Source organism: Triturus cristatus, chromosome 1_2, assembly GCF_964204655.1.
Source record: "Triturus cristatus chromosome 1_2, aTriCri1.1, whole genome shotgun sequence".
In the NCBI taxonomy this organism is placed as follows: Eukaryota; Metazoa; Chordata; class Amphibia; order Caudata; family Salamandridae; genus Triturus; species Triturus cristatus.
The window spans coordinates 765627980-765700068 of NC_140580.1; the positions used below are offsets into that span (position 1 = coordinate 765627980).

General features: G+C 47.2%; 1 protein-coding gene across 2 annotated transcripts; it reads right to left on the reverse strand.

Moving 5' to 3' along the window:
* Positions 1 to 9174: 9174 nt before the first annotated feature.
* On the reverse strand, positions 9175 to 47851 carry LOC146867986 (dual specificity phosphatase 29-like). 2 transcript variants are annotated; one of them, XM_085615154.1, is made up of 6 exons: positions 47804 to 47851; positions 39571 to 39635; positions 20525 to 20589; positions 17081 to 17252; positions 13369 to 13589; positions 9175 to 9356 (listed from the first exon to the last, which is right to left on the reverse strand). In XM_085615154.1, the coding sequence occupies exons 3-6, from the start codon at positions 20565 to 20567 to the stop codon at positions 9175 to 9177; spliced, it is 618 nt and encodes a 205-aa protein (XP_085471280.1). In that variant the 5' UTR covers positions 20568 to 20589; positions 39571 to 39635; positions 47804 to 47851. The 2 variants fall into 2 exon arrangements, with proteins under 2 accessions (XP_085471280.1, XP_085471283.1); XM_085615157.1 differs by lacking the exon at positions 47804 to 47851 and adding an exon at positions 47293 to 47355.
* Between the last annotated feature and the right edge of the window lie 24238 nt (positions 47852 to 72089).

Consider the following 72089-nt stretch of genomic DNA (forward strand, 5'->3'; position numbering starts at 1 on the left):
TACGCAAAATTAAGGAATCACAAAATTAGCGATTCCTTAATAATGCGATGCGAAAATGTCACATACATCGCGTTTTGCGATTTTGTATTCGTAAACGCTGTTTTTTTGCGATTCGCAGCATTTGCTAATACAAAATCGATTGATACATATGCCCCCTGGTCATGTTCTCACACTTGCAGGCTGAATATGACATGAGCAAGCATCAACACTACAAATACTTGTAGCTGACTCATGCATGGCGAGCGCAACACTTAGACACTTATGACATTCCGGAGTGTGCACCACTGGAGGGGCGACTCCTGGTGGGAGAAATTGCAGAGAAGGCGGTTTCCTGGACATATAGGACAATAATTAACGACAAGCCAGACACTTTACGGAAGCTGCGGGCGAAATGGGAGGCAGAGTTAGGTGAGACGGAAGACTTAGATTGGGAAATGGCACTGATGCGCCCACGTGAAGTGGCCATTAAATCCAGGCTCCGACTGATACAATTTAAATATCTGCATAGAGCGTATTATGACAGGGCGTGACTGCATCGTATGGGGAGTGCAGAAACACCCGACTGTTTGCAATGTGGGGTGTCGGTGGGTACATTCTTTCACACTGTGTGAGACTGCTCAAGGATCCAACAGTATTGGGCTACCACGCTAGGAAGGTTGGGTACTATCCTGGGAGAGACGATTCCACTCAGTCTGCAGTTTGTTTTGTTGGGAATATCCACCGACATTGATCTCCCTAAACCAAAGTTAACCCTACTTCAATCAGGATTAGTGGTGGCAAAGCGCGACCTGGCCAAGGTATGGGGGGCGGTGGTGATCCCATCCCTAACAGAGTGGGAAAAAAGTATGGATATCAATCAATCAATGCATTTGTAAAGCGCGCTACTCACCCGGAAGGGTCTCAAGGCGCTGGGGGGAAGGGGTCCGCTACTGCTCGAATAGCCAGGTCTTGAGTTGCTTTCTGAAGGAGAGATGGTCCTGGGTCGTTCGAAGGTGGATGGGGAGGGAGTTCCACGTCTTGGCGCCCAGGTAGGAGAAGGATCTTCCTCCTGCGGTGGCTCTGTGAATGCGTGGTACGGCGGCGAGGGCGAGGCTGGACGAACGAAGCTGGCGGGTGGGTGTGTAGAAAGTCAGGCGGTTGTTGAGGTACTTGGGGCCCAAGTCGTGGAGGGCCTTGTGTGCGTGGGTGAGGAGTCTGACCGTGATCCTCTTGCTGACGGGGAGCCAGTGTAGGTCTCGCAGGTGGCCGGAGATGTGGTTGTGTCGGGGGATGTCCAGGATGAGTAGTGCGGAGGCGTTCTATATTCGCTGGAGTCTTTTCTGTAGTTTGGCTGTGGTTGCAGCGTAGAGGGTGTTTCCGTAGTCCAGGCGGCTGGTGACGAGTGCCTGGGTGACCGTTTTCCTGGTGTCGGTGGGGATCCAGCGATCCAGCAGAAGATCTTACGGAGCATGCGCAGGGTGTTAAAGCATGATGAGGAGACGGCGTTGACTTGTCTGGTCATCGAGAGGGAGGAGTGCAGGATGAAGCCCAGGTTGCGTGCGTGGTCCGTTGGCTTGGGAGTGGTGCCCAGGGCAGGGGGCCACCAGGAGTCGTCCCAGGCGGAGGGGGCTGATCCTAGGATGAGGACTTCCGTCTTGTCTGAGTTCAGTTTCAGGCGGCTGTTCTTCATCCACTCAGCGACGTCTTTCATCCCTTCGTGTAGGCTGGCTCTGGCGGTGGCAGGGTCGTTGGTGAGGGAGAGGATCAGCTTGGTGTCGTCGGCGTAGGAGATGATGTTGAGGTTGTGTTGGCGTGCGTTGGCAGCGAGAGGGCTCATGTAGACGTTGAAGAGGGTCGGGCTGAGCGATGATCCTTGTGGTTGGCCGCAGATGACTTTAGTGGCCTTGGATCTGAACGGGGGGAGGCGGACTCTCTGGGTTCTGCCGGCGAGGAACGAGATGATCCACTCCAGTGCCTTCTCTCGGATGCCGACGTCGCTGAGGCGCTGTACTAGGGTGCGGTGGCAGACAGTGTCAAATGCCGCCGAGAGGTCCAGGAGGATGAGGGCCGCTGTATCCCCGTTGTCGAGCAGGGATCTGATGTCATCGGTGGCTGCGATTAGGGCTGTCTCGGTGCTGTGGTTGGCTCGGAAACCGGACTGCGAGGGGTCGAGGGAGCCGTTCGTCTCGAGGAAGGCGGCGCGCTGTCTATTGACTGTCTTCTCAATGACTTTGGCAGGGAAAGGGAGGAGCGAGATGGGGCGGAAGTTCTTCATGTCGGTGGGGTCCGCTGTTGGTTTCTTCAGTAGGGCGCTGAGCTCTGCGTGCTTCCAGCTCTCCGGGAAGGTGGCGGAGGTGAAAGAGGTGTTGATGATGTCCCGGAGTTGGGGCTCGATGACGGAGTCGGCCTTGTTGAAGACGTGGTGGGGGCAGGGGTCGGTTGGTGATCCGGAGTGGATGGTGTTCATCGTGCGGGTGGTGTCTTCGGTGCTGACCGGGGTCCAGTTGCAGATGGTGGGGGTGGGGGGTGTAGGTTCGGTGGTTGGTTGCGTGGTTGGTGCGCCGAAGCTGTTGTGAATGTCGGCGATCTTGCGGTGGAAGAATGTGGCGAGTGAGTCGCAGAGGTCTTGCGAGGGGGTGACGTCGTTGTTTCCGGAGCTGGGGTTGGAGAGCTCTTTCACGATGCTGAAGAGCTCCTTGCTGCTGTGGGTGTTGTTTTCCAGTCGTTCTTTGAATGTTGATCTTTTGGTGGTGCGGATCAGCTGGTGGTGTATGCGGGTGGCGTTCTTGAAGGCCGTCATGTTTTCTGTGGTTTGGTCGTGGCACCAGGCTTTCTCGAGGGAGCAGCAGATCTTCTTGGAGTTTTTGAGTTTGTCTGTAAACCAAGAGGTTTTCTTGCTGCCGGGTCTGCAGGGGGGGGTCTTCAGTGGTGCGAGGTCATCAGCGCAGTCGGTGAGCCACTGTGTGAAGCTGCGGGCTGCTGCGTCGGGGTCCGTTGCGCTGGCGGGAGGGTTCCGTCTGAGGGAGGTGGTGAGCTGGTCAGCGGTGATCTTGCTCCAGCTTCTGCGGGGAACCTGTTGAGAGTGGTTGTGGGTCGTGGTTTTCTCGAAGTTGAAGTGGATGCAGCTGTGGTCTGTCCAGTGTAGTCCGGTGGAGTGGCTGAAGGAGATGTGTTTGCTGGAGGAGAAGATGGGGTCAAGCGTGTGGCCGGCGTTGTGGGTGGGGGTGTTCACCAGTTGCTTGAGTCCGAGGTTGGCGAGGTTGTCCAGCAGGGAGGCGGTGTTGCTGTCGTTGTTGTTCTCCAGGTGGAAGTTGAGGTCCCCTAGGAGGATGTAGTCTGAGGAGGAGAGGGCGTGGGGGCTGACGAAGTCTGCGATGGTTTAGCTGAATTGTGTGCGTGGTCCCGGGGGTCTGTACACGAGGGTGCCTCTGAGGGTGGTCTTGGGGTCCGTGTGTATCTGGAAGTGAAGGTGTTTGGCGGCGGTGAGGGTGTCGTTGGAGTTGGTCGTGATTTGGATGGTGTTTCTGTGGACGATGGGGATGCCTCCTCCTACTCGGTTGGCGCGGTCCTTCCGGGTGATCTTGTAGCCCTCCGGGATGGCTATGGCGATGTCGGGAGCTGAGGAGGCGTTTGTCCAGGTTTCTGTGAGGAAGGCGACATCTGGTGATGTTGTGTCGAGAAGGTTCCAGAGTTCAATGGCGTGCCTGTGGATGGAGCGGGTGTTGAGCAGGATGCACTTGAGGTGATCGTTGCTGAAGCCTGGCTTGGTGGATGCGGTGTCGGATCGGGTGCAGGTGAAGTTGCAGGCGTGGCAGGTGAATGCTCCGTGGGTGCGTTTCGGGTTGGCTTTGTAGCAGGCTGGCCGTCGGCCGGTGTTGAGTGCGCGGAGGGTGGCGGCGTCGTATCTCTGTCGGGTTGGCTGGCTCCGGTGAGGACCAGGGATCCTGGTGCTGGGCGCGGTCCGGCCGCGGATGGGCGCAGACGGGCTTGCCTTAGGGGGTGAGGGAGGGAGGAGCAGCTGGGAGGTGGGAGCGGGGCGGCCAATGGGGTGCAAGGGGGTGGAGCTACCGGGACGCGGCGGCGGGAAACGGGCGGCGAGGAGGGAACGCGGCGAAACGAGGGAACAAAAAGTAAAGGGGAGCACAAATCAGGGCAAACAATACCAAGGACACAGGCACTCGGGGCACAAAATGAAATACGGACACAGGCACTCGGGGCACAAAATGAAATACGGACACAGACACTCGGGGCACAAAATGAGAGAAATGGACACTGGCACTCGGCTCACAGAAGGCAGAAGGCACAGGCACAAGCAGTCAGGGCACGGCAGCGAGAGAGTAGATCACACTGGGGGCTGCGTGGCGGTGAGGGGAGCGACCTGCCTGGGAAACAGGGTCAGAGGTCGCTCTCTCTACCGCTGCGCGGCCTCCATATGAGGGGGAGAGGGAGGGAGGAGCAGCTGGGAGGTGGGAGCGGGGCGGCCAATGGGGTGCAAGGGGGCGGAGCTACCGGGACGCGGCGGCGGGAAACGGGCGGCGAGGAGGGAACACGGCGAAACGAGGGAACAAAAAGTAAAGGGGAGCACAAATCAGGGCAAACAATACCAAGGACACAGGCACTCGGGGCACAAAATGAAATATGGACACAGGCACTCGGGGCACAAAATGAAATACGGACACAGGCACTCGGGGCACAAAATGAGAAAAATGGACACTGGCACTCGTCTCACAGAAGGCAGAAGGCACAGGCACAAGCAGTCAGGGCAAGGCAGCGAGAGAGTAGATCACACTGGGGGCTGCGTGGCGGTGAGGGGAGCGACCTGCCTGGGAAACAGGGTCAGAGGTCGCTCTCATATATGTATATGTTGGGGGAAAAGACGACTTACAAAGCACAGGGTTGCCCCAAAAGAAGGATACTATGTTTTTTTTTTTTTTTGAAAAACCTTTATTAGCATTTCAACCAATAACAAGTATGGGCCTACAACCCCCCGGGGCCGGCCGCTAAGCAGTCAAAGCAACAGAGATCCAATGTTGACACAGGCAGAACCTCAGGGAGCCGAATCTCCATGCTAATATATTCTCGGCCAGTGAATGGCGCAAGTAGGACACCAGGATTAAGAAGGCTTTCATTTTATAATAGGGAAAGACGAAAGGATCAGGTGCCAAACAATTTCCCAGCAGCGATAAATGGCAGGCAGAATAACAAACGTAAACAATAAACGGCAATCTATCGAGTCAATGGCGCTAAACCAGGAAGTGCAGGATGTAGAGAGGTATCATGACCAGTTGCGCCTGCAGTCCCATGCCCTAAAGCCCAGAAAACACCCCGGAAATTGTGGCACACGTGAAAAAGCAGTGATTCACAACAAAGGAGTTGTACCACGCTGATCCCAGAAAAGAAAAACAAAGAAGAATCAGAGAAGAAAAAGGAGGCCATGGAAAAAAAGGGTAAAGACTAAAGAATCCCCTTCCCCAACCCCCCACCCTGCACCTCTGCAGATGAGTACGGCCCCCCCCCCCCAGCAGTGTGCCTGTCGCCCTGGAACCAGACCCGAAATATAGAAGAACAGAGAAAAGGGAGTAAGAAAAGAACCCCACCAGACGGGGGGGTAGAGAGAGTATTAATAAACTGGAGGAGGGCCTCCAAAACATGCCCCCGGCTTCTCCCTCCCGCACGGTAAGTTTTCCCCAAGGCAAACAGTAAGCAGCACAAAATCGACCATGTCAAAGAAAGATGGGGAGCATTATGCACCAATTATACTAATAGCTATGCCATGAGAGCACGCAACCCCTGAGCCCGCCCGTCTACTAGATGACCACCCCTGAAGGATCAGCCTTATCCTTGACCACTCTTTGCAAATCTGCCCACGCATACCCCTCGACCCAGCGCCATGTCCAATGTTACAAGGTAAAGGAGTGTCCAAAAACGACCGGGAAGCGACGCACGCAGGTGGGGTGGAAGTCTCTGAGTACCAACACAGTCCGCATCATGGAGGGACGTCTTTCCCAGTGTTGCCCCAGGATCTGCACTGCACACAAGGTCCAGGAAGTCAGAATCAGCCAAAGTAGACAACTGTTGCTTGAATTTTCCCTGGGTCGCCGGAGGCCGTGCACGGGACGAGGCCACCACCTCCCACTCAGGTCCAATACCTCCGGAACAGATCAGACCCACAGCCAGCCGATCACACGGAAGCATACTGTCCGGAGTTTCCAGCTGTTCACTAATCTCAGGGGTGGCCGCGGCATTGTCTTCCTGTGTGCAGTGTGGGAAGTCCCTGTGTACCTGAGGACAGGCCGGCCGCAACTGTCCCGACGCTGATGCCACACCATCGAGCTTACTCCCCAGGACCCCGATGCCATGAACCAAGGTGGAATGAAGGGCACCGAGGGCCTCGAGGAGGTCGCCGTACCCCAGCACTGCTCTCTGCGATCGCTCCGCCACACTCCCAAAAGTCACACACTCCCAATCCTGCTGTGACCCGGTGGACAGGATGGTAGGCTTCATCATAACAAGATGGCCGCCGGGTAGGCCCGACCCGTATTGGGACCGGGACCCAGGGACAAGCGCCTCAAGGTCCACGTCACTGGAAACAGGGTTCCGGGGGCAGGCAAAAATTATCCGTTGTGTGGTCACGGGCAACAGTCGTCCCCACCACGGACCAGCGCCCGCGAAAATCCGGGAGCAGCCCGCAAGAATCAGGGCGAGTTACGGGCGGCGTCCGGGCAGCTCACCGTCAAAGGCAGGGGCAATCACCGGAGAATCTCAGAATTGCCACCCCGGGCATGCACTCGGTCCGCTACGCTTAGCGGTAGGAACGACCACGGCGAAATGTAGGCCGAGGTGTACACCGCTCCGGTGGTCCGACTCCACCCAGTCACCACAGGCCGCTGTTGTTGAACTGCCACCCGGCCAAGGCGTCCACTCGAGGTCCTGGCTCCAGGGCTGCACGGGCCGCAAATTTCAAAGGCACATTTCTCCGGCGGTACAGCCGCCAGAAACTTCGGAGTCACACGGTCGGTTGCCACTCTCCTTCACAAATACGAGCGCGTAGCGCAGGCTGAGGATCTCAGGCAGGATATCCGTGCGGGATGCGGAGGTTCACGGAGCCGGGAGTCTACGCTGCCGTCCCGGTCGCCATCTTGGCTCCTCCTCGAAGGATACTATGTTGATGCAGTGGGCACTGACAATGTTCGCCAGGGCCGTCATGTAGACGTTGAAGAATGTTGGACTAAGCACCGATGCTTGAGGGACTCCGCAGAAGGGGTTCTGAGGTGTAGGGCGGAAGTCTAACTCGTTGATTTCTGTCCATGAGGAAAGAGGATATTCACCTGAGGGCTAGTCCACAGATACCCAAGTGCTGAAGCTTTCTGATAAGTGACTTGTGGGAGACCCTATTGAAAGCTGCGGAGAGGTTGAGGAGGATGAGTGCGGCCGTTTCTCTTCAGTCGAGGATGCTTCTGATGTTATTAGTGGCCGTAAAGAGACCTGTCTCTGTGCTGTGGTTGGTGCGGAAGCCTGATTAAGAGCTGTCTAGGAGTTGATGGAGTTTTAGGTGGTCTGCGAGTTTGGTGTTGATGTCCTTTTCCATGACTTTAGCTGGCAAAGACAGGAGCAAGATGTGTCTGTAGCTGATGACTGTGTTGGGGTATGCTGTTAGTTTCTTCAATAGAGCATTGACTACTGAATTTGTGGTGAGCGTGGTGGAGATGAGGGTTCTTCCAAGGCTATATATAAAGTGAGGATGTGGGTCTGAGGGGGCTCCTGAGTGGATGGTGTTCATCGGGGCAGTGATTTCTTTGTTCAAGTGGGGCTTCTAGTTGCTTAGCTTCTGTTTGGCGATGAAGGAGGTGTTCGCCTGGCCGGGGGGAGTTCATATCGGTATGTGATGGATCGAATGTGTTGTAGATTCTGTCAATCTTCTGTTTAAAGACGTTGGAGAGGTCCTTGCAAAGTGATTGGGATGGGATGATGCCGTTGATGGCAGCTGTGGGATTGGAGAACTCCTTGATGATGGTGAAGAGTTATTTGCCTTTGTTGGATCTAGCTTCGAGTCTGAGAGGTATGGCCTTTTTGTTTGCATCTCGGAGTTGTTGGTGGTTGAGGTTTAGGGTGGCTTTTGTATGTGGATTCTGCGATGGTGTTTTGGATGAGTCTCCATTTTCTCTCAAGTCATTTGCAGTTAGACTTCCTGAGGTTATTCGTGTACCAGCTGGTTCATTTGATGTTTTTGTCGGTTTTATTTCTGGTGGGAGCGGTGCAGTTGGTGCAGATGAGAAGCCGCTTTTTGGAGAACTCGTTATGGACATTTAGGTTTCAAGTGTGGTTGGGTGGGTGTTACTGTTAGTTCTTAGTCCAGTTTTCATATGATATTTTGCCCCAGTGTCTCAATTGTACTTTGGGTATTTCTGATGGGGTGGCTTGGTGGGAGGGTAACTTGAGATTTATGATGTAGTGGTGGTACCATGTGAACGGTGAGGTGTAAGTGGTGGTAATCCTGTTGTTGAAGGAGAAAATAGGGCCAAGGGTGTGCCTGCTGTGCGGGTTGGCCCTTCGACGCGCTGGGTGGGTCTGAGGTTGCCGAGGCTGTCTGTGGTGTCTTTCACATGGAAATTGAGGTCCCAGAGGAGGATGTAGAATTTAACATAAGTATGAGCTGTCTGTAGCTTTAAAGAACATGTTGATAGAGTTGGAAAGATTATGCATGTGAAATATGTTTTGACTGACAGTCTGTAGAACTTTAAAAAAGGGCATTTATCTTGGAGCATTTTTTGTATAAACAGAAAGACATACATTAGGAAATGTCAGGTCGATTACAAAAAACAGACATTGGAACTACCCATAAATCTGGTAAATTGAATGTATCCAATGAAACGTGTGTAAATTAGATGTGGCTAAGAAGGAAACACGTTTATAAAGCACATAATGACATATGACTGCTTTTGACAACAGAGCTTAGTGAAGTCAAAATGGTTTCCACCAAGAGGTCTCAGGTGGTTTTCAGCATTGCCATAACAGTCACTGATATCTTTATCTCCAGTTGGGGGGATGTAGATGTTTGCACATGTGTGAAGGGATGTTTCATTATTAATGGATATGAGGGATTTATTGGCTACAAGGAGAAGCCTAGATTCAGTTGAAAAGATTGGTTTATTTTGAGTACTTTCAGGTGGTTGCACATCCTCGAGTCCAGCGCTTTCACAACTGCTTGTCAAGGCATCGGAGTTGCTGTAGGAATGCTTCATTGGGATAGATAAACCTCCTGCCATTCACAGTACGTATAGCATCAACAAGGCACATGTTTCGATATATCATCAAGTAAGCGAGAACCAGGGTGGCTGCACGGCTTTCTCCCTTCTCACTGTACACAAGCACTATACCTGAAAGAGATCCCAGAACAAAGGTTTAGTGTGGCTGTCCTGGGAGAGACAGATGTGTACAAACACTCAGCAAGGAGATGGGAATGGAAAATGCTAAAATATGATGGTACATGATAAGGTAAAGGATGAAAATTGGATGGCTAAAAGAAGGTGACATGGCTATTTTGAAAGGGAAAAGCATGTGGTGAATGGTGGGGAAAATGGGAACATAGGAGAGAGTCGAATTAAATGTGCAGCTAGCACAGGGATAGAGAGAACCTAGGAGCTAGTATGAAGGTGGAAAGGAAGCAACACATTAAGTGAAAATGCTCGCTTTGAAGGGGCTTTTGGAGTAGAACAAATGAAAAAAGTGTAAAATAATAATGGGGTGCCAAAAGAGAAAAGGGGCAAGGCAGTGGACGCTGGCGTGAGAAGAAAAGAGGAAGAATAGTGTAATGCAAAGAAAAATATCAGAATGAAGATATATCATGATCAAAGATGACAAGAAGAAGAGAGAATAATAGAAATGAGCAAAAGGAATTTTTGCAGGAGTTTCTGTAAGGACATTGTCCCAAATGTTGGAGAGTTTCCATTTGTTCCTTAAGAAATACCTCACGTTTATAGTGTATGTTAACTATAGATGTTAGTGATATCCCTTCTAAATGTTGTTTTTGGGAGTTTTAGAACATACGATTGTGACTATAAAGAAAGAGCAGTTGAAAGAGAACATATGGTCAGAGAAAAACGGGAAGACAATCCGTGGAAGGAGAGTAAGGAGAAAAAAGAGACACAGGATCTAGAATAAACCTGGGAGAAACTGTTGACCTTTCCAGAAGGCATAATTGTTGTAAAGGTCACTTGAAGACGTTTATTTCTGAGACTAGGAGTTAAGATCAGACTGGCCTCACCATCATTATGTCACAGCATCTTCCAGGGATACTCTCATTAGTACAGTCTACATTTCAGCCCACTTTTATGCTGACTACGTTGAACACCACATGAAGGTCGCCCCCCTACTGAAATAGCGGCACTGGGAAGATTGATGAAGGAGTTGCAATCATATGTGACCCAACAGCATTCTTAACTGAACCCACATAAGATGAAATTCCTTTTGCTCTCACCTAGACATAGCCTCCTGTACAAGCATGATTAGATGCTTCAAACATCCTCGACAGGAAATCTACCATTGGTGAAACAGATCCAGAGAACCTCGAAACTGAGACTCCCTCTGCCTCTGAACCCCCCCCCCCCTCTTAAAAAATCCAGTGCACTGAATCAATCTTTCTCGGGCAGTGAAGATATGGAACTCTGTCCACCAGCTGTAAGAGCTAACTCCTCCCACACCTTCTACAGAAAAGAAATTAGAGCCAGATGCAGTAAGACATTTTGTAGTTGCAAACATTGTAATTTGTAAAATCATTGGGTTTGAGACAACAAAATGGCTTTTTGGTATGTCCTAAACCCCTTTTAGGATTCTTTAAAGGGTTGCTCAATTGCAAAATGGGTGTAAAAATAGATACCTAATCAGAATTTGCAAGGGGCATGTTTAGGGTGTCCCATTCAAATTATGATTCAGTAGACAATGTATCAATTGTTTGCAACCGCAAATCTGGCCGCAAACCCTTGAAAGTTGCTGACTCTTCAAAGGAGGTGGTAACTCTTTTCTCCTTGGGGCCACTTCCCCTTTGTCATTGTTGGAAAACGTTTGTTTGTCAATAGGCAGTGGTGGAGTGGAACACTGCAAACTTTTAAACAAACTGATAAGAAAACCTGTGTTTTTTTAATGCAGCCTTGTTCCCTTTAAAGAAAACAGGCTGCATTGAAAGAAGTTTACTTTATTTGAAGGCAATCATGGTCTTAGTGGGATGTTGACCCTAGTAGGCCACCTTGCCTGTGATGGCCTCTAACTGGTGTGAGTTGCAATTTGCAACTTACCTTATGAGAATTAATGACAAAGGTCGAAATGTAACACAAACCTAGGGCCATATGTGCAAACCATTTTTGTGGTTGGAAAGGGCCCTATTCACAGAATCTGGCAATCTCTGACGGCAAAAATACTTTTTGACATGTACAATCACACATTGTGATTGGGTAAGATGTTACCGAATCACAATTTGTGTTTGTGATTTGGAACAGGCATATTTAGGGCGTCCCTTACAAATACAGAATCACAGTGGAATGTATTAATGTTTTGTGACTGAATTACGGTTGCAAAACATTCATATTTTACCAACACCTAAATGGAGGTGGTAAACATTTGAAAATGGGAATGGGTTCCCAATGTACCCCTTGCCCTTAGTTAATGATGAAACATATATGTTTTAAGGGCAGGCAGTGGTCCCACAGCCCACTGCCGGGAAACAACCAAGTCATTACATCGCAACATCCTTTACATCGCATGTCATTGCAATGCAGCCATTACATCACGTCATTACAACGCATGCCACTACAACGCAGGCATTACATTGCAAGTCATTACAACACATACCATTACAACGCATAGTAGCCTTACACTATCCGACACTTACCCTACTGTTGCACTCACTGGAGTTAGAATAGTAATTTTTACCCCTACTCTATCCAACACTTACCCTACTGTTGCACTCACTGGAGTTAGAATAGTAATTATTACCCCAACACTATCCAACACTTACCTTAAATGCGAAGTAATTGTATGCGTTGTAATGGTATGCGTTGTAATGGTGTAATGCGATGTAATGGAATGCGTTGTAAAGGTAGTTTCTAAAAATGCGATGTAATGACATGCGATGTAAAAGAATGCGTTGTAAAGGATGTTGCGATGTAAAAACTGCATTGTAAAGGCATGTGTTGTAAAGGTATGCGTTGTAACGTCATACATGCCCCACTGCCCACTCTTATAAAATGAAAGTTAAATGTTTTATTTTTTCTTTTAAAACGCATCCTGTTTTCCTTAAAAGAAAAACGGGCTGTATTAAAAAAAAGCTTGCTTTGTTAAGAAGCAATCATAGACATGGTGGTCTGCTGACCTCAGCAGGCCACCACCCCTGTGATGGCTGCGATTCCTTGTGGGTCGCAAACTGCAACCTTTCTCATTAATACTCATGAAATAGATCGATTTGCGACCCATTAGGAAACGCTATCTGGAATTTGTAAATTTTTTCTTACATTAGAAATTGCAATTTCCAATTAGAAAATTACAATTCCTATTTTTGTACACATGGCCCCTAATTTGTATTTTGTGAGCTGACCAATTCATACATTGGTTGATTCACAAAATTTGATTTTCAATCTCGAAATGTGTGTGTGCTATTTGGTACCGCTCTTTGCAGATGAAATGTTCGTACATCTGGTCCTCAAATCTCTTCACTTCTTGCAATCATAAATAACCTTCTTTCCGGTACCCCCTACTGGTCACCCACCGAAGTCTAGGAAGTAAGGGAGAATTCTTGGAAGATGTAATAAATAACTGTGACTAGGCACCAGACCTTATTTATTTAAATTATGTAATGCACTCTGATACCCAAATTAATCTGGTTTGAACTATACCAAAATTGCAATAAATAAATCCCAGACCCAGTCTGTCTCATTCTGCCTCATTTACTAGGTCATATGGCCAAGTAATAGATCAAAAGTTCCCATAACCACTTTCTTTAAAAATTCTTGGAAGTTGACTACGTGAATCCCTGTGTCTCTGCACTCCACATCTCCTAGATGCTGGATCTCCATATAATGCAGTGGATTATTGGCCTTTTTATATGCCTGTAGGGTTCCTTGTCTTACTGAGTTCTGGTCCTCACTGTTACTATGCTTGCATGTTAACCAGCTCTGCATGAAGCCCGGTCATGTCTCACCAGCTCTTCACATTACACTACTAGTCCCTATTGTTTCTGGTCTTTAGCAGGTACCTCACACTCTGGTGACCTGCTCCTCCTAACTTTCAAACAAACCAGGGTCTTTTCCCTTTCTTTGTCTATGGGTCTTGTGCCATGCCCTTAATGCTGGCTGACTTGCATTTTTACCAATAGCACACCTTATTTCACTGCTTTCTCACCTCCTGGACTCCTCAATGCCTGATCTATGAAGCAGGTAGCGCCAGAGAAAAAGCGGCTTATGTCAAAAGTCCGATCATTGTAGGCCTTCACCCCGTAATAGGTAATGGGTAAACTTTTGTAGTACATGGCTTCGGTGCTAACTTCCTGTGTATCGTGTGCTGCATTCAGGATGTGTGTGATGCCTAGGCACTTCAGTTTATTGGTGTCCATTGCAGCAAATCTGTTGAAAAAGAGTATCAAATTAGTGAGTTGGAATTCTGCTTCAGGTCTTTCTACTGCATCAAACAAAGGAATTAAAAATGTATCATTGGATTTTGATCCTTCTCAATGTAATACTTATCGATAGAAAAATGGTGGACTGCCTTACAGACTAAATGCTCTGGAAGACTGGTAGGACTATTGCTGGAGCAGTGTCAGTCACAAGTGTGACCTGATGTTGACTCTGTCCTAGTTATGCTGGCTAATCTTTCAAAGACTCCAAAACTAAATCTGAAGATTTTCAATAGATCAGTCTGCTTCTTGTGACACTTTTTTGGATGGATCAAGACCATTAATGGAAACAGCTTGCATGACCATTATATAGGGTGGTAACATAAGTTGGGCACTCACTTCCTACATTGCCCATGTCCAGTGAAATGGATGTAGATTTCTTAAACAGGTCTGTAGCCAGGGTGGGATTCAGCAAGCTGACATAATCACATTCTTATAATCTGGACAATATGCTTCTCGTGGGTTCATCATGTCACTTCAGCTCTCTTCATTCCATTTTAATTTTATAGTCAAATCACTGACTGCTTGTGTCAGAGTAGCTTTTCTCCCTTGCTGCAAAGCCCCAGCACCTCTTATCAACATCTAGTAAACTATCATCTCTTAACATCTGCCCACAAACTGATTTAAAGTTTAAAAGCCCACAGGAAGTCAAAAAAGCAGAAGAAGGTTGACATGGTTTAACATGGATAGAACAAAAACTGTTAGTGACATTGGGACTTCGGTAGTGATCGCCACTGAAGATGTCCTGTAAACCCCCCAGGACCAACGGGCATGCATAATAACAATGAATGACTGTCGTATTTAATTTAAAACCAGTAATGACAAATATGGATGAGGTGAGTTTTTAATTGTTCCCTGACATGTAGGATTGTTATTTCAGTTCTTACCTTAGGTAAAATGGAGCCCCCTGCTTCAGGAAAGGACTGGCTCCATTCGTTGGGAGGTGTTGAATGTAGTTGTTTTCAGTTAAAGGAGGTTGTTGCTTTTGAAACCTCTTGGGTATCCTGAATTGTTTCACAGGACTGACTAGCAAGGCCTGCTACAATTGATGGCTTTATAAACAAGGTAACAGATCTCGAATTTGATTCCCACTTTGTTGGGCACCTAGTGCAGCTTATTCAAGATTGGGGATATGCGGTTAAACCTTCTGGTTGATGACAGACATCAGGCCGTTGAATTGAAGTCACTTTTGATAAGTTCAAGTGAGGATTGTGGGACAACAGCAAAGATATAATTGCCAATGTCAAAGAAGGAGAGGACTAGGTCGTGGAAGGTGGTTTTTGGTTTGTTGGGCAGGGTTAAGTGATGATCCTTTTATGGAAGTTAAGATTAGTTCACTTGATCATTCTGGTGATCTCTGGTGTGAGGGACAGTGTAGGATCCACATCCAATGTGAATCCTAACAATCTTACTGATGTGGAGAGTGTTGGAGCCAAACCGTCCACTTTGAATACCTCGGTACCTGGTAGATGGAAGTTATTGCTGTGCTTGTGGGAAAAGAGCACAAAGACCATTTTAGATGGATTCAACAGCCAAAAATGTTATTGGACGATTTAACTCAAGCATTTTTTGTTCTCTGTGAAAATGTAAACCATCTTGGAAATTATGACACTTGGAAAACGTTTACATGGGAGAATAGCACATTCCGTGCATATTTCCTTTTGGGGTACTGTGCTTCAACTCTGAGGCAACCTCGCCCTCTGTGAAATGGTTTTGGGGAGTTGTTTTATTGTAGTATCACCTTCTTTAAAGGGTGTGGCACAAGAAAAATAACAAATAGTGAGGGCCACTTACTGATGGATATTCACAAGTGGGTGATACACAAGTCAGACATGGGCTTTCTAAGAGTTTCAATAATTCCTGTATCATGGAACGATTTAAACTGCTGCTACCCGAAGTGCAATTGGACATTTATTAGTAATTGACACTACTTCAAATTGTAAGATGCAAGCCAAATGAAAAAAAGAATGCCTATTGTGACCAAAATGGACCCTCCTTTTAACAGCCTATAAAACAACAGTCCCCTCAAAATGCCTTTATGGGTATGAGACTGGAATATTGACCCTAAGCATGGAGGGAAGCTGGGAGAAGTGTGAGAACGAACAACTGCTTGAATTTTTTTTTAGGTCTCCCAAAACGGGCGATGGGCCCGGCAATAAGATTGGAAGGGTATCTGCAGACATGGAATTTCCTGACCTACAAGTCAACCCTGTGAATCTGGGATAAACTCTGGTCCTCAAAGGTACAGGAAGGTATCAGTTCTCTGTGCTACTGAAATTGGAAGGAGTGAGCTAAGATGGGCGGTGTGGGCCAGAAATAGATTAGGTAGCATCGCTGGGGCCCTAAAAATGGAGACATTTAAGTTAACTGAGGTCTCTGACCTCCAAAAGGTGAATTAAAGATGGTCTGTAGAAGGGTGTCAAGGCTGGTTGATATGAAGTATGTAAGTAGCAAACCCTCAGGAAATTCTATGTTGGATTCCTGGGAAAACCAGAGGGTGTTCCCGTACATATCCGCACTTCCAGATTCCCTGCTACGTTCACTATTATTAAAGTTTTGGTTGGCCTTGAATGTTCGTTATTTAAGGACCGATAAATGTAACCAATTTCTGGATGCTGAGACATGTGGATTAAGGTTTTTAAAATGTAAATGTGCATTTTTTAATAGAATTTTTACAGGACTCGATATCTGATTTAAAAACTGCTTTATATAAAATATGATATAAAACATTGTAATGAAGAATTTGCACTTTTGGTGAATAAGGAATTCGTAGTTGTTGCATGTGTCCTGGAAAATGTTTTAAAAATAAGTTTGGGTTAGTATTGTAAGGACTCTAGCCCTAAGACTATTATTGTTGAATCTTGGAGTTCTAAGGCAAGAATGGATAGTATAAATACAGATGTCCTCATGCTTTGTTATTTGTACTGGTGCTTGGGGGGGAGGGGTGGTCAGCAGATTGGGCCTGTACTTGGAATGGTCGGAGGAGGGGGTGAGGGGTTCAGGGATGGAGTTAATGTAATGTATAGTTTTAAAAGACAAATGTCTAAACATTAATAAATCTGAACTGAACTACGACACAAATTAAAACAAAAAAATAAAGAGAAACAGATGATCAAATTCAGAACAGAGGGATATATCCAGCAAAAAAATGTTGATGTAGGTGGTCGGTGATAGAACATCTGCACCTCATTTAGATCTGGGTGGTAGCAGGCACTTCTCCAATCTCTACAAGTACGTAAACGGGAGGAGAATCCATAAATTGGCCTGAATTGGAGTACTGTGGTAAATCCTCCGATGCCTGGAGGAAGTGCTAAGTGGAATTTCATACTTCAGATAGTAGCGTGGAGGAAAACCCACTGGTGATTTCCTTAAATGTTGCATCTTTGCTGACAACATAAGGCTCTACTATTACCACCCCTCTTATCAATCAGCACTCCTTACTCGTCGCCAAGGTAAAGATTCGGCCAGACTTCATCCTCTTGATTTGGACAGCTTGTATTTTTGCAGAACATCTGCTGGAGTTGGCAGACGGAAGGTGTATGATGAGATAGGCGATACATTGGTTCACAGCACCATTCTGTGCCGTAGTGTTGATTATTGCAGCTCATTGTGGCTTGAAAAAAAATATTGTAAGAATTAGAAAAGTAGTGATTCAACATTTCTTCACACAGTTCAGTTAATTTCAGGTGCTATAATCGTGTTAATGGATTCACCGACAGACTTTGCTATACATAGTGACTGTGATGCATGCAGAAACAGAGATTCACCCAGATGCAATATTATTTTAGCAATGAAACCAATACTTTAAATAACGGTTCTTGGTGCAGATCTTGGAGATCAAATAACAGGAGTCAATATCCTGTAGTAAAATAACCATTGTTAGCACACTGGATGGATGGATGGTTGGGAGCTGGGCAGGCATTCAGAATGCTCTCCTTGCAGGCTATACCTACTGTTATAGGCCTGCTTAGGGGGCATTCTATGTCTGCTAGCTACCTATCCCTCCAAGGTACTGGTGGCATGGTGGACTGAGCGCCTACAATACCAGGTACTCACTCTGAGCTTAAGGGAAGGTGCTGTGGAAATTAGGCAGGTGAAGCATGTAGAATAGCCATAAAAGGCTTCCATTCCCCGTTGCATTCCTACTGCTTCTTCCACAGAAGCTGCAGTTTCATGGCGGCTGTCTAGGCTCCATCCCTTGTTTTGCTTAGGCGGAGGCACAATAAACAACAGCAACGTGTAAAAAGGTTTTAAAAAACGGCCTTGTTTGTTTATGTATTTTAGTACTCTGTGGCAGGTGGACCTACGTTCCTTTTCAACAAAGCCACAAAAATGAAAAGCCATCTTCTTTGGAGGAAGCAGAAAGTATGCCCTGTGGGAGGTAAAGCAGCCATTTCCCCTATGCTCCAGATAGGAGGAAGCTACTGCTTCCCCCATTACTCACTTTTTTGGGTTGGGAGTGTTAGTCTTTGTCCTTACCTGCAGCTCACGCCTATAATTGGGGTGTCAATTAACACACGTTATTGCTCGCAGTTGCGGGCATCCACTCCCATCTTTTATATCAAAGTCACCAGCTCAGGTTATGCACATTTAAGTTCCATTGCAACTCTACCACAGCAAACAACAAACAAGTGATATGCCAGAAGAGCACAGAACATGACAATGAAGCCCCACGCGGAGCCCTAGATATTAAGACCTCAGCTGTCTTTGGTACTCTATAAACAGATACGTTGTATTTTAAGGTACGTCATGGAGGCCATCATTATGCAAACGTCCATATTGATTTGACCACCACAGCAGCAACAAAAGAAAGAATTTGGAACGTTCAAAAATTCTAGTACTATTAAGATCCTAGAACCAGCAGCCATCTTCCTTCTGTTGTTGCTGCTCACAAGATAGGTAGCTTTGATATTCTGCTGTTTGATATGGGTGTCTCAGGTTGATGTGTCGGCTGATGTGGTTTATGTAATAAGCTTCCTCACCGAACTATCTGAAAAAGGGTCATCCTGTCGGGCGGCAAATCTGTAGGGATCAGCATGCTTCTGTGACTGTATCCCTTGGGATGTGTGTGTTGGTGAGAAGGTTGATGAGAAGTGTAAGGGGGCTGAGAACCCCTTATGGCAAAATATTAATCTGGTTGGGATGTCAATGCAGAGTTGAAGATGCTAGAGAGTTTGGGTGGAAATTCCTCATTACATCTGAGAGCATTATCTTTAAAACGATGTTACTTTGTTTAGTTTTGTACAGAATTATGGTATATGTCAGAGCTTTGGATGTGACGGACTGGGCTTGCCAAGCTGAGTGTGCATGTTTTTCATTGAGAGGAAAACTAAGACACATTCAACAATCATTTTTATCCCTGTGTTCAGGAAAACAGCAGATTATGTGTGGTCAGTTGCTTGAAGGAATAAGAGAAGCGAACTGAGAGTGTGAGAGGTTCTGCTGTTGTTATTGGTCTCTTTTGGACATCCGTTCAAACCAGTTTTTGCAACATTTTTTGGCTAGAATTGATAAGAGAAGGACCATTAACATGGGCTCATTTGAACACATTTTATAAGGGGGGGTCTGCCTCGAATGCTTATATTTTTTGTGGAGAATGACAGAATCTTTTTCGTTCTGACAATTGGACAAGAGAGTCAATGTACAGAAGTTGTTATTTAAAGCCTGTTGATAGTTGAATTAATAATGTGATTGAAGACTTTGAACGTGCATCATGTTAGCCTCTCAAACATGCCATAACATTTAGATTTTCATGTTATTTATCTGGGTCTTTGGTGGATTTGTGATTTAATTTCAGTTGCTGTCTCTATCTCTCCAAATTTGGCCCTAGCACAACCACTTCTATGGTCAGGGTTGGAGATGCCTTTTGATTCCATTGTAACGTCTCCAGTGGGCTGGTGCACTAGGAGGTTGTGTTTTTGAAAGCCAAGGACAGCTCATGGTGCCTCTGTCACTTTCCCCAGCTACTAGAGATAATTGTAGCAGGCCCAGGGGGCTTCAAGAGAGAGAGAGAAAGAGAGTGAGGGAGTGGGAAGGCAGATATAAACTAATCAGAGAAGGAGAAGAGAGACAGAAGAGAAGGAGAGAGCAAGAATGGATGTATGGACAGAGAGATTGTGCAAGTAGACGAGGGGTGCTGGTTTGAGCATTTTTGACAGGACTGCTTTTCTGCAAGGTGTCAGGCTAGAGGATTCATTTGCCCTGCTTACTATTTATGAATCCTAGCGGTTAGCTTCCGCGTTGCAGCACTATATGCAGGCCCATCTATGTTTTCTGACTGTTGTCACAACAACCAAGGCATATACAGCTTGCTCCACACTCACACCACTAGTCACTATCTTGGGTTCAGTAATTTGTGGAATAGATAGACTGTTTCCACCCACAGGCTGTACCTTTTTTAATCATGCATGTTTTTGGCATATGACGCAATGACGTTGCATGCTGGTGTCCATTTTGTGAACTCGGTCAGCAGCCTGTTTGGGAGTAATCTCTTATAGGCCTCCTTCCACCCAGCAGTCTTCTTTGACCCAAAAGTGCTAACTTCTATTTTAAACTTCGACACCAACACATATTGCATAACCTTTTATTCTTTCTTTCCCTTGAGAGAGTAAACTGCTTATATTTCATTTCAAGGAATTCTTTTGTATATGACCCGGCCGAGCTTAGTTTTAGATTAACCATCTTTTATAGGCCCTATTTTCATTATCCAGCCTCTCACTGAGGTAGCGGACCTCAAGTCTCTTGTAGGTAATTCTGTTCAAGAGTCAATGTCATGTGTCATAAAATGTGCCATAGGGAAGATGTTAGCAATCTTAAAGAACACGTTAGGCCTTGTTTGCTCCTTGAGAAGTGGGGAAATTATTCTAGAAGGTGAAGACCCCTTACCCTTTAGATGGTTGTCTGCCTCAGTTGGAGCCTGGCAATACATTTGTAACACGGAAGGTCACCTCCTGAAAAAGAGCAAAAATGTCAATAGGCTTGATTCCTTCTGATGAGTTTATTCAACTTGTTCTTAATACCTCTAATAATTATAATTGCTAGCTCTAAAATGTCAATGATTAAAAACATGATCCTTTTCGAAATGGACTGGCAGGCGCCTTCACAGAAGTGATTCCAATGGACATTTTCGATCCACAAAATTCCTGTAGACTTGTTTTTTGTTTTTTTGGCTGGCATCAAACACATTATACCAGGCTTCTCCAACGAGTAGCTAGTGGCCTAATAGTAGCTCTCCACATATCTGTAAATACCTCTCCTGAGTACGTTCCAGCTTTTGAAATTGAAACCATTTTCTTGTTTAAACTAATATATGCATACCAAAATAGTGTATTCAAGACAAAAATGTTTGTCTTTTCAGAACTCAGAAACTGATGTTTGGAGAAACATTTCTGAATTTCTAAAATGTTTTAAAGCTGAAATTTGAGTGATAAATCATGTGTGGAGATGTATTACTAATATTATTACATTAGTACCAGGGCACTGCAGCTGTGACTGGGAAATGCTAACTACCTAGAGGCATTCCAAATAGTCAAAGACTTTCTACACTGCAGCTAGCAGCCCTGCCTAATGCAAAGAGTTGATCACTACTGGTAATCTTCCATATGGTGGTCACTAATGTACTATTTTCCCATGTGGTTACTATTACAACACTAATAATATCAGTCGCTCGCAATGATTTTCACTGAACATAAGTAGCTCGTATTACACGAAAGGTTGGAGAACCCTGCATTAGACTTAGGGACTGTCTCCAAATGTAGCACGCTTACATTCACCACTAACACTGTAGGAAGACTGTAGCATGGGCGTGTTGTAATTTAAGATTGCGGAATGCCTTTTGGGGTATTCCTAAAACTCTAAATAATGACAATCAATCCATCCGAGGTCACGCTGAATTAACACAGTTTCATAACTGATTTTTAGGCATTGCTATAGCAGTAACACGAAAGACGTGTCGGTTGTGGCTGTTTAATAAAACGAAAGCCACGATGAAACTTGGTGTTTGGTAATCAGACTTCAAATATGGTCCATATTAGTATATGTCTGTGGTAAGAAAATAAATGATTGAAAGAAGAAAAGAGACTGGAAAGGCTTGATCTTTGTCATGATTTCCATTAATGAATTTTCTATTGTGGATCGCAGTACACTGCATTGATGTAGCAGTAGCTGGCATTTGTTTCTATCCCTACAATGATTCAACTAGGCCTTCATCGGAAAACCTGAGGAATCCAATGTATCTAACTAAAAGGAGCCACTATAATTCAAGACTTCAGAGCACCTAGATATCCCCTAGACACTATCATCCAGTAGTTCAGTGTGACTGGTCTGAATGGTGCATGATTACATTAAGTTATAGGTATTAGTGCCCATCCCATACAAGGCTACCTTAACAGCTCTCTTGGTTACACCCATGCAGGCTTCAGTACATGCTCCCAAAGAGCAGTAAAAGTTAGGTACCTCCATGGACGCTAACACAGACTTCTTGGTAATGCTAACATTGTCATTTAAGGAGCACGAAGGAAAGAGTATCTTATGAAGGTATGCAGCACACGTAGAAAGAATAGAGTTTTTTGTGCAGGAAGGTTTCCCCTCCTACACAAAAATAATCATACCCGCAATGCAGGCCCCCTTGCACCATGGTGCAAAGGTGCCTGTGTTGGCGCATGGCAGCCCATTGTGTGACAGCGCAGGGGAAAAGGGCAGGGATGCACCGTATCTAATAGATACAGCGCATTCCTGCCTTTTTTTTTACCATAGGGCAGCGCAGCAAGGCCTGCTGTGCTGCCCTACAGCAGAAAAACCCTAAATGAGACCCTTTATTTTTATCAACAATATTTTAAGAATATAATTCAGGAGTGCTTGAGGCCGGTCATCAACCTGAGACAGATGACCTCTTGGGCAGTGTATCACTTCATACTGGAGGATTTGTCGCATCCACTGGGATATTTTATCCATAGATTTCTGTATGTCCAAATCAGACCTCAAAGATAACTGTTTTCGATCAAAATGTGTTGAGAGCACAGTCTGTTCTCCAATTCATATGCAAGTTTACATTTTAGCAGTTGACCTAGATCCTTCCGGGCTCATATCAGTCACTTAGTATTCCACTATGCTTTTAAAACTGGCAGGCAGCTCCCTGGGGTAGCAAGGAGTCAGGGTAATTACATGCTTTCTCTTTTTGGTAAAACTTTAAATTATACAATAGCAGCCCAGTGGAGCTCAAATGATTTAATCTGTATTGTATCAGTCAGCCTCGGAGAAGAATGTGTGTGGGAAACCTCTATTTACACATGAGTACACCCAGATGATGCCATCTTTTATCTACAGAAGCAAAGGGTACGTTCATCCAGGAGTGTCTCTCTCTCTCTCTCTCTCTCCTAAGACACCACCAAGACCAGCTCCCACAACTGCATGAAGGATGTTGCCAACTAGATGAAGGACAAAGTCTTGAAGCTCAACGCGGACAAGACGTATGGTACTGCTTTTCAGAAACAAAAACTCCACATGGGACGCATCCTGGTGGCCCGCAGAACTCGTACCTACTCCTACCCCCACTGACCACACTAGGTACCTCGGCATCATACTGGACAACAAGCTAACCACGACAACTCAGATCAACTCCATCTCCTTTCCTCCTTTCTTCATTCCCTGCATGCATCATAAGATATTCAAATGGGTCCCCTAAACCTCAAGACGCACCATCACCAACGCCTTAATTTGTAGTTGACCTCCTCCTCCGACTAGGGACAATACAGAATGCTGCAGCCTCACTCTTCCTGGATGACCTTAGACAAACTCACATCCCCCCTACCTCAGGGAACTCCGCTTGTTCCCTATATAGAGAAAATGCCAGTTCAAGCTCCTGACCCGTGCATACAAGGCCCTACAAAACTTTGGACTCACCTGCTTGAAACACTGCCTGAACTTCCATCAGCCCATTAGACACCTCCGCTCCTCTTCCCTTTGTCTAACCTTCACCCATCCGCATCCAACGTAACAGATGTGGAGGTCACTTCTTTTCCTACCTTGCAGCGAGCAAGCTGCCACTTTAGCCCGGACCTCCCCATCTCTTCCAGAGTTCCAAAAGTCCCTGAAGATCTATCTGTCTGTCTGTCCGTCTGTCTGTCCGTCCGTCTGCCCGTCCATCCGCCTACCTGCCTGCCTGCCTGCCTGCCTGTCGATCTACATCAAGCTGTAGAAATACACACATACAAATTCAGATGTAAACATTTAAGCAAGCATATATATGCATATGACCTTTTGTGAGTGGCCCTATCACTTTTATCTGTGGCCCAATGTGTGCCTTGTTAAGGGGTTCTCCATCTCTGTGGTGCACTATTGGTGGGATGGGCATACATTGAAACCACTCCATCTTACCAAGCAATAGTCAAAGAGGAATAGTCACGGATTCCTGTTAAGTTTTAAGGTTATTTTTTTAAATTTAATTTGGTGTTCATTTTCAGACTGGATTTTAATTGTATAGTCTTGAGTACATTTGATTTTGTCTAGTAGATTAATTAAATTGTTTTGTAAAGCATGCCCCTGAAACCAGTTTACAGTGCTAGAGTTAAAAGTGAGGACCCAGCAGAATGTTCTAATGGTGTGTGGAGAGGTGCAAGTCGGGCAGCCCTCAGTGTTAGTCCTCGACTGAAGGTGTTCATGCAGGGCCCTGATATTTGGACGGCATATCACATAACATCCCATTTGGGGATATGAGGGTGGCATCTAACCGGTAACAGAATATCACTTTTAACAGGTGAGTTTTCAACTACGGATATAGCTATATATTTAGCTGGAGGGGGCATGCAATACTAAGTTAGCATCAATAAATCACAGCCATTGTGAAGTATCCATCGCTAGATGTTCTTACCCCAGTAGTTGTCCCATATTTCAACCTCCCGCCTCCGTTCCTTTCTTTAATGCTGCTAGTCGAGATTTTAATCTGGACACAAGATTTGCCCTTCTGACTGTATGACGTGATGTTCTGACCCAGCAGTGCTTGTACAAAGGCTGTGTTCTAGTGCCTCGGTGTCATCCATCACATGCTGGATTTTCCTCATTCTTCAAAAGTAATTTCCATCGTATACAACTTGATCCACCCTAAATAGCCTCACTTATTGTATACTTCTTCTCTACTCTTCCTCCTGCTTTTTAATGATCACATTCTTCCCTTTCTTGATCCAAATCTAAATAAACACTACCATTCTGAACCATTTCTCTAATAAGAACATTCCTGTTATGTAGGTCTCCTTGCTGCACTTTCTGGCCAAGTATCTCCCATCCACAAATCCCATCAGAAACCTTGGTTTGTTCATGGCTCTCAAATTGGGTCTATTGCTGCAAAACAATGCTATCAATAAATCATCCTTCCAAAAGATGTACTTCATTGGACATATTCTCCTTTCTGAAGTCAAAGATGTACTTCATTGGACATATTCTCCTTTCTGAAGTCTATGAAGAGGAGGCGGTTCTGGTCGGCGGTATGGTAAACTGCGGTTGTGACTAAAAATCCACCTTTTGCTGGTAATCTTGACCCATCCAGAACACATAATCTAAACAAAGACCGGTCAAATGGCTTTTGGCCTGCTTAAAGGAGTTTGTTGAAGTAGCCAAAAAGTGATGGATGGCATGCTTGAATTAATCTAAGCCACTGGTAATTACTCGGGCCGTGTCCCAGTCCATCGTAATATTTCACACCATGCCCCCTCAGTTTAGACCCAGCCATATGCAAATCAGTCTTTATTTTGGAATTCTTTTGTATTAAACAAGCTCATTGTACATCACAGGGCTGAAAGTGTTTACATGTACATCACCAATTTGAATTTCAAGCAAATCAGTCTTGATCATGCTCCAATGGGAGCAGTCCAGCCTGAACTGCCAGGCCAGGTCCTCCCTGAACCAGAATTCAAGCAACCCAGAGCCAGTTTTGCACTTATTATAGTTCATAGTTCCAGTGGCACAGTGCACAGGGAAATCACGTCTGGACCTATCCATCCTACTTAGGGTGTCACACTGAAGATTACAAAAAAGTGAGGGATGGAATGCATGAATTAGGGTTCTATACTTTCTGTAAATGTCAGCTGTGGCTGATGTCGCACGCATCCAGAGACAGGGCACGGCCTCAGAGTTTGAGTTTGAGTTTAAATCATTTCTAAAGCGCACGTACACCTAACGGTTTAATTGCGCTGTGGTTCACTGAACCTCAATTAGCAGGGGGACCAGGGGACAGGAAGAAAACCATTGGGAGAAGGCCTGTGAAAAAAGAAAGGTTTTTAATGCTTTTCGAAACAGAGGATATTGGGTGAGGGACCTGAGGTGAAGCGGGAGAGAATTCCAGAAGGTGGGGGCAATAGTGGAAAATTTGGAGCCTCCCCATTTTTTTCGGCAAAAACGGGGGACAGTCAGCAGATGTTGGGAGGATGATCTCAATTCCCTTGCAGGGGTATAGATTCTTATCTCAGAAGAGATAAAGGCGGGGGCGGATCCTGACTGAGCCTGAAAAGAAATACAACCCATTTTGAACAATGAGCGTTCAAGAATAGGGAGCCAGTGGAGGGATTTTAGAAGCGGGGTGACGTGATGTGACTTGGTCAACTTATAGACTAGCCGAGCGGCCTGGTTCTGCACCAGCTGAAGCCGTCGAACATTGTAAGCGGGCATGCCGCAGTATAAAGCGTTGCCGTAATCTAGTCTAGAGACGACCATAGCCAATACAATAAGTTTAAGGGCAGAGAAAGAGAAGAAGCGGGATACCTTGCGGATAGTGCGGAGAGAAAGGAAGGAAGAGGACACCACAGAGCTCACCTGGGAGTGCAAAGTGAGTTGATCAGTGATCTTGAAACCGAGCGCTTTGATAGAAGGAGAGGGGGAAGGGGGGGAACCCAAGGAAGGGGGCCAAAAGAGAGACGACCAGGGATTGGCACAACCACCTGTCAAAACCAATTCGGTTTTATCCGGGTTTAGTTTCAGGTGGTTGTGGCTCATCCAGTCCCAGATGAAGATCATAGTGGTTTGAAAATTAGATATAGAGTCGGTGGATGGAGGCAGAGTAAAGATGAGCTGGAGGTCATCCGCATAGTTAAATATGGAGACCTCCATTTGTTGAAGGGCCAAAATGAGAGGGGCAATGTATAGATTAAACAGTAGTGGGGAAAGGGAGGAACCCTGGGGAACCCCACACGGCACCTTACAGGGCTTAGCCGAGAAATCGCCCAGCCGCACTGCTTGGGAGCGGTCCCAAAGGAAGGAGGACAGCCAGACCAGGGCTACCCCGCCGACCCCGGCCGCCCCGACACGGGAGAGTAAGATGGAATGGTCCACCGTGTCGAAGGCGGCAGACAGGTCGAGGAGGACCAGGGCCTGGGGGAGGTTGGTGTCCATACCTTCTCTGAGGTTGTCAAGGACGGATAGCGCCACAGACTCGGTGGAATGAGCGGGCGGAATCCGGCCTGACGGGAGGCTAAAACCTGGTTTTCTTCTACAAAGGTGGTAAGGGCTCTGGTCACGTGGCGTTCCAGTACTTTCCCTAAAAAGGGGAGTAAGGAAATGGGTCGGAAGTTGACTGGGGCGGAGGGGTCAGCGCCAGGTTTTTTCAAGATGGGAAGAATAATGGCTGTTTTTAGAGTTCGGGGAACAACGCCCTGAGATAAGGAGCAGTTAAGAAAGGAGAGAGGTGGTAACATACAAGTTGTGAAAATGAGCCTGAGGATGTGAGCAGGGCAAGGATCTAGGGGGGAACCTGATTTGACCAAGGATAGAAGGGAAAGGAAAGAGTCTTCAGTTAGTGGGGGGAATGAGTCAAAGTGAGCCTTTGCAGGAGGGCTAGGGGATTGTAGAAAGAGAGCGAAGGTGGAGGAATATTGGCTTTGATTTTATCAATTTTATCCAAGAAGTAGGTGTTCAAGGAATCACAAAGAGACTGTGACGGAGGGGGTTTGAGAGTGGTTCTGTCAGCATAGGCAAGATTGTGAACTATAGAAAAGATTTCTTTAGGCTGGTTCTCGGCGGCTAAGATTTTGGAAGAGAAATATTCCGTTTTGGTAGTTAAAATAGTTTTTTTGTATTGCAATAGGAGGGAAGTGTACTGGGATTTAAGGTTGGGGCAGTAGTGGCGTCTCCAAGCTCGTTCGGCATGGCGAACTGAGAGTTTCAGCGCCTTAAGTTCCTCACTGAACCAGCGATTGGACTCATACGGCCGTTTAGAGGAAACTCGTCGGAAAGGTGCGATTGAGTCACAGCCTGACTGGAGCCATGAATTAATAGAATCAGCTTGTACTGTAAGCGGTAATCCAAGTAGATCAGGGCAGAGGGGAAGGAGTATGGAGGCCACTAAAGATGCGTCAATCCGGCCCCAAGAGCGTGCCCAGATATTTTTAGGAAGTGAGGGCTTGGTGGTTAAGTCAAGAGATGAAGAAAAAGAAATCAAAAAGTGATCAGACCAGGAACAGGGGGAGATAGAGAGAGACACAATAGGGCAGTTGAGAGACCAAATCTGGTCGAGGGTGTGACCCTGATTGTGAGTAGGGGAGTGAACATAGGAATTGAAATTGAGAGAACGAAGGGTGTCTGAAAATTCTTTGGAATTGGAACATTCTACAGGGTCAGAGGGCCAGAAGTTGAAATCACCTAGCACCATGATGGAGGAGTTGTTAACCGCTAGGGTGGCCACCAGATCTTGAAACCCAGGAAGAAAGGCTTGGGAAGGTTGGGGGGACGGTACACGAGTAGGCAAGTGAGAGGGACTTTGAAGGAAAGAGAACGGACTACTAAGAAATCGGAAGTACCAATAGGGGGGAAAGTAAGGGGCTGAAAAAGGAATTCTTTCCGAGCGATCAAAGCAACACCACCGCCCGCTTTATCCGTGGATCGGTCGGCTCGAATCGCGTAATAAGTGGTAGGGAGAGCTGCTAATAAGGAGGGGAGAGAGCTATCACAAAACCAGGTCTCTGTGAGGAATAAGAGCTCAGGTTTGTATAGGTCTAAGAGGACAGAGAGCTCGTGATAGTGCTTAACAGCAGAACGCGTGTTGAGGTAATAGATGGAAAGAGAAGCAAGTGTAGGTGCAGCAGGGTGCTCAGGACGGGAGACGGGGGGATACAAGGGGGAGTGAGAGGAGGAGAGAAAAGAGGATGGGGGTATGGAGGCTGTGAGTCCCAAACTGTCAATGTGAGAGGTCACAGAGTCATTGATCGGCCAGGGGCCTTGAAGACCGTAAAGTTGGGCTGACGAGTAATGTCTCAATGGGGCAGGGAGAGGTGGCCCTTGGCCCGGTCAGTCGCGGACGGGCGCAGACGGGCTTGCCTTAGGCGCGCCTTCGGCGCGCAATCGTCGCGCCCGCTGCGCCCGTCCGCTGTGCTTCCGGTAGGGACACATACTTTATACTGGTGAAGAGGAAGTTGGGAGGGGGCGTGGCCTGCGCAAGTGGGCGTGTCTTGCTGGCCGAGGCAAATGGCGGCAAGAAGGTCCAAAACACCTCACCCGCTGCAGCGATAGATCCGCTGTGCGGGGGTGTCAGTGCCTGAAGCGAAGTGAAAGCCCAGGGGTAAATGAATAGGTAAATTAAAAACACACAAGTATACAAGTTTTTAAGAAAATCACTAAATAAGCTCAGATATACATTGAGGGACATCCTGCTGCTCGGGGCAGAGTCCAAAGTATAGCCAAGTGTCCCAATTGGTTATTGTGCTCTATGCCTGTACCCGGTTGGGCTCTGATGACTCAGCTGGCCCAGGGAGCATTACACACACACTGTGCCACCTAAGTTTGGACCCAGTCATATGCAAATCAGTCTTGATCCTGCTCCAACGGGAGCAGTCTCGCCCAAACTTCCTGGCCAGGCCCTCCGTGAACCAGAACACAAGAAACCCTGTGCGATTGCCATAGGCTGAGCTTACTTCCAGCATTCCAACCATCACCTTGGTTTTAGGCCCTAAGTTTGATGGCTATGCCCAGACGTGGGTCCTGCGCTCACTGTGAAAGTGGTACCAAGCTATACCTGGTTGATGAGCCCCAAGTTGCTTGTTTTCTGGTTCTGTGAGAAATAATTGTGATTCTGTAACATGTTACCAAATTGCAAGTTGGAATTGCACATACATAACTATTCAGTATGTGGAAGGGGCGCGTTAAGGGCATACCTTCCAAATACAGAATCACAGTGGTATGTATGAATGCTTGCAACTCAATTTACGGTCACAAAACATACATTTTTTACCGGCACCTCAAGGGTGGAGGTAACCATTTGCAAATAGGACTCCTTCCCCTTAGTGAATGGTGACACCAAATTTCTTTTAAGAGCAGGTTGCGGTCCAATGGATCGCTGCCTACTCTTAAAAAATGAAACTTAGATGTTTTATTTTATTTTTTGAAACCCGTCCCATTTTTCTTTAAGAAAAACGGGCTGCATTTAAATAAAAAAATATTGATTTATGTTTAAAACGTTTTTATTGAGACAAAACAAACCATGGGGGAGGGGGATAGGAGGCAGGATACATGGAATACAGTCAAAGAAGAGGGGATGCATCTCCAGAGGGTTGGCAATAGGTGGCGCGGTGGCTCAGAGGGAAGAATACAGTAACTGAACGCTAGAATTGCAAGCTGTGGAATCCCTCGCGCGTATCCGACACCCCAAAGCTGAGCAAGAGCATCCCCCCCCATCAACACCTCAACAGATCACAATCCCCCCCCTCCCATCCCCCATCCTCCCAGTAACAAAACAACAACCCTCCCCCCTCCCCCCCGTCCTATGGTCCCGCATCAAAGCAGCCCTAACCAGGAAGCCCCGCACCCCCCCCCCCTCCCCGGGGGTCCCCATCTCACATGTAAGCTAGTCCGCCGGGGTCACCGGCGGCCGCAGCCTGAGAAGCCTAAGGTACCTCGGGCAGGTGAGCTCCCGGAATTCAGTGGACAGCAGCGCTAGAAAGGGTTGCCATAGCTCTTCAAATTGGTCTATCTCCCCCGCAACCGTAAGCGACAGCTTCTCCATCCCCAGCACGTGCCAGAGCCTATGCAACCAACCGGTGATGGAGGGGACGGTGGATGTGCGCCAGTGGATTAGAATGTTCTGAACCGCAGACCCCAGCGCTATTGCAATCTGCCTACCCCTGCGGGACTTCAGTGGGTACATTAGGTCATTGGGGAGGCCCAGCAGGACATACGCCGGGAGTCGCGGCAGCTCTATCCCAAAGTGCTCATCCACCTCGTCCAAGACTTCTTTCCAGTAGGCGGTCAGCACTGGGCAATCCCACAGAATGTGCGTAAGGGTACCTTCCTGCCCGCAGCTCCGCCAGCACCCCTTGTCAGTGTGTTTATGCATTTCATACAGTCTCTCCGGGGTGTAGTACCAGTATGTGGACACCTTAGTGAATGTCTCCGTAAGGCCCGTGTGATATGCAGAGTGCCGAGCCCGATACGCAATTTGGTCCCATTCCTTGTGGCTGAGTGTCCTACCCAATTCCCTGTGCCAGCGCTCCCTCCCCGGGTTGTAGTAGTGAAACGGCGGGGGTTGTAGGTGTTTATACAGATCAGTGATCAGTTTAGCGTCGGAGGTCCGAGTAGCCAACCACCGCTCGTACGGTGTAATTGGACGGGCAGCGGTGGCACGCACCTGAGGCTGGAGGGCCCAATGCCGAACTTGCATGTAGCGCAATCTGTCCAGCTCCGTCAGGCCGAACTCCTGGCGGAGTTGCTGAAAAGGAACCACGCCTTCCGGGCCATAGATCTGGAAGAGTGCCCTGCAGCCCGCCCGTACCCAGTGGGAGAAAACCCCCGGCTCCATCCCTGGGGAGAAGTCCGGGTTGCCCGCAATGGGCGTGAGCGGCGAGGGGAAGGTGGTGAGGCTCCGGGCTTCGCAGACCGCGTCCCACACACGCAGGGGGACCCGCGTAACAAAGGAAGCGTAAAGATTAGGGGGGCGGTGCGTGCGGCGCAAGAATGGGACCTCTTGTAAGGTGCGGCCCGCCACTGCCTGGTCTTGAAAAAGCCAATGTTTATCGGACTCCCACCTGCTCCACTCCACCAGATAGCGAAGCTGTGCCGCCTGAAAGTACTTACGGAGGTCCGGAATGCCGAGACCCCCCGCTTCCGGAGCAAGCGTGGAGAGGACTCTCTTCATGCGTGGCCTGCGGCCCTGCCAGACAAAGCGGGAGATGTCAGCCTGCATTTGTCGGATCCATCCCACCGGGGGTTGGAGCGGAAGGGCTCGGAAAAGATATAGTATCTGGGGCAACACCGTCATTTTGACCGCCGCGATTCGCCCCAGCCAGGACAGCAGGCCTTTGTTCCATCGGCCAAGCTCGTCCTTGATCTTCCTGCTGAGGGAGGCATAATTGGCCGTAACCATCTCCGATAATGTAGGCGCCAGCAGAATCCCCAGATACGGCACCGTGGACGAGGACCACTGCATGGGGAAGAGCCGTTGAAGATCCCTCCTGGTTTCCGCAGCCAGGGACACGTCTAATGCCATCGACTTGCTCATATTCATTTTGAAGCCGGCCACCCCCGCAAAGGCGTCCAACTCTCGGAGGCAAGCAGGCAGCGACCTCCTAGGGTCGTCCAAAGTCAGCAGGACATCATCCGCGTAGAGACTGACGGTGTGGACGTACCGGCCCATCCGGACCCCGACAGCATCCGGATTATTACGGATCCTCTGAGCAAACGGCTCCATGTAGAGGGCAAACAGGAGCGGCGAGAGAGGGCAGCCCTGCCGCGTGCCGCGCTCGATGGCGAAGCCACCAGAGCTACACCCGTTTACCCGCACCGACGCTGAAGGATGCTTATAGCAATTAAATACCATGGTGCGGAACTTATCGCCGATTCCCAGTTTTGTGAGGACCCGCTCAAGATACGGCCAGTGAACTCTGTCGAAGGCCTTCTCCGCATCAACGGACAACAACATCCGCTCCCCCGAGATCCTTGAGGCCTTCTCCAGAACATGCGTCACTCTCTTGGTGTTGTCAACCGTCTGTCTACCGGGCACAAAACCAGCCTGGTCCGCCTCCACCAAGTCGGGGAGGTGTGGACCCAGCCTGGATGCGAGAATCCCCGTGTACAACTTGAGGTCGACATTTAGGAGCGAGATGGGCCGGTACGAGCCGCAGAGGGCCCGGTCCTTCCCAGGCTTCGGGATTACCGCGACCGTCGCCCTCAGGAGATCCGGAGGGATGGCTCCCGGTTCGGAGAAGGAGTTAAACAGCCGCGTAAGGACAGGGGCCACGGTCGTGCAAAAAGTCTTGTAGAATAGCGACGTGTACCCGTCCGGGCCCGGGGCCTTGCCATGTTTCAGCCGCGCGATAGCCGAAATCACTTCCTCCACATGGATGTCCCGCTCCAGGTGGTCAGCCTGAGCCGGGTCCAGTACCGGGAGGGTCACCGACTCCAAATAGCTATCGGCATCCCGTGGCGAGGAGGGCTCCTCAGCATACAGCGCCTCGTAGAAGCCGCGGAAAGTCTCCGCTACCTCCGCGTCCCCGGAGACAACCCCCCCGTCCGCACCCACCAGTTCTTTCACCACGCTGCGCTGTTGCGCGACCCGGAGCCGGTGTGCTAGGAGCTTGCCACATCTGTCCCCCCCAGTGTAGTAGGCATGTTTCAAGCGTAAGGCGGCGTACTCCGCCCTATCAAGATCCAGAGCCGAGAGGAGCTTCCTCGCTGCCTTCAACTGCCTCCATACCCTCGGCGCTCCCGTACGGCGGTGGACCTGCTCAAGCTCCCGGACTTGAGCTGTCAACTCATCCCTCTTCAGTTGCCGCTCCTTATTCTCGGCTGCAGAGATAGAGATGAATTCCCCCCGTAAGACGGCCTTCAGTGCCGCCCACTGTGTCGCCTGCGAAGTGTCAGTGTTGCTGTTGTGAGTGAGATAGTCCTGTATGACCTCCCCGACGCGTTGTACCACCGATTTTTTGTGAAGAAGTGTGTCCCGGAGGCGCCACGCCCCCCGAGAGGGGGAGGCCGCCGGCCACCGGAAAGCGCCGGTGACTGGAGAGTGGTCAGACAGGGACAGGACCCCGATGTCCGCCGCCGTGGCAGCGGCACGCATCGGTCCACTCACCAGGAGGTAGTCTAGCCGTGAGTAGGTGCGGTGTGCGTGCGAGAAGAAAGAGTAGTCCCTATCCGTGGGGTGCAGGGAGCGCCAGAGATCGTGCAAGTCCATTTCCGCAATCCGGGCCTTCCCAGCCTGGGACAGCTCCCCCGTCTGCTGAAAGCGCTGCGCCGATCTGTCCATCCCAGAGTCAAAGACAATGTTGAGGTCTCCGCCCAAGATAATGTGTCGGTCTGGGGAAGCAGTGACATCCACCAGCGCGGAATCTAGGAAGCGCTCTTGATGCTCGTTTGGGCTATAAACGGAGCCAACCGTAAATGCTATGCCTCCCAGGCGCATGCGATACGCAAGGAGCCTCCCCTTCTGTTCAGCACACTTATGCAACACCTCCCCCCGAAAGGAGCTCGCTAGGAGAATGGCCACCCCCGCTGTCTTGTTCGCTGCCGAGGAAAAGAACTGGGTGGGGAACTTAGCAGAGCGCATCCTATGGCAGTCTCGGGGCAATAAGTGTGTCTCCTGCAAAAGGCAAATGTCCGCCTGCGTCCCCTCCAGCAACGACAGGATCGCTCTGCGCTTCACCGGGTTATTCAGACCCTGAACATTAAGGGTCACTACCTTTAGGCCCGGCATTCCTCACAGGGATCGGGAGCGCCATGCAATGGGTAGGGAATCAGCGGGCGGGGCGCGCGGGGCCGCAGCGCGGGACAAGCCAAAACAAAGCGGGCATAGACAACATCGGACGGGACCTTCCCAACCCCAAAACAACCCCCTCCCCCACCCAAAACCCAACCTCGGCAACTAGCCATCCCCAAACTCAAACACCCCATAGTCTCAGTCAAGCCCCAAAGGGCAAGTCCGTAGAAAAGAGCAAAGTGGACGTCCAGCCACTCACCTCCACCCGCTCCCCCCAACCCCCCCGCCCCGTGCCAAGCATGTTAAGAAGCTAAAGACATCTCCCCCCGGAGTGCGTGTTAGGCCGTCAAGGCCACGCTAGAGGAGCCGGTTGAGTCCCCGGCCGCCGCCCTCAGGGCGTCAGCCCTGTCCGCCCTAATGGTAGGGGAGTCCGGGCGCCCTGCACTGGTCGCTGAGCGCCGCCTCGTTGACCTCCGCCGATTCCGTCCCTCCGAGGACCTCCACGACGGCGTAGCTCCCTCCTCCTCCGCTGCCGTGAGCCCCAGGACACCACAAATGTCTTGCAAGGAGCGTAGCTGGTGTAATACTCCGTTCCACCGAAAAATCAGGCGGAAGGGGTGACCCCAAGAGTACGGCGTCTCATGCTCGCGCAAAAAGTCAGTGGCAATCCTAAAGGACCTGCGTTTCTGCAGAGTGATGGCGGAGAGGTCCTGGTAAAGCGCCACCGGCCGATCCCGAAAGGTCAGGGGCTGTTTCCTGCGGGCTTCAGCCATGATACGCTCCTTTAGTGGAAAGTCGGGCAGGAAGGCCAGAATGTCCGGCGGGGGTGCCGATGGCTGGCGCTGACGGCCAACCCTATGCGCCCTGTCGATGCTGATGGGAAAGTCCGTGGCCTCCCCCAGGATCTCTCGGAACAGGGCCCGCAGGTAGCCCCCCAGATCGGACCCCTCATCCGCAGTCGGCACGCCACGCACTCGGATGTTGTTCCTCCGAGATCTGTTCTCAAGGTCCTCAGAGTGGGCCTGGAGCTCCACACACTGTTCCCGGAGGCGAAGAACGTCCTGCTGGAGATGGACTATCTCCTCCGCTCGCTGTTGGCCCTCCGTCTCCGCCGCTTCCACACGCTCACCTAGGCCCTCCACCTCTCTGCGCACCTCTCGGACCTCGCTGGCCACCTCCCGCTTCAGTGTCTGGAAGTCCTCCCTGAGGGAGCTAAACAGTTCCTCCATAAAGGCCCTCGTGACGGGTGGCTCCCCTCCAGTCACTTCTGCCGGAGCCCGGGAGGGCCCCGGTGAGGGCTGTGTCCTGTCCCGCAAGTGCTGGGCCCTGCCAAGCATGTCCGGCAGAGTACGGTCCCCTTTCTTCGGGCCTCCTTTTCCAGACATCGCCAGCTCCGCAGTCGGGCACTGATCCAGGCGCCCCAGGGATGCTCAGCCGCCGGCTAGCACTCGGCCCGGGTATCCCCCACAAGTGAGGTCGCTGCGTCACAGGTGACAAAATGGCGGCCTAGTCCGGTCACCGTCAGCCGCAAGAGCTAGCGTGAGACAACCAAGGGGGCCGCAGCGGAGGGGTCCCAACAGCTCATCCCTCCGGTAGTCAGTCCAGCAATAGCGGGAGGTCGCCCGCCGCCAGCAGCCAGGACTCCAGCGGAGGCCGCCACCACTGCTCCTTCGGGGACAAAATGGCGGCCGGTCGGGGCAAGCCAAAACGACTAGGCCCGGCGACACCTCCGGGGCCTCCGAGGCACCCCGCAGTAAAATAAGTTCCACCCCCGGCCCCCGATTGTCACGCACAGGGGGCCAAATGGTCCGACCCCATCAGAGAGTCCGCCGTACCTCGGCTAGGGGTCAGGGCTTCCGCAGTGCAAGGTGTCGCCATCACCAGCCCGAGTGCCGGGGCACCCGTCCCAAGCCTTCCACACCGTCGGGCCCCTTCCCGCCAGGCTCCTTCAGTCACCGTCAAGCGGCGGGCCAGATCCCCTCCAGACCGCAACTTTCAGCACCAGGCCCAACCGAGGCGCCCGGACAGCTCTCCAATACGCTCCGCCCCTCGGGCTCGCCGCCGTCGTCCCTTGATCTCGGGCGAACTTTTGGGGGGGTTCCCCCGGGGCGATCCGGACAAAAACAGCACCGGTGTATGCCCCTGATGTTCCGCCACGCTCCTCTCCCGCGCTGAGCCTCAGCGGGGGGAGAGAAGCATAAGAAAAGGGCTTTAGCTTGGCCGGGCCGGAGGAGCTACGGGAGGAAGCGTCCGCTCACCCCGCCATCTTGGCCACGCCAAAAATATTGATTTATTAAGAAAACAGTCACAGACAATGTGGACTGCTGACACTAGCATGCCACCTTCCCTGTGATGGCTGCTGCTTTTCCCAATGGGTCGCAAACTGCGACCTACCTCATAACTATTCATAAGGTAGGTCGTTTGAGACCCACTAGGAATTGCTACATGAAACTAAAAGTTTCAGACATTAGGGATAACGATTTTCTAATTGAAAATCGCAATTAGGAAATTGCTGTTTCTAAAATCTGTACATTTCGCCTAAACTGCCTGTAAAGCAATACAGGGAGAGTACCATTTCACGTGCAGCAAAATTGGTATAACCCATGTAATGCAGTGCTAGAGCAAGAAATTCTACCACCTAAGGTAAATACATATTTCCACCGTACCAAATTATGTGCCCTGCCCAATGTTGTTTGGTGATGTCAATATTGAGATTTTTAAGACTTTCCTGATGGTGAGGAAGAATGGAAGTCCATTGGAACTGTTATCGCAGTAGACAAGCAGGAGAGTTGAAGTTAGGGCTTATACAAACTGGTTGGTAGCGCTATGTTTGAGCCCAGCTACTTAATTGTTGTAGTTGCATGATATTTCAGCAATTTGTCACTGTCGCTAATGTGACCTAACGGTGTGGTTATTTTGTTCAAAGGATTGCACACCGCAGCGTACATGTGTGGTCAGATGCTGCTGGGAGTGAAAAAGTCCTGTTTGGGAACATCTAGGGGTTCTTATGTATTAGAAAAATAAGTTCTTGGACTTGATGTGGCAAGGGGTGCCTGTGTCACATTAAAGTGTGTATGATTTTTATAAGTGTATGAATTTTATGCATCCCCTAGCATGACTGTGCACTCGTGCTCAGCAAACCTTAGCAGTTACTTAAACATGACTGGAATAGATTTTTAGCACCCTTTCAATTTTAAGAGGTGGTAAGATACTCCAGTCAGGTTCATCCAATGTAAGAGGCAGCGGTCACTGATGATTACTCAGTCCTTCAAATCTCCTGTCACATCCACCCAGATACAAGATACAGATTAGACTCAATATAGCCTCAACAAAAAAATACACCAGTCAGGTCCATCGAGAGGAAGATACTCCAGTCACGTTCACACTGATGTGAGATGCTGAGGCATTGGGCTGTCACATGCTTTTTAGGATATGTGATAACAAAAATATTGTAGTTTCACTTAACCCTATTTCCCAGAATTTACTAAGGTGAGTAGGAAACCAAATTTGCGTTACATTATTATCACCTCCAGTTCCTACATCAATATCAGTTAACCCCATCCAGTCCTTCCCCATTCAACTCTCTTTTGCATCTTAATCTCTCATCTGCACCACTTCCCCACTACCTCTGCTCTGTCCTAAGCACCTGTTGTCCTCTACTGTCTATTCTTTGCTCCTCTCAAATATTTATTCTGACCACTCTCCCGGCAGCTCTACACCTAAGGCATGATTCTACTACTCCTCTATGCCATACTGCCCTTCATCAACATCTCTTTCCAGCACCTTCCCATCTTGTCCCATTTGTTCCTATTCCATCTGCATTTCTACTTTCCCCTTTTAATCATAATTAGGGCTCCTGGTTTTCCATTTGTACTGATTTTTAAATATAAATACAGACAGAAAACACTGTCTCTCCTGTCTGTATTATTTGTAAAAGTGGAAAAATACAGATCATTTAGCTTCTTTTGAGTGATTCACCATGCTGAGATTAATGACTTTCAGGCCAGTTGCTGTACATATTGACAGCATGGGGAGCTACAAAGCTCAATCAGAGGTTCTTAAATTACTGCATATCTCAACATGTACATGGTTTATTACACTATTCATTTAAGGTGGGTTTATTATTTTATTATTTTTGGCTGTGTAATGTGCTAAAACCTGACAGGCATCAAAGTATGAGGCCACGTTTATCCGTTAAATAAATGCACACATATATGAGTTATCACATCACCTGTGTACAAGATAAAAAATAAATAAGGCTAAATACCAATAAGATGGCCCCAAAATAAATATGGTTAAATACAGACGGAAATGTTAAAAAAATAAATACCATAAAACTGGGAGCCCTAATCATAATCAAAAATCAACTTTATTTCGGCTCATTTGAGCCATAAAAGTGCACAAACAGAACTGTATATATGGTTATAAAATTACAGAAAATCATACAATTCATAGCAAGAAATTTAAAAAATCACACAATATCAATCATCAAATGGAATACCTCAGAGCTCAGATAAAGCCAAAGGAACAAAAACCTCAAAAGAAGACCTAAAAGGAAGCTCATTAGGGATCCGCTATGTCCCCCAGGGTTATCTAAGCAGGTAATAAATAATATTGAGGACAGTCAGTTCTATGATGAAAATCATGACGATCTATCATAAAATCCATAATAACCACATACAATTCCTAAACATCATATAAGAACTGTAGCCCTCTGCTTAATAGCGCGGTCAATGTATGTAGTAGCAAAGACGCAAAACTTTATCGTGGGTAAGGTATGCAGGAAAATAAAGGCAGCTCTGCAGTAACGAATGTGACGCAATGACGTTGCATGCTGGTGTCCATTTTGTGAGCTTGGTCAGCTGTCTGCTTGGGAGTAATCTCCTATAGGCCTCCTTACACCCATCAGTCCTCTTTGACTCAAAGTTCTAACTTGCATGTTAAGCTTTGATACCAACACATATTGCATAACCTTTTCTTATTTTGTTCCCTTGAGAGAGTAAACTGCTTATATTTAATTTCTCAGGACTGCTTTTGTATATGACCTGGCCGAGCTTAGTCTGAGATTAACCATCTTTTATAGGCCCTATTTTCATTTTCCAGCCTCTCACTGAGGCAGTCGACCTTAAGTCTCATGTAGGCAATTCTGTTGAAGAGTCAATGTCATGTGTCATAGTGAAGGTGTTAGCAAGCTTAAAGAACACGTTAGGCCTTGTTTGCTCCTTGAGAAGTGGGGAAATTATTCTAGAAGGTGAAGTCCCCTTACCCTTTAGATGGATGTCTGCCTCAGTTGGAGCCTGGCAAAACATTTGAAACACGGACAGTCACCTCCTGAAAAAGAGCAAAAATGTCAATAGGCTTGATTCCTTCTAATGAGTTTATTCAACTTGTTCTTAATATCTCTAATTATTATAATTGCTAGCTCGAAATTATCAATGATTAAAAACCTGATCCTTTTCGAAATGGACTGGCAGGCGCCTTCACAGAAGTGATTCCAATGGACATTTTCGATCCACAAAATTCCTGTAGATTTGTTTTTTGTTTGTTTGGCTGGCATCAAACACATTAGACCAGGCTTCCCCAACGAATAGCTAGTGGCCTAATGGTACACAATGGTAAACAATGTTCTTGTAATATATGCATACCAACATTGTGTATTCAAGACAAAAATGTTTGTATTTTCAGAACTCAGAAACTGATGTTTGGAGGAACATGTCTGAATTTCTAAAAATATATTTAAAGCTGAATTTGAGTGATAAATCATGTGTGGAGATGTATTACTAATATTATTACATTAGTACCAGGGCACTGCAGCTGTGACTGGGAAATGCTAACTACCTAGAGGCATTCCAAATAGTCAAAGACTTTCTACACTGCAGCTAGCAGCCCTGCCTAATGCAAAGAGTTGATCACTACTGGTAATCTTCCATATGGTGGTCACTAATGTACTATTTTCCCATGTGGTTACTATTACAACACTAATAATATCAGTAGCTCGCAATGATTTTCACTGAACATAAGTAGCTCGTATTACACAAAAGGTTGGAGACCCCTGCATTAGACTTAGGGACTGTCTCCAAATGTACCACGCTTACATTCACCACTAACACTGTAGGAAGACTGTAGCATGGGCGTGTTGTCATTTAAGATTGCTGAATGCCTTTTGGGGTATTCCTAAAACTCTAAATAATAACAATCAATCCATCTGAGGTCCCGCTGAATTAAAAAAAGTTTCATAACTAATTTTTAAGCATTGTTATAGCAGTAACACGAAAGACGTGTCGGTTGTGGCTGTTCAATAAAACGAAAGCCACGATGAAACTTGGTGTTTGGTAATCAGACTTCAAATATGGTCCCTATTAGTATATGTCTGTGGTAAGAAAATAAATGATTGAAAGAAGAAAAGAGACTGGAAAGGCTTGATCTTTGTCATGATTTCCATTAATGAATTTTCTATTGTGGATCGCAGTACACTGCATTGATGTAGCAGTAGCTGGCATTTGTTTCTATCCCTACAATGATTCAACTAGGCCTTCATCAGAAAACCTGAAGAATCCAATGTATCTAACTAAAAGGAGCCACTATAATTCAAGACTTCAGAGCACCTAGATATCCTCTAGACACTATCATCCAGTAGTTCAGTGTGACTGGTCTGGATGGTGCATGATTACATTAAGTTATAGGTATTAGTGCCCATCCCATAAAAGGCTACCTTAACAGCTCCCTTGGTTACACCCATGCAGGCTTCAGTACATGCTCCCAAAGAACAGTAAAAGTTAGATACCTCCATGGACGCTAACACAGACTTCTTGGTAATGCCAACATTGTCATTTTAGGAGCACGAAGGAAGGAGTGTCTTATTAAGGTGTTTACGAAATATCCAATAGGGCCTACAGAGAAGTTGCTTCATTTGCCAAGGCCTGCTCTTTTTCCATTCTATTTGAAGAAACCATGCAGACATACTAGTAACCTTATCTTCTGTAGCCAAGGCCTAGTTTTCAATATAGAACCTCGTTCAGTTTGGATGTTTTTGACTGTGCTTTAGTCGTTCTGCCCTCTACCAAAAAAGCACGGGGCAACTTCAGATGCTTCTAATCTGCCACCGTTCTCCTATATGAGGGACATTCAGGTGAACAAGGACCAGTAGGCCACAAGAGCAGTCTACAATATCATAGGTTGATATGTTATTGGCACTGGCAAAAACTTCTTCCCACTTGTACATACTGATATAATGTGCTCCTTTTTCAAGAAAATAGAGGACATTTCCTTTAAATCTTAAGTACTAGAAACCATTAGAGGTTACAATACACATTTCCACTCCTCCCCTCTCAAGTACACCATTCTTATCCCATTCTGTTTTCCAGTGAGATAAAAGAGCTCGCCCAGAAGGAAGTGAATTAGATGGTTTCAACAGCTGTAATTCAATATAGTGCCGGTCAGGCTTCAGGCACTTTTGCGCCACCGGAACGTAACATTTTTTTTACATTCCGGTGGCGCAAAGTGCCACAGGTATATTTAAAAGGCCACGTAAAAGACACGTTATTCTGCTTCTCATGGCCTTATAAAAACGTGCCCCTTTCACGCAGAAAACTGTGTGAAAGGGGCGTTCAATGGGTGTTGCTGGGGGCGTTCCCCGCAACACCCATGGTTTTTTGACACTGCCCCAGATTTACGAGGAATCGTAAGTTTGAGGCAGCGACTAAAACTCACGCCTCCCCAGGGGAGGCATAACAGAGGCACAACAAAGAGAAATATCTTTATTTCTCCTGGTTTTTCCTCTTTCTATGTGTGCTGCATGCAGCACACATAGTAACAGGAAAAAGCCTCTTATGATTGTTTTTGTGCTGGAAAGTTACCCTTCCTACACACAAATAATCATCCCTGCAACGCAGGCACCCCTGCACCACGGTGCAAAGGTGCCTGCGTAGGCACATGGCAGCCCATTGTGCGCCGGTGCAGGAGAAAAGGGCAGGGATGCGCCGTATCTAATAGATACAGCGCATTCCTGCCCTTTTCCTTTGCTGTAGGGCAGCGCAGCAGCAAGGCCTACTGCACTGTCCTACAGCAGAAAAGCCATAAATGAGACCCTTTATTTTTATCAACAATATCTTAAGAATAAAATTCAGGACTGCTTGAGGCCAGTCATCAACCTGAGACAGATGACCTCTTGGGCAATGTATCACTTATACTGGAGGTTTTGTCACATCCACTGGGATATTTGGATGGCCAAACCAGACTTCAAAGATACCTGTTTTTGCTTTTCTCTAATTCATATACAAGTTTATATTTTAGCAGTTGACCTAGATCCTTCCGGGCTTATATCAGTCACTTAGTATTTCACTAATGCTTTTAAAGCTGGCAGACAGCTCCCTGGGGCAGCAAGGAGTCAGAGAAATTACATGCTTTCTCTTTTTGGTGGAACTTTATATTATACAATAGCAGCCCAGTGGAGCTCAAGTTATTTAATCTTTATTGTATCAGTCAGCTCCGGAGAAGAATGTAAGTGGTAAACCTCTGTTTACACAAAAGCGCACCCAGATGACGCCAGCTTTTACCTACAGAAGCAAAGGGTCGTTCATCCAGGAGTGTACCCCTCTCCGAAGACACCACCAACACCAAGACCAGCTTCCACAACTGCATGAAAGGTGTCGTCAAGTGGATGAAGGACAACATCTTGAAGCTCAACATGGACAAAGTGTATGGTACTCTGCTTCAGAACCAAAAGCCCCACATGGGACGCATCCTGGCGGCCCTCAGAACTCGGACATAGTCCTACCCCCACTGACCACACTAGAAACCTCGGCATCATACTGGACAACAAGCTAACCATGACAACTCAGATCAACACCATCTCCTTCTCCTAATTCTTCATCCCTTGCATGCATCGTAAGATATTCAAATGGGTCACCCAATCCTCAAGGCGCACCATCACCCAGGCCCTCATTCGTAGCCGACTGGAACACGGCTGTCTACGCATGGATTACAGCTCACTTCCGAAGACTACAGACAATAAAGAATGCTGAAGCCTCACTCTTCCTGGATGACCCTAGACAAACCCACATCACCTCCTACCTCAAGGAAGTCCACTGGCTCTCTATATGGAAAAAAAGCCAGTTCAAGCTCCTGACCCATGCATACAAGGCCCTACAAAACTTTGGACACGCCTGCTTGAACCACTGCCTGAACTTCCATCAGCCCACCAGACACCTCCGCTCCTCTTCCCTTTGTCTAACCCTTACCCTTTTGCATCCAACGTAACAGATGTGGAGGTCACTCCTTTTCCTACCTTGCAGCGAAGACATGAAACAAGTTGCCCCTTCAGCTCGGACCTCCCCATCTCTTCCAGAGTTCCAAAAGTCCCTGAAGACCTGTCTATTCAGTTAATCAGCTGAACCCTGCCAGCGACTGGATATCCTCACAGGTGACAAGAAGTGCTTAACCAATCTACTGATTGATTGACTGATTGACTATAAGATTGAACATCCATGTGCTATAACCAGAGGGATTGCTGTCATTACTTTTCTATTATAGGTATTATTGAATCCTATTCCACAAATTCTCTTTAGGAAAACAAATGACTTCAAAGAAAGAAAGGACAATAATTGACTTGAACATAAATGTACACATCAGTTGCCACAGATGTCAAGTCGCAAATGCGTTTTCTGGGTTTTATAATCACGCAGAAATTAGTGGATGTGCCTAGAGTTACTTGGAGTTCCTTACTATTCTTCCAAAGCGCAGATTTGGGATTCACCAGGAACCCCTGAGTGTCTAAAAGATCTGCTCAGTCTTCCCTTGAAATCTGCAGGGCTGTCCCGGTGGGGGGACCTCAAATCGGCGTCATCTTTGGTCATACTACCAAGTCTCCTCCTGGTGGGCAAGACAGGTTTGGGAGGAGGAGGAAGAGGACTCCTGGCTAGACCAGGCGATTAGAACTGGCCCTATTAAAAAGGGAGTCTCTTTGTGGTATCTCACTCTGCTAAAGGCGGATGATGACATAGACACAGATATTTTAAGGCTTTGGGCAGAAGATCTAGTCGATTTAAATGTCATGGAGGTCTGGCTTGATTCTTATGCAATACTCCGAGCGGTGGTGAAACCCGCTTTACTTAAGCGTAATCACCTTTTCACTATGTACAGAGTATATTGGTCTCCAGCAAGGTTATCAAGATTCACAGGAACTCAGTACGCATGCCCAAGATGTATGTAGCCTCTGGCGGATGATATGCATATTTTATGACATGCCCCAGGATCACAGACTATTGGACCGAGCTGTGTAAGTTCTTGACTGAAGTAATGGGCCTGCAAGTCAAGGGAAGCCCCATGATTGTATTTTTTGGGCTTCGTCAGGACTGTCCCACCCGACCCAACACCGCAATCTCCAGCTTTATTTTCTACACAATTCTATTGGGGAGTCTTCCCTCTGTTTACCCTATACCCTGATATCTTCCCAAAGAGTTCCGCCTTAGTCATTAGATTTGGAATAGCCACCTCAGTGTTAACCGTATAAAGTATAAGATCGTCTGTATACTAAGCCAACTTTGCCACTAGACCCACAAACTTGAACTGAAAGATAGTAGAATCCGCTCTAATCAGGGAGGCGAACGGCTCAATACAGAGATTAAATAGAAGCGGGGACAGGGGACACCCCTGTCTAGTTCCCCGCGTTATATTAAACCAATCCTATAACTCCCCATTGACCAATACCCTGGCTCTAGGCAAACAGTACAAGTTTTGGACAGCCCTTACTGTATTCTCCGGAAGCCCAAGATCTTTAAAACCTCCCAAAAATTGGGCCAGTGAACTTGATCAAACGCCTTAGCGGCATCAACAGCTGCAACTGTTACGGGTAGATTATAAGCTTCTGCCAGATCCAGAACACCAAGCATCCCGAAGGTAAGCTCATTCAGCTGCCTCCCAGGGATAAATCCTCTTTGATCCTGATGAATAACCCATTTAATAACCCGGGCGAACCTAGAGGCCAATATCCCCGATAAATCCTTATAATCGGTGTTCAAAAGCGATATTAGCCTATAGGAATCCACTGCCAAAGGGTCTTAGTTGGGTTTCAGGATCAACGTTACCTTGGCCTCAGCCCAAGACAACAAAGCTTTTTCCCCTTCCAGCAATATTGCATTAAATAGGCATTTCAACAGTGGTACTATACTATCAAGGAGTTTAGTGTAGATCTCAACAGGCAGACCATCGGGCCGGCCGCTTTCCCCCTTGCCATCTTTCTCAGCTGTACCAGGACCTCATCTTCCGTTATCTCGGCCATTAAGGACCTCCTTTGATCATTATTTAAACTAGGGAGTTCAATCTTCCCCAGCCAGGCCTCTATTTTCTCCCTCCCTGGCAAAATATCGTCTTTGTATAACCGACTCATATATCTACGGGCTTCTGTACCTATTTCTGAGTTGGTATCTAGTAGGGCTCCTGTTTCCACGTCTCTTAGATTACGAATTACATTTATAGATTTAACCGATTTGGCTTTCCAAGCCAGAAGCGAGCTACTCCTCTCTCCATATGCAAAATGCTGCAACGTACTAACCCTCAATCTATCCAATAGCCTTTTATCAAGTTCCCCTTGATATTCCGCTTGGAGCTGTTCTAACTCTTTGCCCAGCAAAGAAACTTTACTGGAGCCCTCCAATAATGTCTTTTGGAGCTCCTGTTCCTTACACTTGATCTTTTTGGAGAGATCCTCTTCTTGCTGTTTCATATCTTACCTCTTTCCCACCATTATAGAAGTTCCTAAAGCTCTTAGATAAGCTTTGAAGGCATTCCAGATGACTTGAATTTTTGCTGATCCCATATTAGCTTGAAAAAAAGGACCGAAGCCTCATCTCTTATACTTAATACCACCCCTTCATTTAACAGAATAGTTCTATCTAGGGTCCACCTTTTCATACCAGACTTACAATAATGCCTAAGGGACAAGAACACAGCCGAATGATCTGAGAGAATGGTGGGGAGATGTTTAAATTTCTTCAACCAATGTTAATAACTCCTGATCTACTAAGAAATAATCGATACAGGAGTGGTGGCCATATTTTTTACTGTAAAAAGTGAAGTCTTTTGTCTCCCCTATCTTACGTCTCCAAATGTCTGCCAGATTCAGCTCTCCAATCATGGTCTTAACTACCGCCGATGTTCTAAGGGGACTGGCATGTTTAACTTTAGAAGTTCTATCCAGATCCTTGTTTTGTACTATCTTAAAGTCGCCACCGATTATAACCGGAGCACTAGCCATTATTAGACACGCTTCAAGCTTAATTAAAGCATCTGGAGCATCATCATTCGGACCATTATAATTAGCACAGACTATTGACAGCCTCTGTATCCTCAGATTGGCAACCAACCATCTCCTGGAGAAATCCGTCTGATAGCTTTCTAACTTTATGCCTAAATTATTTCGTATAATGACCGCCACACCTCTTGTGCTGCCTCTTTGGTCCGAACAAACTACTTCCTGGACCCAGCTCAATTTATTAAATGCGGTACCACATTCATCCCTTTCTAAATGAGTTTCCTGAAGCAGAATGACACTAGTCTCACTATTCTTAAGGGATTCCAAAACCGGAGTCAACTTTTTCCTGAACTTCAGACCATTCACATTCCAGGATATAAAGTGAACCAGGTTTATTTTACTCAATTCTACGGTACGATCACCAGCTCCAAAAAAAACCACCTTGACCTGTCTACATAACCCGCTCCAAAGAATCAAATGACCCCTCGTAATTAGGACCACACTGACGTAAGACAGAATAAAGACATTTTTTTCTATTTTTCCCCCATGTTCCCACCACCCCGTGCACCCCACCACCCACCCACCTTGGGGAACCCTCCTTCCTATCCCTAGATGAAGAAAACGCCTTTCGGGAACCCCCGAGCTATAGGAGGGGGAATCCAAAACAAAATGCTAAGAAAAGGGTAACTAATACTAATAAAGAAACAACTTAACTGAGGATCAGAGTTCTACTCTTACATGGATAAATCCTCGACTCCCTATTCAGCCATTTATTCTGAGTCTTCCATCTGCGCGGGTTGGGGGAGATCACGTGATCGGGAACATGGCGGCCGGTTGACGCCGGTCATGAGAGCTCCTGAGCGTAAGAGTGGAGAATCCATCGATGTGGAACAGGGTTCATTTTACTCAATTCTACGGTACGATCCCCAGCTCCAGAAAAACCACCTTGACCTGTCTACATAACCCGCTCCCCTCTGAAAAGAATCAAATGACCCCTCGTAAATAGGACCACACTGACGTAAGACAGAATAAAGACTATTTTTTCTATTTTTCCCCCATGCTCCCACCAACCCGTGCACCCCACCACCCACCCACCTTGGGGAACCCTCCTTCCTATCCCGAGATGAATAAATCGCCTTTCGGGAACCCCCGAGCTAGAGGAGGGGGAATCCAAAACAAAATGCTAAGAAAAGGGTAACTAATACTAATAAAGAAAAAACGTAACTGGGGATCAGAGTTCTACTCTTACATGGATAAATCCTCGACTCTCTATTCAGCCATTTCTTCAGAGTCTTCCATCTGCGCGGGTTGGGGGAGATCACGTGATCGGGAACATGGCGGCCGGTTGACGCCGGTCATGAGAGCTCCTGAGCGTAAGAGTGGAGAATCCATCGATGTGGAACACTTGGATAGGAGTAATGACTTGGTTGTTGGTGGCAAGGAACAGTGGTGAACGTCAGTGAACTCAACAGTTTTGTTCTGTATTAGCGACGCATATGGGCACAGGCAGGGACATGGAAGCCAGCCCCGCCCCTCAGGGGAATTGGTGCTGGGTGGCGGCGTTTTTGCGAAGATCCCGGGCGGTGACGGCGTTGATCGGGCTCAGGCGGGGCAGAGCCTGTACAGCCTCCGCTGGATCTGTATCCTTGGAGGCAAAGCACGGTAGAGGCTGTAATTCAGATCTCGGGGAGCAGGCAGTAAGTCGAGAGGTATCGGCTTTTGGTCTCCCTGATGAGATTCGGCCACAGCAACAGTGCTACAGCAGCAATGTCAAGGTAAAGTGGGGGTAGATGGAAAACAACCTCCCCTCCCAGGATTTCCCTTCCTGTGTGAATTTGACGAATGAGGAGTTGGAGGGTGATAAATATAGAGGAGTCACCCCACAGGCTCATACAGGGGGAGAAAAAGGTTATAGGGTTTGCTGCTGTTAGAGAGGCGCAATTTCTGCCTGCAACCGGTATCTTTTACGCTCTCTGCCCAAGAAGAAAGGTGTTGCTGGAAGAGCAAAGGTTCCTGTAGCCAGAGAGCTCCAAGCAGTAACCCCTGTTAAAAAAGTGGCCAGAGGGACTGGGAGAACCAAGAGGTGCGGGCCAAAGGAAACGTGTTCATTTCCTAAGCCTTCCCCTCCCTTAGGTCTTACTTTAAAATCATGGAGCAGGTTGCAGGTTCCTCGGGGGGGGGGGGGGAGTAAGGCTGTGGAACGCCCATCCCAGGCTGAACCGTTGTGGTTGGAGAATCGTTTTTCCCCACTGGCAGAAAATCGAGACAATATCATACCCGATACTCAAGTAGTTCAGGATGCTATAATGGGTAGGGGGACTGATGGTAACAGTCCTAGCCAGGGCAACGGTGAGAGCTCTGGGTCGGATCATCGTCTTCAAGATAAGGCTCCCTCAGGAAACCAGTTGGCAGATCTACTTTTTACTCTCAGACAAGATATTCTGGTTAAATTCGAGACTTCTGAACATAATCAAAAGGGCATTAACGAAAAATTTGGGATATTTGAACGGAAAATAGATGGAATTGCCCAACAGACTTCAGCTTTAGAAGGCAAGGTGAAGTCATTATCAGCTGCGACGGCTGTGAACACCAGTGAAATTATGCGTCTTAAAAAGCAAAATAAGCTGTTGCAAGAGGACCTAGAGAAGCTTGAATTGCAGGCTAGGCGCAATAATGTGCGACTTTTGAATATCCCCGAAAATGTTGTAAATGATGACATCAAAGTTTTTGTGTGTAAGCTGTTGGGAGGTCTACTTCAGGATAGGTCGGATATTGATTGGGGCAGAGAGATACAAAGGGTGCATAGAGACCCGTTTAGGTTAAACCCTGAGAGGAAGACCCCAAGGAAAATACTGATAAACTTTCTCTCTTTCTTGATCAAGGAGTTAGTGTTGGGGCGAGCCTTGAAGGATCGTTTCTTGAAGTTTGGAGACCTCAGTTATCAAATTCGATCCGATATGGGTAAGAGAACAGCCCAGAGGCAGGGGGAGCTGGGCACAAAAATGAATGATCTACGCAGTAAGGGGGCCCAGGTACAGATGAAGTTCCCTGCAATGCTGAGGATAATGTGGCAGAATAATATGTACAATATTAGAGATCCAGAAGAGGTCATTACTCATTTTTATTATAAGGAGTAGGCAGGGAATTGTTAAGATGACCCATCCACATTTAGGTTTTGGAGGGCACAGGTTTAGTCTAGGTTTGTTGTAATTGTAAAGATGGCCTATTGTTTTTACAGTATAATAAATAAATGATATATATTGATATACACTACCTACTGGCAGGACAATCAATCACGCACTGTATGGATTTAATGGATCAGCGAAAGGATATCCATCCATCCATCCATCCATCCATCCATCCATCCATCCATCCATCCATCCATCCATCCATCCATCCATCCATCCATCCATCCATCCATCCATCCATCCATCCATCCATCCATCCATCCATCCATCCATCCATCCATCCATCCATCCATCCATCCATCCATCCATCCATCCATCCATCCATCCATCCATCCATCCATCCATCCATCCATCCATCCATCCATCCATCCATCCATCCATCCATCCATCCATCCATCTTTTTATCTTTCTGTCTATCGATATATATCAAGATGTAGAAATATACACATACAAATTCAGATGTAAACATTTAAGCAAGCATATATATGCCTATGACCTTTTGTGAGTGGGCCTATCACTTTTATCTGTGGCCCAATGTGTGCCTTGTTAAGGGGACCTCATCTCTATGGTGCACTATTGGTGGGATGGGCATACAATGAATCCTCACCATCTTACCAATAGCAATAGTCAAAGAGAAATAGTCACGGATTCCTGTTATATTGTAAGGTTCTTTTTTACATTTAATTTGGTGTTAATTTACTGACTGTATTTTAATTGTATACACTTGAGTATATTTGATTTTGTCTAGTAAATTAATGTATTTGTTTTGTAAAGCATGCCCCTGAAACCACTTTGCAGTGCTAGAAGAGTTAAAAGTGAGGACCCAGCAGAATGTTCTGATGGCATATGGAGAGGTGCAGGTCGGGCAGCCCTCGGTGTTAGTCCTCTACCGAAAGTTTTCATGCAGGACCCTGATATTTCGATGGCATGGCACATAATATCCCGATGGGGGATATGAGGGTGGCATCTAACCAGTAACAGAATATCACCTTCAACAGGGGAGTTTTCAACAACTATGGATAAAGCTATATATTTAGCTGGAGGGAGCATGCAATACTAATTTAGCATCAATAAATGGTCATCAGCCATTGTGACGTATCCATCGCTAGATGTTCTTACCCCAGTAGTTGTCCCATATTTAACCCTCTCACCTCCGTTCTTTTCTTTAATACTGCTAGTCGAGATTTTGTTCTGGACACAAGATTTGCCCTTCTGAGTATGTGATGTGATGTGCTGACCCAGCAGTGTTTGTACAAGGCTGTGTTCTAGTGCCACTGTGTCATCCATCACATGCTGGATTGTTATCATTCTTCAAAAGTAATTTCCATCGTATACAAATTGATCCACCCTAAATACCCTCTCTTGTTGTCTACTTCTTCTCTCCTCTTCCTCCTGCTTTTAATGATCACATTCATCTCTTTCTTCATCCAAATCTAAATAGACACTACCATTCTGAACGATTTCCCTAATAAGAACATTCCTGTTATGTACGTCTCCTTGTTGCTCTTTCTGGCCTAGTATCTCCCACAAATCCCATCAGGAACCTTGGGGGCATACCAACAAGGGCTTTATCTCTGCTTTTTTGGATTTAAAAGCCAAAAAAGGAGAGATAAAACTAGCGCCCTATCAACAACAGGGTGCTAACATGCAAATTTGCATGTTAGCACCCTTTTACTCTACGCTTCCCCTTGCATCTCTAATGAGATGCAAAGGGGGCGTTCCAGAGTAAAATAATATGAGAAATGTCGCTAAGCGACATTTCTCCTATTATCAAGAATGTCGCTAACCCTGTTAGAGACAAAAAAAGCAGCGCTAACCGCGGTTAACGCTGCTTTTTTACGTCTGGTATTTTTTAGACTTAGCCATGATATCCTATGGAAGGAGAATATCATGGCTAAGTTTGCCTGTCCCTATCAACAAGGTAACGTTGCTAATAGCACGCTATCTCAGCGATAAAAATTCACGCTAGCCGGCGATAATTATCCGAGCGCTAAGTGCGCATAGAGATAATTATCGCCGGTTGTTGTTGATATGCCCCTTGGTTTGTTCATGGCTCTTAAATTGGGTCTATTGCTGCAAAACAATGCTATTAGAGCATTATCCTTCCAAAAGATATACTTCATTGGACATATTCTCCTTTCTGAAGTCGATGAAGAGGAGGCGGTTCTGGTTGGCGATATGGTAAACTACAGTTGTGACTAAATAAATCCACCTTTTGCTGGTAATCTTGACCCATCCAGAACACACAATCTAAACTAAGACCGGTCAGTTGGCCTTTGGCCTGCTTAAATGAGTTAATTGAAGTAGCCAAAAAGTGATGGATGGCATGCTTGAATTAATGCTTGAATTAATCTAAGCCACTGGTAGTTACTCGGGCCGTGTCCCAGTCCATCGTTATTTTTCACACCATGCCACTTCAGTTTAGACCCAGCCATGTACAAATCAGTCTTTTTTTGGAATTATGTTTACTAAACAAGCTCATGGTATATCACAGGGCTGAAAGTGTTTACATGTACATCACCAATTGGAATTCACAAGCAAATCAGTCTTGATCGTGCTCCAATGGGAGCAGTCCAGCCCAAACTGCCAGGCCAGGTCCTCCTGAACCAGAATGTAAGCAACCCAGGGCCAGTTTTGCACTTATTAGGGTTCATCAGTCAGGTATAGCTTAGTTCCAGTGGCACAGTGCGTAGGGCAATCACGTCTGGACCTACCCATCCTACTTAGGGTGCCACACTGAAGTATACAAAAAGTGATGGATGGAATGCCTGAATTAGGGTTCTAGACTTTCTGTAAATGTCAGCTGTGGCTGATGTTGCACACATCCAGAGAGAGGGCACGGCCTCAGATATACATAGAGGGACATCCTGCTGCTCGGGGCGGAGTCCAAAGTATAGCCAAGTGTCCCAGTTGGTTATTGTGCCTGTACCCCGTTGGGCTCTGATGACTCAGCTGGCCCAGGGAGCATTACACACACACTGTGCCACCTAAGTTTGAACCCAGTCATATGCAAATCAGTCTTGATCCTGCTCCAATGGGAGCAGTCTAGCCCAAACTTCCAGGCCAGACCCTCCGCGAACCGGAACACAATCAACCCTGTGCGATTGCCATAGGCTGAGCTTACTTCCAGCATTCCATCCAGCACCTTAATTTTAGGCCCTAAGTTTGATGGCTATGCCTAGACGTGGGTCCTGCGCTCACTGTGAAAAAGGTACCAAGCTATACATGGTTGATGAGCCCTAAGTTGCTTGTTTTCTGGTTCTGTGAGTAATAATTGTGATTCCGTAACAGGGGCGCGTTAAGGGCATACCTTCCAAATACAGAATCACAGTGGTGTGTATGAATGCTTGCAACTCAAATTACGGTGGCAGAACATACATTTTTTGCCGGCACCTCAAGGGTGGAGGTAACCATTCGTAAATAGGACTCCTTCCCCTTAGTGAATGGTGAAACAAACACTTTTTTTAAGAGCAGGTAGCGGTCCAATGGATCGCTGCCTACTCAAAAGATGAAACTTAAATGTTTTATTTTATTTTTTTAAAAGCATTGCCATTTTTCTTGAAGGAAAACAGGCTGCATTTAAATAAAAAAGATTGTTTTATTAAAAAACTGTCACAGACAATGTGGCCTGCTGACCCAGCATGCCACCATCACTGTGATGGCTGCTATTCCCAATGAGTCGCAAACTGCGACCTACCTCATTAGTATTCATAAGGTAGATCGTTAGAGACCCACTAGGAATCGCTACATAAAACTAAAAGTTTCAGGGGACTGGTCACACCAGACCTTGAGTTATATTATAGGGCGGCGCAAGGAGCGCATGCTCACAGTTGGATTCATGGAGCGGCGGACGTACCGTTTCTTCGCATGGAAAGGCTATTTACTGATCCTCTCCCCCTTCCAGCCGCGATCTTTGAACCAGTAGATCGTAGAACGGGGTTTCTGGATTCCATCAATTTGACGCGGCACGCTTGGCATAGCCTGTTACAACAGCAAGCGGGAGCTCTGTTATATTCCCCTGAGATGCCAATTGAATGGATGGTCTGGTTGGCCCCCTGTAAGATGAAGGAGTCATGCGAGCGTTGCACACGTTAAACATTATCAAAGCAGGAGACCTGTTTTCAGGCGGAGCTGCAAAGTCATGGGACGAGGCCACGGACGCTACAGAAACGTACACTTTACTGCAACGCTTTCAGTTCCACCGAGTTTGCAGGGCGCTACATCAACAGTTGGGGGACGATCTGAATGAACCCCCAGAGGTGAAAGAAATGTCACACGTTATAAAAACGAAGTCACCCCGAACGATAGTTTCCAATATTTATGAGCAGGCGATGTCATACAGAGCAAACCAGTATACCAAGGCCAGGCTGGCCTGGCAAAGAGATTTGGAAATGACAATTGATGACAATATGTGGCATTACAGTTGCGCTAACACAAGACGCATCTCATTACACGGCAGGCATAGGCTCATACACTTCAAATACATCAATAGAGTATACTTTACACCGGAAAGGTTGCACAGATATGGGTTGAGGGAGGACTCAACCTGTGAAAGATGTCACTCCCCGACAGCAGATTTTATTCACTTAGCGTGATAATGCCCGGGGGTATATAACTATTGGGAAAAGGTCTTTAGTGAGTTAAGTACCATAGTTGACACAGTGATTACCCCAGATCCAGTAGTGGTGCTGTTGGGATACTCTAAATCACTGCCTAAAGCAATACGCAGATTGGTGGACATGGGGCTCCTACTGGCAAAACGAAGAGTAGCAATGTGCTGGATGCGGACCCCCTCCCCACGATCAAACAATGGTCGCATGATGTGCTATATTGCTGCACGCAATCGGAAACCATCAGTGAACTGCTCCCTTCCCGGAGCAGGCCGAAGAATTTTTGGGGGCTGTACACTACATATCTGCTTAATAAGGGGAACGATCCGTCTAATGAGACAGCGACAGAGACAGGAGACAACGCTCCCCCCTCCGCTCTGTAGATGGCAGTTTATGGTACACAAAGCACGGACATACATATACTTAAAGGAATAGGGGAGTTCTCAGACTTATAAACTGCTGAGATAGCCCAGGTGGGAGAATCGATGTTCCTGGAGACATCTAGCAGGAGGGAGAATGTATTTCCTGGTAACGGGTACAGGACAAATGCAGAATGTAGGCGTTCCTGACGGTAGCACACTATGTTGGAAAATTCTTTGTTTGTTTGATTTTTATAAATGTAGGCGTTCCTGACGGTAGCACACTATGTTGGAAAATTCTTTGTTTGTTTGATTTTTATAAATGCTTATGATTACTGATACACAAAATCATAAAGTGCTGAGGGTTATGCGCGGTTATCCTGAACGTGTGACGCTGCCTTCCCAATGGGATGTTGGCTACAAAGCTGTGTAACTATCCTAACATTGTGCCGCCGTCCTTAGGGTTGTAGGCGTACGGCTGTGTATTTCAGTAATAACTTCTTACAATAAAACTGCTTAATCAAAAAAAAGAAAGAAAATAAACTAAAAGTTTCAGACATTAGGGATAATGATTTTCTAATTGAAAATCGCAATTAGGAAATTGCTGTTCCTAAAATCTGTACATTTGGCCTAAACTGCCTGTAAAGGAATACAGGGACCATTTCACCTGCAGCAAAATTGGTATAACCTGTGTAATGCAGGGACAGAGCAAGAATTTCTACCACCTAAGGTAAAGACATATTTGCACCGTGCCAAATTATGTGCCCTGCCCAATGTTGTTTGGTGATGTCAATATTGAGATTTTTAAGACTCTCCTGATGGTGAGGAAGAATGGAAGTCCATTGGAACTGTCATCGCAGTAGACAAACAGGAGAGTTGAAGTTAGGGCTTATACAAACTGCTTGGCAGTGCTAGGTTTGAGCCCAGTTACATAATTGTTGTAGTTGCATGATATTTCTGCAACTTGTCACTGTCGCTAGTGTGACCTTAAAGTGTAGTTATTTTGTTCAAAGGATTGCACACCGCAGCGTACATGTATGGAGAGATGCTGCTGGGAGTGAAAAAGTACTGTTTGGGAAGAACTAGGGGTTCTTATGTACTAGAAAAAGAAGTTCTTGGAATTGATGTGGCTAGGGATGCCTGTGACACATTAATGTGTGTATTATTTTTATAAGTGTATGAATTTTATGCATCCCCTAGCATGGCTTCTCACTCGTGCTCAGCGACCCTCAGCAGTTACTGAAACATGACTGGAATCGATTTTTAGCACCCTGTCAATTTTACGAGGTGGGAAGATACTCCAGTCAGGTTCATCCAATGTAAGAGGCAGCGGTCACTGATAATTACTCAGGCCTTCAAATCTCCTGTCACATCCACCCAGGTATAAGATACAGATTAGACTTACAATAGCCTCAACAAAAAAATACACGAGTCAGGTCCATCGAGAGGAAGATACTCCAGTCACGTTCACACTGATGTGAGATGCTGAGGTTTAGGGCTGTCACAAGCTTTTTTAGGATCTGTGGGAACAAAAATATTGTAGTTTCACTTACCTCATTTACTAAGGTGAGTAGGAAACCAAATTTGCTTTGAATTATTATCACCTCCAGTTCCTACATCTATGTCAGCTAACCCCATCCAGTCCATCCCCATTCAACTCTATTTCGCATCTTCATCTCTCCTCTGCACCACTACCCCACTACCTCTGCTCTGTCCTAAGTACCTGTTGTCCTCTACTGTCTATTCTTTGCTCCTCTCAAATATTTATTCTGACCACTCTCCCTGCAGCTCCACACCTTTGGCATGATTCTACTCCTCCTCTATGCCTTACTGCCCTTCATACTCAGCTCTTTTCAGCACCTTCCCATCTTCTCCCATTTGTTCCTATTCCATGTACATTTCTCCGTTCCCCTTATAATCATAATTAGGGGTCCCTGTTTTCCATTTTTACTGATTTTCTAGAGATAAATACAGACAAAAAATACTGTCTCTCCTGTCTGTATTTATTTTTAAAAGTGGAAAAATGCAGATAATCTAGCTTCTTTTGAATCATTCACCATGCGGAGATTAATGACTTTCAGGCCAGTAGCTGTACATAATGACAGCATGGAGAGTTACAAAGCTCAACGAGGGGTACTTAAATTACTGCATATCTCAACATGTATATGTGTTATTACACTATTTTTTTAATGTGGGATTATTATTTTATTATTTTTGGCTGTGTAATGACATGCATCAAAGTATGAGTCCACGTTTATCCGTTAAATAAAAGCAGAAATATATGAGTTATCACCTCATCTGTTTACAAAACACAAAATAAATAAGGATAAATACCAATAAGATGGCCCAAAAATAAATATGGTTAAATACAGACGGAAATGTTAAAAAAAAAAATACCATAAAACAGGGAGCCCTAATCATAAATCAACTTTATTTCGGCTCATTTGAGACATAAAAGTGCACAAAGCAGAACAGTATATATAATAAAAAAATTATAGAAAATCATCCAATTCATAGCAGGAAATTAAATAATCACATAATATCAATCATCAAATGAAATACCACAAAGCTCAGATAAAGCCCATGGAACAAATACCTCAAAAGAAGTCCTAAAAGGAAGCTCATTAGGGATCCGCTATGTCCCCTTGGGTTATCTAAGCAGGGAATCAAACACATTGAGGACAGTCAGTTCTATGATGAAAAGCAAGACGATCTTTCATAAAAATCAAGATAAAATCGATAATAACCACAAAACATTCCTAAAACATCATATAAGAACTGTAGCCTTCTGCTTAATAGCACGGTCAATGTAAGTAGCAGCAAAGAAGCAAATCTGTATAGTGTGTAAGGTTTGCAGGAAAATAAAGGCAGCTCTGCTATAACGAATGTTGGTTGCCCTGAAAATGGGGCAGCAAGTAGTGTCTCCTCAGCAACGAGTAAAATTTACAAAATAAGTTAAAATGTATAATAGTCTGTGGAGATTGGTCATCACATGGGCATAAAGGAAGTTGTGAAAAAAAAGTACCTTGCGATGGAAAAGCAGCAAAAAAGTGCACAGTGCAAAGCCTGAGTCTCATTGGTAAGAATTTATCGAGTCAATTTCCCACCCATACTAAGTATGGCGCAGGACTTTCAACTGTTCCCCATATAGGAATGGACCGTCGGTTTGTCTACAGCACTCCTCATTCTGTTCTCCAGGCATCACTCTAAAAATGCATACTTCAAAGTCCTATTAGAGCTGGATAAAGCAGTGCTAGGAGAGGTAAACAAGTCCTCCCGTCCCATCCGCAAGATAGATTATGTATGTACTTCAACCAAGGAATACTCAGGCTGTGGTTGAGTGTTAAGCAGTATGCAAACACAGCCTTATTAAAAGATGTCTGGTTTTTGGTCCAGATTCTAATGCCACAAAAGGAGGGCTTGAATTTTAATAAAGTGCCTAACATAACCAATCCCTACCTCAGTGTGGCAAACAAAGGAACTAGTGCTTTGGGGGACAGTAGCAATCTTTTGATGAAACTAGTCTCGATTTTTTCAAGGGCCCCTGATCTTCAATGCCCGCACCTCTGCCCCAACGAAGCAATAGCACAGCATTTTGCTTTGTAGACTTTCAAGAGTTCCTTTATTGGTTTCTGACCAAGTTTGTGGGCAAAACAAAGGACAGCCTACACTGTTATGGAGAAGGCAACAGCTCTACTGATCTTCAGCGGTCCCCAGGAGATTCCGGTATCAAAGGTGATGCCAAGGTAGGTGAAAGTGGGAATGGAGCCAACCTTCTAGCTGTTCACCACAAAGGAAATGGTATCCTTCTTCCTTCCCCCAAAAATCATTGTGTGGGTCTTGTTTTGATTGACCTTAAGATCTAAACTGGCCTTAAAGTCACAAAAATCATCAAGCAAATAATAGCATGACATTCAATGATCTTAAGCCAATCTGGCCTGTACCATTTACTGGCTAGACCAGCAGTATTCCATGAGGCTATGGACAATGATTGCAAGGAATGACTTGCACTGGACCTAGAGGGAACGGGATTCCACCCAGTCGGCATATAAATCCTAGATGAAATATGACTCAGAGGTAACACAGGCTCAGCTGGTGAATCACTTAGCCAAAAGGGAATAACTGCAGCAGGAAGTCAGTCCTGTAGGTCCAATTGGGAAAGAGGTTGCCAGGTTTGGCTCTGATAGTAAAATGGTAGGCAAACACCCCTGGGGTCTGTATAATAACTCAATGGAAGAGCCTCAATAGCAGTTGGCGCTGGACAGGTAAAATGTAGGTGAGACAGGATGCCGTTGGCCACTCTTCGATCTTTAAAATGAATGACAATACAATCATTGCCATCTGGTTTTGGAGTATTGCCCACCCAGGGAGGGAACTCTGCTCACAAAGTTTATCTGGTTATGCCCTAACATGGAACCACCCACTCGAGTATTGACCCAATGTACAGCTTTATTAACCAATTGCTCATGATCTTCGTATGAGCTCTTACTTAACGGAGGAACATTCCATAGAACCACAACAAAGGGGGCAGCCTGAGGGGGCAAATCCAACATGTGGCTCATAGAAGGACCTAAAACGCTGATAAAAAACTTCAGACATATTTCCAGGGCCATCTGACCTAACTTTCTGAGCCCGGTCCCTATTAATGCCTTTAGGAAGGTTCTGTTTACGTGCCCCTGGAACATGGATAGGCCAGCCTGGGCTAGAGCTATAAACGGTGTTCCTCATAGCCTGGGAAGAGGTGGTCACTCCACCAGAAACCAGGGGATGTGATGGGTGGTGTATTCGGTGGGCCATCTCAGTGGCGCAGCTTGAGGGAATGGGCAAAGGAGGACTTACAAAGTGTTGCACCGACAAAGTGTCACTCAGTTTGGCCATGGCTTACTCGACCTTGCTTAATCTATCAGTGATGGGAACCAAAGATGCAGTAAGTGAAGATATTACATTTTTGGATATTTCAGCAGCCAGAGTCACTAAAGAGTCTTGCATGCAGCTTATAAATCGGGGTACGGTATGCCTGTTTGGATTTGCATCAGGAGTAGATGGAATAATAGATGGTTCTGGATATAGTTTTTTTGACTTGACATCCGGTCCAGCCTCTTTCTCTTACATCCCTCTGCTATTGGTGACTCTGGGTTAGTCGAATTAATTGGGCAAACAGGTGGTTGATTATGCGTCGCATCACATCCCTCATTTGTATCAACAGTCAGAGTGATAGCACCAGTGCAAGAGTCTGGCTGAGCGGGGCCCAAGACAGATGGAGGAAGACTGTACTGGGGGAGGACAACCCAACAGACAAATGTGAATCAGGGGGCTCATGTGCAGTCTCCAAAAGTGGCTCCGGTAAGGAAGTCATGGACAAACGCCGTTCTGCCAAGTCAATTTCCCTGGTAATAACTCCCACAGCTCTTTGCAAAAAGCCATCTAATGTAGAACCAGGTGTGGAATCCCAGGGGCAGGTGTGGCCTTCTGTTTCCCCATAGGCATTCAGAGGGGAGCTCAAGGGGTAAAGAAGAGAATTTGGTACAGGGAGCCAGCGAATCAAAGGGCTGTTAATGACAACAATATAAATCGGTACCTCTTAAATGCATATATAAAGGGGGTGGCCCCGCCCCGGCTCTTCCTGGCGCTGGCGCTGGCGGGCGCAGACTGGCCTGGTCTTCACCCGGGCCACACCAGGGCATGACCCGTGCGTGTCCCGCGATGCGGGATGCCTCAACTCCTTTTATGGCGCTCCGGCGCCTGAAAACAGCAGGGATTTCTGGGGAGTGTGGTCTCCTCCTCCCCAGCGCAATACGGCAGCTCCCTGGGCGAGGGTCCTGCAATGCAGGACAACTCCAGTCCTCTCCAACAGCCCTTTCCTCTCTCCTGAAAATGTAGTTGATGTCTCTCTCACCCTCCACTGCTTTGTTCCCCTCTTATCAGTAACTCCGAGCTTGTAATGGGCCCGCTTGTTTCAATTCTAGGTATAGTGCACTGTATGTCCACCCTCCCAGCCCGTTCAAGGGCTACGGATCAACAATTTTATGCTTCTCAGTCAGTCTTGTTTTTGGAGACCACTATATCATAATTTTTTCGTGCTCTCCTAGGTATAGAGTCAATCTAATTACCCATCCCATCATGCCTTTGCTGGTCACAGGGTACTACTAAGCTACTTTTAATGCCTTTGCTGTATGTAGGTGCACATATACTCTCTGACGCTTCTAGATTTAATGTCCTACAATATAAGTCTTGAGGCCTCATTGTGAGATTAGCAGACCAGCCTAAGTACAGCTGGTAGCCGATTTGTCCAGGCTATCAGACCTGGCCTGCCAAATTATGACATTGCAGCGTTTTCTCTCAGCATCTGTGGAACATGTATGTACTTTCCCAGTCAGGGCCATGTGGTTCCGAAAACAAAAAACACTGCGAGGAATTGAATTGGATAGGACCCTTCAACACCATACTGGCTGGTGTTGGGTACGCTTCAAGATTCTACTGGCAGTTGAGTTGCCACTGTACTTTAAGCAAGGCTGGGATGCGAGTAGTGGGTTCACAGTGCACCAGCAAATTTTTGACCGCTGTCCCGTTATAGCATACCTCGAAAAAAAAGGTCTCCTTTTTAGGTATATGGCATGCATGCTTCCTGTCCTTCCTAATAACAGGACATGCTCTTCCCACAATCTAAACCAGTTTCCGGTGCTGGGTGTAACCATGCCCACTTTTCTGCCAATTTTAGGTATAGGGTACCCCTCTGTTCAGCATACCAAATCTTTCTAGGTACCAAGACTACTATATCTTTCACCACGCCTCCAGAAACCACTGATATTTTCTCACCATCCAATGTAAATAAATAGACTCTTGTGTGTGGAAGGATGAGGCTGAAATGTCAAAGCTTTGCATCGCTGGTATGCAAAATTGCTTGTTAAAATGAACATAACTTCAGGGCTTTAGTCGATGTCCGTACCCTTCTGATCTGATTTGATTTGATTTGTTGTTAGGTTTAAATACAGAGTTTATCAAGAAAAAACAAGACTCAACAATCATTTGACATAAATTGAAAGAGTGTTATATAAAACAATACAAAAATTACCATACTAACATATTAATATATCAAGAATCGAATGGAATGTAAAGGAAAGTGAATCGAAATAAGAACTCACAAAAGAAGGGAAAGGAGAAAACCTAGATATCGTTTTAGAGGATATAGATAAATACAGTGCATTTATGTATTATGGAATAAATAGAAGTGAATTATGGAATAAAGTATTAGGGAACTGAAATATTAAAATCAGTAAATATAAAAAGAACAATATGGACAAAACTGAAATAATATTCGTCTCATTTGAGAAGTCAAGAAGGTTTGGGTACTTCTTCAATTAAAGATTGGTGGTAATTGACAGGAAAAGGGGAGGAGCCTAGAAATACTGTCACTGCTGGTGACCAAATAATGTTGCATTTGATGACAAGTGGAATGATACGCACTATCATATCGCTGGTTAAAACAGATGCCGTGGCGCGCAACCAAGATGGCCGCGTAGGTGCGAGGCTCCCGAGGACCTCCGAGACCTCCAGCATTAATCCTGACAGAATCCTGTCCCAGATGAGGGGACTGTATTTGTGAGCCCGAGCAGAGGTGACGCCCGTTTTCCGTTTTTAAATCGGACCTTGGACACCGGCGGGAGCATCGATTGAGGTTTGCGGCCTTCTCCACGCCGACCCCCCGTACTGGAGTTGTGGGGCGATCCGGACACAAAGTGAACAACAGCGGCGGGCAAGGCTGGGTGGCTCGCGTACCCCGCACTTTCACTTTCGCTTTTGCGCCCTCCTTGCTGCCAGGCGAGGTTGGGTTGCGGGGCGGTGTGCGGTGCTGTGGCCTCGTTGGGCTGCCCTGCCGGCCCGCCGGCTGCGATCCGTCCTGAGGAGCGGGGTCGCCCCCCCCCGGAGCCCTTGAACGGGATTGTCTGCCCCCTTTCTGAGGAGATTGGCTCGATTTGGGGATTGCGACCATGGCCACAAAACAAGATGGCGACCGGGCCAAGGTGAAGTCGACCCGTCGTGGCACGGCCCAACAATCCAATAACATGGACCGCTACACCCTCCAGAAGGGATCTCCAGAGGTGCCGCGTAGGTCCCCCACGGGCCCGACTGATGCTCCTGTTCCGCCCACGGACCTGACCCTCCGGGACGTCATGGGCGCCATCGCCGAGATGAAGGCCTCGGTGGACCAGCGCTTTGACACTCTGGCGCAGAAGATCGACTCGGTCCTCGTGGACGTGGGCCTCGTGAGAGCCGATCTGTCTAAAACAAACGACCGGGTCGATTCTTTGGCCCACTCTACCTCGGGCCTCACAACTGACGTGGCGGCCCTCCAACAGGAGGTGCGCAGGCTTGGCCAGGCGAGCGCCCTGATGAATCGTCGACTGGAGGATTCCGAGGGTCGGGCCCGGAGAAACAACGTCCGCATTATCGGGGTGCCGGAGGGACGAGAGGCGGAGGCAGCGGATCTGTTCGTGGAGGACCTGGTCCTCACCCACCTACAGCCTCGGGGGCTGAGCAAATTCTTTGCAGTGGAACGGGCCCATAGGGTCCCCGGGGGTAGGCCTAAGATCGGCGCCCCTCCGAGGCCTCTCATCGCCCGGATCTTCAATTTTAGGGACAGAGACGCTATCCTGCAGACTTCTAGGCTCCAAGGGCCAGTCAGACTTGACAACATGGATATTAACTTCTATCCTGACTTTACCCCGGCTGTCCAAAAGCAGAGACTGAGCTTTCTGGGTGTCAAACGTCGCCTACGAGACCTGAATCTCAAATATTCAATGCTTTTTCCAGCTAAGCTGAGGGTGGAGGTAGATGGCCGCACGCACTTTTTTGATCGTCCCGAGGCGGCCGGGGACTGGCTGGACACTTTGCCCGGAGATCGGGGCCGGGGGGGCGGGGGGGGAGCGGTTGATGGGGAGGGCCCGCCGGATCAGGACTAAGGGACTAATGGTAGGCCTTGCTCCGGGCTGTGTTATTGTCACCATTGACTGTTAGGGTAAGTTCCCCTCCTGTGGAGGTCGTGCGGGGTCTCTTGGGGGATCTCCCTCCTCCTCTGGGGGACTAGTTAGTTTTCTTCTATGGGGCGACAGGCACACTGCACTTTGGGGGGGCTGTTTGGGCTCATGCAGGGGTGCAGGGTGGGGGGAGTTTTGTTGGGATGGGTGGGTTGGGGGGGGGTGTGGTTCGTTTCTACCGCAAGGCAAACCCTTTATTGTACTGGTGTTTTTGAGTTGCTCTCGGGGGGACAAATGATGGCTTCTGTATGTGATGGGGGGTAGGGACCTGACTTTGTTGTCCTGGAACGTTAACGGGCTGGGGGATAGGATTAAGCGGGGTGTGGTCCTGCAGTATCTGAAACGGATTTCGCCTGATGTGGTCTTTCTGCAGGAGACACACCTTATTGGTAACTCCTTTTGTGCCATGAATCGACGTGGTTATCGTTTGGTGGCCCACTCGGGCTTTACGTCAGGCTCACGAGGGGTGGGCATTATGGTCAAGACCTCGCTCCCGCTAGAAATAGACGAGGTGCGCCATGATGAGAGGGGACGCTACACTGTTTTGGTGGGGAGAATGGAGGGCAAAGTAGTCGTCTTTGTCTCAGTGTACGTCCCACCGGGGTTACAGTCCACCACCTTTGCGGACCTGGGACGCCTCCTTCTTGACCTTCCGGGGGGGCTTCTGGTGGTTGGGGGGGACTTCAACGCGGTGGTTTCTGGGACTATGGATCGTCATCCCCCTAGGGACCTCCCCCGGGCACAGGCGTGGCTGTCGGGCCTTTTGGACACACTGGGATTGGTGGACTGCTGGCGTTTAAAGCATCCCACTCAGCTGCAGTACACCTTCCATTCGGGTGCCCATGGTAGCCTTTCGCGGCTTGATCATATCCTTGTCCCTGCGGCCTATGCCGGGAGGGTGGGGGAGGTGCGCCATTTGGCGAGGGGCATTTCAGATCACTCCCCGCTCCTGTTGCACTTTGGTGTCTTCCCGAGGGGGGAGGGCAGGGTAGCTCCAATCAACGCTTGGTACCTGCGCGACCCCACTATTCGCGCTGACTTGATTAAATCCTTGCAACGGTATTTCGAGGAGAATGTGGGGTCAGTCCTGTCGGCTATCTCCCTATGGGAGGCTTTCAAGACAGTGCTGAGAGGGGAGGCCCTCTCCTTGATTTCCCATGCCCGGAGGCGCGCACGGGAGGAGGTGACCCGGGTGGAGGCCGAAATTACTGAATTGGAGGGTGATTTGGGGAGGGGGGTGACTGACGCTGCGCTCCACGTTCTGCACCTTAAGCAGGCGGCCTATAGGGCCCTCGTCACGGAGGCGGCCAGGGGCCTCAGCAGAGAGCAACAGGGGCGATTGTATGATGTGGGTGATAAGGCGGGCAAGTTGATTGCTTGGTTGGATAAGAAGGAGAGAGCGAGTCGTGTGGTCCCGCTGATTGAGAGGACGGATGGCGTGCGTGTCATTGAGCCGGAAGGCATTGTTTCTTGCTTCGCGGATTATTTCCGCGAGGTATATTCCCCGGTTTCTCCCTGCTCGGAGGAGGATTCCCATGCCCTGCTGCGTGACATCGCGCTCCCCTCCCTTTCTGTGGAGGACAGGGAGTTGCTGGATGCCGCCCCCACCTCGGACGAAATCGCCCTCGCCATCCGCTCGGTCGCTTCTGGCAAGGCCATGGGCCCGAACGGCATTCCTATCGAGTTATACAAGCTGCGACCGGATGTACTGGCACCCCACCTCCGCGCAATGTTCCTTGCGGCCCACTCGCGGGGCTCCCTCCCGCCGGACCAGCGTCTGGCTACCATCGTGGTCATCCACAGGGAGGGGAGACCTCGAGATCGGGTCACATCCTATCGGCCTATCTCGCTCTTGAATGCGGAACCTAAAATCCTCGCCAAGGTGCTCGCCAACCGGCTGGTCGGCGTGGTGGGCGACCTGGTCCACCAAGACCAGTCCGGGTTTATCCCCCATCGCAATACGGCTCTTAATCTGCGACGCCTGCACGGCGTGCTAGCGCGTGTTCCGTTCGTGCGAGAGCCGGCCATCTTGGCGTCTTTGGACGCCACTATGGCGTTCGACACACTCGAGTGGCCGTACATCTGGGCGATGCTGGCGAAATTTGGCTTTGGGCCGGGTTTCATCAGCTGGGTCAAAGTGTTGTACTCGGACCCACTTGCGCAGGTGGTGGTGAATGGTCGAGTCTCGGCCCCATTCGTGCTGGGACGGGGCACGCGACAGGGTTGCCCCCTGTCGCCGCTCCTGTTCGCCTTGGCCTTGGAACCCCTGGCGGAGTGGCTGCGGTGGCACCCTTCTATCCGAGGTCTCCGTTGGACCCCTGAGTATGAGGACCGCGTGTCTCTCTATGCAGACGACGTCCTTTTGTACTTAGCCTCCCCGCGCAAATCACTGATTGTCCTGGTCGATGTTCTGCACTCTTTTGGCCGCAATTCAGGCCTTGTCATCAACTGGGCCAAATCCTGTGTCTATGTGCTTTCCGGGGAGGCTCCTGTCCTCCCGCGGGGCTGTCCGATCCAGATTGCCTCGGAGGGATTTCGGTACTTGGGTGTCTACATTACGCTGGACCCGGTGGCCCGCTACGAGCGAAATTTGCTTCCCCCCCTCCAGCGCTTGAAGGAGGATGTCGCGCGCTGGAGGCGCTTGCCACTTTCGCCGCTCGGCCGGGCGGCGTTGTTCAAGATTATGTCACTGCCGCGCTTCCTGTACGCTCTCCAGAACACTATGGACTTGGTCCCAGCGCGCTACTTCCGTGAAGTGGAAGGTTTACAGCGCCGCTTGTTCTGGGATGGGAGGCCGCGTATAGCCTTGGCAAAGTTGACGCTCCCGTGGTACGACGGAGGGATTGCCCTCCCGGATATTAAACGGTATTACTGGGCCTCCCAGTTAGCTGCAATTAATCAGGGCCTCTATGGGCCCGCCCTAAACCCGGCATTTGAAATGGACAAGATGCTCCTGCCCGGTGGTGACTACAATCGAGCGCTCTACGCTAGTGTGCCCGATTCCCGCTTGACGGGACCCACGCGTGTCATGGTGCGAGTATGGCACGCGGCTAATGCAGCTATGGGCTGGAAGGACCGTTTGACCCGGGCGTCACCGCTGTATGCGTCCGAGAGGTTGGGCTCTCTGTGGACCTCGAAGGGCTTTGAGCAGTGGGACACTATAGGCATCAGTACAGTGGGGGATCTCTGGACGAGGGGAGGATTTAAAACATTCGAGACGTTGCAGGCGGAGTTTCAGCTGCGGGGCAGTGAATACTTTCGGTACCTGCAGGTCCGTCACGCGCTGGGCTCCGTCTTCCCAGACGTGGCCTCCATCCCGGAGTCCTCCCCCCTGGAGGATCGAGTGCTGGATGGCCATGTTCCAGACAGCACGATCTCCCTCATTTACAAGAAATTGATAAATGATCGCTCGGGCTTACTGACTGGCCTCCGCGAGGCCTGGGTTGCCGATGGGCTGGAGTTGGACGACGAGGATTGGATTTCCACGGTGGCCTCTCCGAAGGAGGTGGCCATCCCGGCTCGCCTTCGTTTCGTCCAGCTTAAGATACTCCACCGGGTGTACATGACGGGGCCAAGGCTTCTGCGTATGGGCTATGCCGAGGACGGATTGTGTAAGCGTGGGTGTGGTGCTTCAGCGACCTTTTTGCACATTTTGTGGGAATGCCCGAGGGTGGAGCGATTCTGGCGTGGTGTGCATGAGGTCCTGCGAGCGGTTACGCGTGTCGCGCTGTTGCCTGAAGCGAGGAGATGTTTGCTGAATGTGTGGGAACCGACCGATTACTCGGTTCCGCAGACGCGATGGGTGACTCTGGGCTATATGGTGGCTAAACGGGACGTTGCACAGCTGTGGGGATCCCAGAGGTCCCCGGCGGTATCGGCCTGGAAACAACACATGGATTGGTGCATGTTCCGAGAAAAGGTGGTGTATGTGGCGCGGGGTAAGCCTGGGGCATGGGTGAAGATATGGGGCCCCTGGAACGCCTACCGCGGGGATATCTGCGAGCCGCCATTGTTGCCTCCCGCTTCACCAGCTCCATCCCCCTAGTTTACTCCCTCCCTCAGTTCCGAGCACAGTATTCTCCCAGTCCCGGACTTGTTTCCCTTCCCCTCTCGGTGGTTTTCAGTGGATGGTTTGGGGTCCCCCATTTTAGGAGCACGTGCTGCCACTTTCGATCGTGGGTTGCCTTGCGGGTGTGTGTTTATTCATGTTGTTGTGTTGTATAAAATGAAACCGTATTGTGGGATCAGAGCCATATGGCCCGCGTTGTGGATACCTCCTGCCTTAGTGTCTATGTAAAGCTAAGTGCCTCATTGTATGTATGTCATTTGTTATCGTCACTCTAGCGGCCGGCCGGAAGGTTGTAGGCCCATACCTGTATATATTTGAGATTGCAATAAACGGTTTCAAAAAAAAAAAAAAAAAAAACAGATGCCGTACCACCGTGTTTGAACTGAAACATTTGCAGTGTTTTTCCAGTTATTTTTAGTTTTTTTTAGTTTTTTGTTGGAAGGCTACTGCAAGTAATACGTCTAAAATAGAAACATTTAAGGAACAACAGTTCCAATCATCTGAAAGACTTCCTAAAAATCAGTGTATGAAAGTAAAGTGTACATTAGTGTTCAATATAGAATTAATCTGTTTCCGTACTTTCAACCAAAATTGAAATGTGCATGGTAAAATGTGTTTCAGATCAGAAAAAGTAACATTACATGGCCAACAAGATGATGAAGTTGTGGGATTAGTCTGTGTAATGTGACTGGGGTAGCCATGAGTCGATTGTAAAAGGAAAATAGAGTTTGTGTTGTGTTAGCTGCCCGGTAGGATTTACGTACCACCATTGATACGAGGTGTTGTTGATAAACTAAGTTCACTAACTAGGGATGGCTAGTGTTGAGTTATTAGTTTGTAATATGTATTTTAATTTGGAAACGGCATAGATTAAATATTTATTTTTTAATTATATGAGGATGGGAGATTAGAAAATTACTGAGACTGGATAAGGAAAGGAAGGGATTATTATGAATAAGTTGATGCACCAAGAGCAGATCCCTCTGTCTCCAATTGTTCCCAAAAAAAACGTTATTTTATTCATCTTGCTATACTTATTATATGAACTGATTTATTTTGTAACCCGCATGAATACCTAAAAGGTGTCCTGGGACTGGCAAAGTTTAGATCATAGATTGTTGCACTGTGAAAAGCAAGGTTTTAATAACCTTTCAAAACGGAATGGGGTGGTGTAGTGAACAGAAGATGAAAAAGTTAGCAATAGTCTAGCTGCAATATTTTAAACAAGTTTTATGTGAGAGGTACTATATTTTGAAAGTCCAAGAAAAAAGGCAACTGCAGGAATGAAGTTTATATCCAACAGTAGCATGAATAATTGTAAAATAAGTATCTTTTGGTAAAAATGGCAGGACTGTTTTAAGAGTATTTTTTCATCAAAAAACATTGTGCATGAATTTTAGAAATGTGATCCAAGGAGAATAAAAAAACATCAAACCAGCACCCTGATTATGAACTGAGCTAGCTGGCCGCGGGCAGTTACCTAATCCATGAGGCCTCCATCTTATTGATCAAAAGGATGAATTGAGACAGTATAATAATAAAGTTTCAGTTCTATCTAAGTAAAATTTTAGGCGATTATTGTTCATCCCTTTTGTCACTTGGATCATACAGATTTCCAAGTCTGAACTAAGTCCTTCCTGATTTCCATCATGCCTTAACTCAATTTGTGCGTCATCTGCATAAAATTGGGAAAAAACCTGAAGGATCAAATACATTTTGCCAAAGGGGCTACTCATGTATTAAAAAGGGTAGGAATAGGAGATGATCCCTGAGGAACCCGACAGGTGATCTATCAAAAATATGTAAACTTAGAGAGTTTCACAGCCTGCATGCCATCAGATAAGCAGGATAACACTGCAAATGTTTCCCTCCAGTACCGGTCTCAGAAAACCTGTTTAGGCGTATGAGTGGGGCACTCTTTTGACTACACTTTCATGCGACCTCTGACATAAAAGTAAGTAAGAGAATTAGTTGGTAAATGGTGGGGACAGGAGGATCATCCAAAGGGATTTCGAACAGTGGTTTGTAAAATGTAAAACGTTCAAGCAGAAGGCACCATGGCATTTAAAAAGGATTGATTAATAATGCTAGCAGCAGAAACAACAGTATTTGCAGTGACGTGTAAAAATCTAGTAAGACTGGAATAAATTGGGGATCCTGATTAAACTAAGTGATCCTACAGTATAGCAGCCTCAGATGTAAGAGGAGTAAAGTCTAGCACCTTCTGATCCAAAGTCTAGCACCTTCTGATCCAGAGAAGAAGAAACCGGAAAGGTAGGCTTCCTATTGAGGTCTTGATGGATAGAAGGTTGGATAGTAACAATTTGTTCATTAAAAAAGGAGGCTAGATTATCATTCTGGTGTACTAAAGCATGGACAGTAGGACTACAGATTACAGGTTTAGAAAATGCATTCATAATTGAAAACTCTTGAAATGGATACAAAGATTACTTACACGTGTGATTCACATACTTCCAGTCTTTAACGATGTCAGAGTTCCATCAGCATGTTAAACTGCAGGAGAGGTATTGCCACCAAGTCAAACCCATGCTTTCAACTAGAATCCTTTACTTTCCTCTTCTTTGCCATATCCCCTGGAGATCCAGAACAATGCTGCAGGTGAGGTCATTGTTTCTTTGTGAGGTCACGGCCTGCCTTCCTGGCTGAGCACCTGAGTGAGGCTGCCCAGCTGTTTCTGGGGGAGTTGCTTGGGAGGCACGGAAATAGAACATCTTCAACAGCTAGGGAAGTGGTGGACATGTATATCTAGAATGAATGATACAGAACTATATGTTAACATGTCTAGCTTAATTTTTATGTAACACTTAATACCAGGAGATAATCTTGTTACAGGTAGATTGTTTGCTCATGAGGTAATAAACGCACAGAGTGGAATGAATTGCAAAGCCCACATGTTCAGTATAAGTAAATGTGCTCTAGGTCTACGTTTTGACAACATGTAAACTTTTCAGGGATTCAAAAAGAAGATCCAGTCAGTACTCTATAAAGTCCATGAGACATGTTACTCAATGTGAATCATTTAGGCCCTGATCACAAGGCAAGCAGAACTCCTGCATTTGTAACTCCATGCCTGGAAGGACCGATGCCACTGGTGTCACCATGCATCAGGAGCTAGCCCCTGAGAAATAGCGAATAATGTCAGAAATCAGTGTTTCTGTACTTATTACTTCATGCTATTCCTCGTTTTTGAGATAGTTGTGTAATTCATGCTTTAAAATAGAGATATGTCCAGGTGACAAACTTTGGAACCACTGGTTTTGGCAAAACCTATACTGACCTATCTGCCTTATTACAAGTGCATTATAAGCTATGGCACTTGTAATAAGGTGCGTGGTTTAACATTTGTGATGGAGTAATCCATTTGCCAAACTGTAAATCAACCCTAAATTATTTGATCATAATCACATTAATTTCACGTTATATAATTGTATTTTATATAAATTATTCTACACACAGAAAGATTATGCGATTGCTCAGAATCACATGACCATTAGTCAAGTGCTGAAGCTAGGATCAGAATTCAGTTGCCAAAGTTAGAAAATGTAGTCACTACACCACAGCTTCTCCCACATCTAACGTTTTTCTACATAAGGAAAATGTTCTAACCTTGAAAAAGTCCTTTCACATACAAACATGGGGGTGTTCCTTCCTACTCCTAACTCCTACCTGTAATGAGCAAATATATTTTGTTTTGATGGTGGGAAACTAACTGCATAAATGTGGGACTACACAGAGATTTAAACCTTTGTTTATATTCATTTACTTTTGCTTGGTGTATACTTTTGCTTAGTGCCCCACTTAAAAATGCCCACCACCTTCCAACCCTCAAACTTACAAATGCAGCAGTCTTGCCATGCTTTGGGAATTGTTCCAATTATAAATATTTGGAAAAATCTAGAGCCCTACTCCGTAGTGCGTGCCAAACTTCCAACAGGGAGAAAAAACACCAGGCTTCTTTTGTATAGCCTTCACCCACCAGGTTTACCCCTTGGTGGCATGCTTCATCATAGGTTTCTTCCTGGTCCGCTGCAGAACGTGGCATGTTGCTACCTCTGAGATACTCAGGAGCACTGAATAGTATAAACCAAATGATGGTAAATAGGTGTTGGAGGGGTTTTACTGTGGATTAAAAATACCTGCAGGGTAGTTAATCTACGCTTTATTCCATCCTCCAGACAGTATGACAAACTGCAACACACCGAGAGTAGTGTATATGATTGCATACCCTTGTAAGTTACGCTACATTGGGATGA

What these genes read in the sequence shown, in the direction of transcription:
- LOC146867986 (XM_085615154.1), bottom strand. Translation starts at nt 20,567, where the DNA reads ATGTATTGCCAGGCTCCAACTGAGGCAGACAACCATCTAAAGG. An exon ending in AATCTTTACCTTGGCGACGA is followed by an intron (nt 13,590 to 17,080) that starts GTAAGGAGTGCT and finishes CTTTTTCAACAG; the next exon opens with ATTTGCTGCAATGGACACCA. An exon ending in GGCATTGAGGAGTCCAGGAG is followed by an intron (nt 9,357 to 13,368) that starts GTGAGAAAGCAG and finishes GATCTCTTTCAG; the next exon opens with GTATAGTGCTTGTGTACAGT.